This window comes from Mya arenaria, chromosome 10 (assembly GCF_026914265.1).
Source record: "Mya arenaria isolate MELC-2E11 chromosome 10, ASM2691426v1".
NCBI classification, from domain to species: domain Eukaryota; kingdom Metazoa; phylum Mollusca; class Bivalvia; order Myida; family Myidae; genus Mya; species Mya arenaria.
In genome coordinates this window covers 2,307,954-2,380,042 of record NC_069131.1, presented here as the reverse complement: position 1 = coordinate 2,380,042, position 72,089 = coordinate 2,307,954, and the positions used below count along the sequence as shown (strand labels likewise).

General features: G+C 34.9%; 3 protein-coding genes across 3 annotated transcripts in view; 1 reads left to right on the top strand and 2 right to left on the bottom strand.

Moving 5' to 3' along the window:
- Positions 1 to 1,947, bottom strand: part of LOC128204160 (perlucin-like) — a 3,635-nt gene extending 1,688 nt beyond the window's left edge. The window contains exon 1 of the mRNA XM_052905533.1: positions 1,564 to 1,947. Within this exon, the coding sequence (XP_052761493.1) occupies positions 1,564 to 1,872 (309 nt within the window). The 5' untranslated portion in view covers positions 1,873 to 1,947. The remainder of the gene's footprint in view (positions 1 to 1,563) is intronic.
- A 29,773-nt stretch (positions 1,948 to 31,720) lies between these two features.
- On the top strand, positions 31,721 to 54,654 carry LOC128205233 (uncharacterized). The gene is made up of 13 exons (XM_052906739.1): positions 31,721 to 31,761; positions 33,437 to 33,556; positions 42,864 to 43,421; positions 44,412 to 44,570; positions 44,698 to 44,914; positions 45,413 to 45,478; positions 46,234 to 46,377; positions 47,866 to 47,931; positions 48,295 to 48,396; positions 50,723 to 50,782; positions 50,949 to 51,005; positions 51,307 to 52,362; positions 53,440 to 54,654. Exons 3-13 carry the CDS (start codon positions 42,876 to 42,878, stop codon positions 54,039 to 54,041), a joined length of 3,075 nt encoding a protein of 1,024 aa, XP_052762699.1. The 5' UTR covers positions 31,721 to 31,761; positions 33,437 to 33,556; positions 42,864 to 42,875; the 3' UTR covers positions 54,042 to 54,654.
- Positions 54,655 to 58,614: 3,960 nt separating this feature from the next.
- LOC128205234 (1-deoxyxylulose-5-phosphate synthase YajO-like) lies at positions 58,615 to 67,392 on the bottom strand. The gene is made up of 8 exons (XM_052906740.1): positions 67,020 to 67,392; positions 64,906 to 65,051; positions 64,469 to 64,628; positions 62,304 to 62,477; positions 61,033 to 61,130; positions 60,091 to 60,272; positions 59,761 to 59,900; positions 58,615 to 58,978 (listed from the first exon to the last, which is right to left on the bottom strand). Exons 1-8 carry the CDS (start codon positions 67,176 to 67,178, stop codon positions 58,877 to 58,879), a joined length of 1,161 nt encoding a protein of 386 aa, XP_052762700.1. The 5' UTR covers positions 67,179 to 67,392; the 3' UTR covers positions 58,615 to 58,876.
- Positions 67,393 to 72,089: the final 4,697 nt, after the last annotated feature.

Genomic DNA, 72,089 nt, shown 5'->3' with positions numbered 1-72,089 from the left:
ATCCACTTTCATGTCTCAATAAATAAATAAACATAAACATGAACACATAATTAAGCAATCGGAAACCTTGAAGGACGAAAAGTGAATCACTCCACAAGAAAACACATTTGCCCAAACTCTTGTTTAGGCAGGTCGACCACCAGCAATATTACCAATCTAGGAGGTTGGAACATTCTACAAATAATAAACGCGTTTTCAGCCCTTACTTTAGACCAGCAAGCACAGGCGTCTGATGTCATATCTGATCTGATGAGACCATCTTCAAGCACTGACGTCTGATATCAATATATTGAGCAACTGTGTTGGTAGATGTATCTCCAGTAATAAATCCAAGTGTCAATTACTGGGCCTCTTGCCAATACGACTACCATCGGACAAATAACAGGGCCAATATCAAATCACTTATTTATTAATAAGGAATGGGCGTTATTTCGGGATGACAACGTCATTGATGATTATACATTTCATTGTTGGTTATTTGGAAAATATGCAGTCGATAAACGGCCGTTCAAATATCGGAAAATTTGTTATAACCCTTTAAGGTTTGATTTCATGCAGATATTATTGCCGTGTTATGTTTTCATTAGTGAAATAAACTCTTAAGACACATGTAAGCTCATCTTTTCCGTTTGCATTTACTTAATTGTATGTTAGACCTTTCCGTCAGAGGATGGAATTCATAATTTCAAAGCATGAAATACTACTACTACTACTACTACTACTACTACTACTACTACTACTACTACTACTACTACTACTACTACTACTACTACTACTACTACTACTACTACTACTACCACTACCACTATTACTACTACTACTACTACTACTACTACTACTACTACTACTACTACTACTACTACTACTACTACTACTACTACTACTACTACTACTACTTCTACTACTACAACTACTACTACTACTACTACTACTACTACTACTACTACTACTACTACTACTACTACTACTACTACTACTACTACTACTACTACTACTACTACTTCTACTACTACTATTCTTACTACTACTTCTACTGCCACTACCACCGCTACCGCCACCGCCAACACCACCACTTCTACTACTACTACTACTACCACTACTACTACTACCACCACTTCTACTACTACTACCACCACCACCCGCAAAACCACCACCACCACCTTCTCCTACCTTCTCCAACCTACTAACACAACATAACAAGACATCATTCTCAAACATCAAACCAACGAAGGTGAAAGCATACGGTAATATAACTTTCTTTATAACTGTCTGTACAACCGCTGTTTAATAAATAAAGTGTAAACGATATGTAATATATGATAGTTTCAGAACATCCAGATTTGCACTCGAAAACGATCAAGCTACAGACTAATTGCTAGATTAACTATTTTATTCATTTGGCATGTAACGCTATAAAACGATGTGCATATATTGATGACTTACACTCTTTTTATTTTATTGTTCACCACTACCATACTCTTTACTTTACCAATGTTCATGAAGTGTTAACGTTTATGTTTCTATTGAAATGCATCGAAAGGAGGAATGGAAACATTACCATACCTTGCGCACGAAGACCTTCCATTGGTTGTCGGCCAGCCATTGCACTGCTCCCGTGCTGTTGCGTGACATCATTTCACAATCGCCTGTAGCCCCGTTGTATCGAGCCGCGTAACAGACTGTGCTTGACGTGTGCTGATAGCCAGCACACAGCGTCAGGCATCCGATGACCGATGATACAGTGGTTAACTTCAAAGAATTCCCCGCCGTTGCCGAACTGCCCTTGTAGCTCTTGTAGCCATTGGTGGAAATTGTTCCCATTGCATATGCAATGAGCGGTAGCAAGGAAAGGCAAATGATGGTAAGATTCATTTTGAATACAGATAAATGTCCGCGAAAATATAATAGACGCCTGAACAATTTCTGAACAATTTCCGAACAATTTTGTTGGACTGCGTTCTCTGAAATGAGAGCGATACCCGGCCTCGTCAATACACGGAATGTTGTAGCCTTGACGACCGCTTACGTAGACTGGTTTACAAATTTGTTTGTTAATGCATTCAAACTATTGGATATTCGTATGATTTGTAACATGAATCAATGAATAAAATATGAAGTACATTTGTTGTTAAATCCTTTGTTATTCAAATTGAAAATTGAAATTGAAACGCCTACTATCTGCTGTCTCTCACGTAACTCTAGTTTTACAAAACTGTTGTTACATATTTTATGTTCTGTCGTTTTTTATTCCTCATATCGAATTCAACATACATATGGTTCGTCCAATGCTTCCTCTGAGTTTTATTTAATATTAAGTTTACTTTTCACAACGTGTTTCACATATCCCTTTCTCTGAGCTGTCTTAAGGATTTATCTATTGAATACCATAATACCTTTATTGTCGTCTGCGAAGCCTCGCTATACAAATGATTTTTTGTCCGGCGTCGTTTTCCGCGTCATCGTCGTCATCACACATTCGTTTCCGATCAATTACTTTAAGTTAGTCTGTCAATTGGCCAGTAGATGACCCCTTTTATTTTTGAGTTCAATAGGTCAATAGTCGTGGTGAGATTCGATGTAATTGTAATTGGCCATCCTGACATGCGACATATCGATTCGCAGAATTTAAGTTTTTCTCAAGACGCAAAACAAATGTATGAGACACCGGAGGGTAGGTACATATTCCATGAATATAGACTATGATGTTGGGTGAATGAACAGAAAGTTAACTTACATTAGGAAATAGCTGTCCCCTTATCTCACCAATTAAAGACAATAGAATACACAAATTTCTAGATAACGTGAGCATCTGCAACATTCGGCACTGACTAAGATCGAAGTATGTGGCAAAAGGGAGTCCCCTGATGGTAACGACTGAGATCGAAGCACGTGGCAAAAGGGAGTCCCCTGATGGTAACGACTGAGATCGAAGCACGTGACAAAAGGGTGTCCCCTGATGGTAACGACTGAGATCGAAGCACGTGGCAAAAGGGAGTCCCCTGATGGTAACGACTGAGATCGAAGCACGTGACGAAAAAGGGTCCCCTGATGGTAACGACTGTGATCGAAGCACGTGGCAAAAGGGAGTCCCCTGATGGTAACGACTGAGATCGAAGCACGTGGCCAAAGGGAGTCCCCTGATGGTAACAACTGAGATCGAAGCACGTGGCAAAAGGGAGTCCCCTGATGGTAACGACTGAGATCGAAGCACGTGGCAAAAGGGAGTCTCCTAATGGTAAAGACTGAGATCGAAGCACGTGACAAAAGGGGGTCCCCTGATGGTAGCGACTGAGATCGAAGCACGTGGCAAAAGAGGGTCCCCTGATGGTAACAACTGAGATCGAAGCACGTAGATATTAACAACTGAGAAATCGGATTGACAAAAATTACACAACTTAAAACGGTTTTCTATCATGGCAATTTTACAATGAAGATTTGTTATTCGATAAACGATTTGGCGTACTCAATATGAATTATTAGACGCCAATAATATTACATCGTGGTTCACATCTTCTGATGAAGGGACTCTATTCGTATGTTTAGAATAGCGTGTCATTTACAAGTAAACGCATTCATATATAAATGACTAACTAGATTGGAACACAAAGTCGTTGATCTACCACTAATTCAATGATCGTAGTTTATATGTAGCAAAACAGCATGATAGCAAACCTAAATCGAAATTACATGACGTGATAGATATCAGCAGAGTTAAAACGAGTTTAACATAAAAAACAGTAATGTTGAGTGTTTGTAGACAAATTTCAGTGTCTCATTATTACTCGGAAAATGCTTCATTTGTATATGATTTGAACTATAAAACCAGTGTGAAACGAATCGAATGGTCATTAATGATACCAGTTTACGACAATTATTGTTGGTATTTAAAAAAAATATATTTCTGTAGAAAGAATACGGAACATTCCTTTTCAATCCAACCTGTTAGCTGGATTTAAAGAGGATTACCAAAAATGTGTTGGCAATTATTTTTCCTTTCCTTCTATTTAAACGAAATGGTGTAGTTTGTACTGAAACTGTTTAATTTTAAAAGCAATGTATGAAGACTTTTGCCGGGACCGGATTGTGCGTTTACACTTTAATTGAAGATACAGTAAAAATGTGCTACACCATGATGCATGTCTTTGGCGTGATCTTATTTGTAAGAGTTATTTAGGACTGGGTGATGAAAAAAGTATTTGACAATGCTAAATTATTGATTCAAGACAGCAGAACATAATGTCGGAATACGTAATCTGTTGCCAGACGAGTAAAGATACTTGCAAAATAATTATATTGAGATTTTTCAGTAAGAATGCAATCGGATTTCAGCAAAACTCTGCTTTCTATTCCTGCTTTGCAGATTCTGCCTAAGTCTGTATATTTACACCTGAACTTCCATTCCGTTCTGCAATAGCGAATATTTTCCGATGAACGCATCATCTTCGGATATGTTTGAATAGCAATTCATCGTATGACAATAAAAATGTAAATTGAAAATTGTTAATCTTGTTATTGTTTGTATTGTTTCAGCTGGCCCTAAAATTCTTGAATCAGCATGTGAGACAGTGTTAATTTATGAGATGTTAAATGTATTGTTGTCATTACTCTTTACTTTACGTTTAAAAGTGATTTGAAGTGAATGACCTTTGCCCGTGTTATTGTGACGTAAATTGACTCTTTCCGGTTACGGTCTGGTTGTTCTATGTACATAATGGGTGAGTAAGAATAACTGTCAGTTTTTCTTAATTAAAACGAAGTATTTTTTAACATTTCTTGAATGAAATAATAACTTATTTGTGTAAATATAAGTAACAATTTGCAGGAGTAATGTCATTGTCGGAGATATGAATGCAAATGGGCTGGTTAAGTACGCGTGGAGTGCGACTCCATTTTAACCAGCCAAACTGCTTTCATACCCCGATAATGACATCATTCCCGCAATGCATTACTTAGATAGCACCAAACATGTTGCAAAGAATGTATGTTTACTCTTAATTCTTACTTATCTAAATGTAAATGAAAAGTGGATTTTTATTTTTATTTTTTACCGGTCCCCGATCAATCGGACAATGACAATGAATGTATGTTGCGTATTACGTCACGGATTCACAATGGCAATACATGAAAAATGTGTATTATGTAACAGATGGACAAAACAATAAATGTATGTTGCGTATTACCTCACGGATTCACAATGACAATGAATAAAAGTTGCCTATTATGTAACAGATGGACAATAACAATAAATGTATGTTGCGTATTACCTCACAGATTCACAATGACAATGAATAAAAGTTGCATATTATGTAACAGATAGACAATAACAATGAATGTATGTTGCGTATTACCTCACAGATTCACAATGACAATGAATGAAAGTTGCGCATTATGTAACAGATAGACAATAACAATAAATGTATGTTGCGTATTACCTCACGGATTCACAATGACAATGAATGAAAGTTGTGCATTATGTAACGTATGGACAATAACAATAAATATATGTTGCATATTACCTCACGGATACACAATGACAATGAATGAAAGTTGCGCATTATGTAACGGATGGACAATAACAATAAATGTATGTTGCGTATTACCTCACGGATTCACAATGACAATGAATGAAAGTTGCGCATTATGTAACGGATGGACAATAACAATAAATGTATGTTGCGTATTACCTCACGGATTCACAATGACAATGAATGAAAGTTGCGCATTATGTAACGTATGGACAATAACAATATATGTATGTTGCGTATTACCTCACGGATTCACAATTACAATGAATGAAAGTTGCGCATTATGTAACGGATGGACAATAACAATAAATGTATGTTGCGTATTACCTCACGGATTCACAATGACAATGAATGAAAGTTGTGCATTATGTAACGTATGGACAATAACAATAAATATATGTTGCATATTACCTCACGGATACACAATGACAATGAATGAAAGTTGCGCATTATGTAACGGATGGACAATAACAATAAATGTATGTTGCGTATTACCTCACGGATTCACAATGACAATGAATGAAAGTTGCGCATTATGTAACGGATGGACAATAACAATAAATGTATGTTGCGTATTACCTCACGGATTCACAATGACAATGAATGAAAGTTGCGCATTATGTAACGTATGGACAATAACAATATATGTTTGTTGCGTATTACCTCACGGATTCACAATTACAATGAATGAAAGTTGCGCATTATGTAACGGATGGACAATAACAATAAATGTATGTTGCGTATTACCTCACGGATTCACAATGACAATGAATGAAAGTTGCGCATTATGTAACGGATGGACAATAACAATATATGTTTGTTGCGTATTACCTCACGGATACACAATGACAATGAATGAAAGTTGCATATTATGTAACAGATAGACAATAGCAATAAATATTTGTTGCGTATTACCTCACGGATTCACAATGACAATGAATGAAAGTTGCGCATAATGTAAGAGATTGACAATAACAATAAATTTCTGTTGCGTATTACGTCAATGATGGACAATGACATTGCATGAAAGTTGCGCATTGCTTCTAAAAAGGACAATGACAATGACTTTAAGTTGCATATAGCGTCAATGACAATGAATGTAAGTAACGTATTAGGTTGTAGATGCACACTGACAATGCATATAAGTTGTGTATTATGTCAAGGATGGACAATGACAATAAATGTAAGTTGGGTATTTCATCTTGGATGGACAATGACAATGAATGTAAGTTGCGTATTACGTCATGGATGGACAATGACAATGAATGTTTGTTGCGTATAACGTCAATGATGGGCAATGCAAATGCATGTATGTTGCGTATTATGTCAAGGATGGACAATGACAATGAATGTAACTGGCGTATTTTGTCAAGGATGGACAATGACAATGAATGTATGTTGCGTATTACGTCAAGGATGGACAAAGACAATGAATGTATGTTGCGTATTTCGTCACGGATGGACAATGACAATAAATGTAAGTAGCGGATTCCGTCACATATGGTCAATAATAATTAATTTATTTGCGTTCATGCCACCAACTTATGCATTATAGACATTTATTTATTTTATGCTTGCACGAGTGAGCACCAAAAAAGTATATTACTTTGGTGTTCACAAGGTGAGGGTTATTGCGATTTTACACGGAAACAAACGTTTTTCTGTTTCCTAAATGCCTCAAAATTATATCACAATTATTTGCAATTTTCTAGAGAAGCGCTACCAAAGCCATGCGAACGTTACATAATTTCCGAAATAACGATGTGAAATTGTGTCCCACTATGTGTTATATGGTAAAATGTGTTGATACTTAAATTGATATTTGATTTGAGTATTTGTGTGATTTTTGGGCCTTTAATACTTCTAAATCATCAGTAACTGTTTACGGATATCGATTATGCTGTAACAATTGCATTGAATCTGAAGAAACCAACAAGTATACTTTATCAGTCAGTACCGATCCTGGGTCCAAGGCGGTATTTCCTTAAGAGTTAAGGTCCTTGTCTCAAAGAAATAAGTCTAAAATAACTCTGCGTCACATGTTTCTCTGAAGAGTTGCATCTAATCGTAAGAAATTGCAGTGGAATGTCGCAAAGTATAGGCTGTCGCGCACATGATAGTCCTATTACATTTCACTTCATAATACTACAATACATTATCTAAATCTGTGTCAATGAGGGGTCTGGGAGTTCTCATCGTGACTGGCGTAGCTCTAGTTATCCACAACTCCGGCATGTTTATAGAAACCAACAAGTTCTGTGTCACCAACAGCGCCACCACTTTTATAAATATGTGCATTTATGTGCAAGAAGTGCTTATCAGTTTTGTTGTGTTCCGGCATAGGTTCTATACATAACGTTATGTTTACATGCGTGAGAATGTTCTTACGGGGTGTGTAAGCACAAAAATGTACTTGCTATGCAATCAGATCTCAAAATATGCACAAGACCGATTCGGGAGAAAAGCTCCTGGCACCACAGTTTGCACAATATTGAAACCAAATAGTAACCTGCCAACAGTAGAAGTTTTCTTACACGGTACCACATTCTCCGATTTTCGAAATATGTCCGTTAATTGAAATAATGAAATAAAATATAGATCATACTCACGTTTGTTCATGTAAACATAGGGCCCAGCTCCACCACGGAAGTTTCGACAGCTCTTTTTCTTTGCACCACCGTAAAGTGGTGGAGCTGGCGTTTAGAGGTCGTGACTACGTTGTTACATTATTTTAATACTACAAGTCACAAATTTAGGCTACTTATTTCCTCCATCCATCGCTGTTTGAATTTAAACTTGTGTAATAGATCGAGAAAATTTCATCCCAGACATTTTGTCTTCTGGTAATTATTTCTTGTACAACTGATTTAAGAGCAACATTTTCCAGCTGCTTGTGGGTATACTAAGAAACATTTATTATGCCGATTGTTCAATAGCAAATAGTTGCACCATTGCTTGTATGATAAGAAACTCCGATAATACTAACCATTGAAATTTGATTTTAAAACATCGTTATAGAACTGGGGTGGTTAATTTCAGTAACGATCAGGTATTTCAGAATGAAATTATATTTAGAGAATATGACGTAATGCTTATAAAGAACTTTGACAATGATTTCCTCAATTTAAGATTTTATATTTCCTTACACTTATAAGTTTTTTACGGGAACAAACAGATTCACGTCCGAACGTACTCTAGCGAAACTTAACCAATTGCAAAATTCACCAGAAGAGTGGACATTGGAATATCACCGTTTAAGGACAGATAATAAGCAATAATAAGGTTGAGTTAAATCTATCAAATCAGAAACACCAAACTCGTTTAAGCACTATCCGGTAGCCAGGAACCATGAACTTCAGTATTCATTTTATTGTTTGGAATAGAATATTGTAAACAAAATGAATAATGATTTCGAAACAATCGCATTAATTGCATGAGGTTGTCAGAGGTATTTAGTTTTAAATTATTGCATGTCAAAGCTAACGCAGCCAATTCATCAACATGTATTATTTGCATTTTGCCATGTAAATAATTCAAAGGTTTTCAATTGGAATGCAAAACCGGAGTTCTAAACAAAAACTCACTATGAATATTATACTGACGTTTGTTATAAATAAAATATAATGCAAAACTGCTAACCACAGGAGTTTAACTTTTGAAGCGGACTTAAGTCGAGCATCCATACTTCAGAATGATAACAGGTATTAGCCATGTAATACAACTCGGGAAACATCGGGTAACATCGACATATATCGCCACTCGCCGTAACAGATCGCGACGAACATCGGGCGTATTCGGCCTGTAGCGGATGTTGCTATTTTTAGAAACAGAAGGTATTTCCCGCCTATTCATAGGTCAATAATGGAATTTCTACATCGTAGGATTTGGAAACATTGTGATGTTTTTCTCATGAATATACGTTTAAAATAAATAAACACTAAAAGTACACGCTGACAGTTGATTACGATACATGGATTATAAGTGAAATATACGCTTAAGAGAAGATTTTCTCTCGGAAAAACGAACTGTCAACCATCGGCATGGAACTGGGATATTCGTATCAAAGGGCTCTGAATGTAAGTATCCTTGAGCAGTTTTGTACTTTGATGTGTTCAAAAACGTTTGTTTTTTAATTTATCTTTGGAATTCTTAAATCATTTTTATTAGCTTTATGTTTAGACAGCATGTTCATATTTTACATGTACTTATGTACATGTTACATATTTTTATATGTACTTATGTACATAACTTATGTTTAAGATATGATATGAGTATTAATCTGTAAATTGATTGTTTTATCTTAGAAAAATATTAGACTTAAAATTTTGTTTAAAAATTATGTGTTTTGGTACGTGACCTATTTCTAACATACCACTATACATGTACATACCCGTTATTTGTTTACAAAATGCATATTTTCAAAATTAACCTGTGAAAAAAAGTTGTATGTGGTTTGGGGCTTGAAGCCGCATCTGCTAGGACACTATTAACATTCATTGGCTTGGTGTAGGTCTCGTCAAAACCCCATACTGTTGTGAATCATTATCAACCATATGCACAACAACTACACATTTGTGCCTACCAACCCTTACTCTTGGCTAAAACAGATATTAGTGCAGAATGTATAATGCTTGTGCATTTGTATTTTACGTGGTAGTTTCTGCTGGTTGATAATCAGAAGTCTTATTTCTTCCAGGCAGGAAAATGACTGAATATTACATAGTCAACAACATTGGGTTATGAAGAATTCCAGCCTGCATTAAATACTATGTTGGATCCTTGAGAGCGGATTTGACAGCCATGTCCATCCACAAGGCAGTCGCATCTGATCGAGATGATGTGAGTATTTCATATAAAACATATTTGACTTGGTTTTTGTTTTTATAAACCTACTGTATTCAATAATCAAGTGGTGGTCAAGTGGTGGTGGTGGTGGTGGTGGTGGTGGTGGTGGTGGTGGTGGTGGTGATGATGATGATGATGATGATGATGATGATGAATTTTATTGATAAATGTAGTAAAATTTTCTTTATATATTATCTACATGTATGTATCAGCTTGTAGTTGTTGTTTTTTCAAAATAATGTCGAGAAATATTAAACTGTTTATATTTTATTTTGTATATGTATGGCAGTATAATTATCTATACTAATTAGTTAGAAAGGCTTTAAAGTACAACTTTTTTCCTTTACAGCACTAAACATTCTTGATGGGTAAAGTACCTGAAGGTGCGTGAAAACCAAATCAGCATTGACTCAGCATTGAGTAGTTATCATCTGTGCACACACTACAAGTACAAAGCATGGGAACAGACCAAACTTCAAATGTTGAAGAGTGAAGAATAATTGTGAAAAAAACAACTAATTTTTGGAATACCAATGACAAAATAAAACAGATATACATCAAATTACCCACAGAGATTGTTTACATGTTATAATATTAAAAAAAAACAATATTAGTTGAGAACTTTCACTCTATTATTTTTGGAGGGGCGAGCCCACTTAGTGTTCTTGTTTCTTCACATATTTTAGTTTAAAAGTACACTCATTTGTTTTAAACTCTGTATTCTGAGTTAGTATTATAAGTAAAATTCATTTATTTGAAAGAGTACATTTTATAAATAAGTCCAATTAAGCTTTATAAATTTTTACAAGTAAAAAAGGTTGATTTGTAAGCATTTTATTAGCTATAAAAATGTATGGTAACATGACATTATGTATATTTTCTTCAAAACTGGACGGTAAACTATCATAAATTGTCTTTTAAATTGTTCAATAGACATCATAGATAATATCTAAAATGATTTCAGCAGCTTGCCTTATAGTTAACTATTTTTTATGAATTTTATAAAACTGCTATATATTTTCAAACATCGAAAAACTGCTCTTTTCCGAAGAATCATAAGATCAATCAAAATGATTTTTTTCCATGTGTATCAATAATGTGTTCGTTTGAACTTTAGTTTTCTGTTAACTGAAGTTTATTTTACCAGAAACTGTTGTGTTTATTTCATAATCTCTGATAATGCGAAAACAATTCAAATATAGACAAAATATTTACTTGTCGCTCTTTGTAGCCCTTGGAGTTTGGGGGTGGGTGTAATGAAACATAAATAACTTTTTCAATTCACGGTAAAAAATCTTCAAAATTTGGATAAAAGTCCCATAGTGTACCGTGATTATAACTATGTTGTCGGTTAAAGCTTTTAAAAAAGTGTGTATTACGCGGCTAATACCTTCAGATGTCATTAGTCATTCGAAAATGTTGTTTTGACAGCCGACAATAGTAAGATTGTGGTAGTTTCGAATTGGACATTGGCACATTTCTGTCTAGAAGACACTGTAGGTAATTAAGGGATTATTTTATTGTCCTTCTCTCAAGCAAATACCATGTAATCCGTGATGTAAAGTAGGTCAACCAATGCTCATATGATACCCCAGGGCAGGTATTGTGCATTTGCTTAAGTATTTGCAATATTAAAGCGAATATTGGTGTTTTTCATTAATTTTGATATCAAGCTGTAGTTTTCTGGTGTTTGGTGTTTTGGTAATCATTTTAAGAAAAAGGTTCATATTTTGCTGCGGTTAAAGTTTTTTATCTCTTTTAAATGTAATAATCACAGTACGGATCATTAACATATCTACTTCTCATACATTTAACTTTCCCCGTTCAACTATTGTTCATCCGCACATTGCACCTTTGCAATGCAATTTTCACTCATGCCTATCACTCACTAGGACCCTTCCTATTCTCTCCTTTAAGGACCGAGTCAGATTTTATTCACAGAAAAAGATCATGTTTGAACAAAGTCCAACTCCGGCTCACTTGCTATTGAAACCAGGCATGGGTTGACCTGCTCGCATCCGCTCTTCAATATCAGATAAGCAATGTTCACGTCATTGGCGTACGTTAAGTTAAAACATTATTTGTTTCATGAAATAAATTGAAACCCATATCATACATGTATCATCGGCAGGATGGAAGAAAAAAATGAAAAATATTATTATCAACCCTCTCCTCACGTTATTGGCGTTGAATTTTTAGCGAGGACGTAAAGTTATTACTAAAGAGCTCCCTTCAGATGATTGCAAAACCGAACAGCTGTTAAACATTTATTAATTTTCTCTTTAAATGAATCGAGGCTGTACGCCAGATGGACATAACTCTTCAGCCGTGTTTAAAGTTACTAGCCATCCATACATTAAAAGGGATCTTTTCCGATTTAATTGTTTTCCGTGTCATATTTTCAATGATAAAAAGAAACGAAAAAAAACAACAACAAAAAACAGGACAATTGGTGACCTACTTAGAAAATCATTCAAAACGGCCGCAATTGTGGGATTAAGGCGCTAGGCCTTCTAATTTCAATTTTGCAAATTTTGGTGATACTATAACAATATGTATATGTATCTCTTAGGTTATAAGGCTCTAGACAAAATACAATGTTTATTTTTCCATCATGCAGTAATTTGCAATCATTCGTTGTGTTTATTTTCTTCATCATGCAGCAATCTGCAATAAGTCAATGGACGAAATATTATGTGTAAACAATTACTTTATTAACAGTAAATGCGTTGTTCAAAACTTATCAATCGATATAATGGAACACCACTATTTGTGCCGTTGTGAAAATGAATAAACTGTATATATGTCCTACATTGTTTAGTCGCTAATGGAAAACGTTTAATATTTTACAGCATAACCGATGCTTTTTTGCTATTCAATTCATTATTTCTCAATGCATTGATAGGTCTTGCAACAATCGATTAATATTGGTTTCTGTTCACAAAATACGCATTTAAAAAGGCCGGGGAAATTAAACATATTCAATGTTAAAGGACGGGAGTGACTTATAAGCGACAGATAAGCACAGAAATGGACTCTCTTTTTCTGAACTTTATCAATGCACTATCATAGGTGTTTGGACAATTTACAATATAATTTCCTAACGTTTGACATGAATGTTTACTTCAGAAATATTGACGGACACTCTACTGGCTGAGAGCTAAAGATTCACTCTTTCTACAAAATAATATATAAATAATATTTCTACCTTATGAGACGATAGTTTATCACCAATCATTTAATATTTGTGCGCTTTAAACTATTAGATACACGGTTACAATCTTGTTATCAGTAATTCATTGGTTCCGTAATTGCATTATTTAGTAAACAGTTAAAGGTTTATCACTCAAAATTTAAGTTTGTTATATATGTGATTGTATTGATTTTAAATACGAGTGTCAATAAAAGGAAATAAATTTAACGGTTTTCAATTAAATGTTTGCAAAAATATATACTTGGGGTTAGGTTGAGCACATGTCCGTTTATGGATAAAATAGGTTGATACCTATTATATGTAAATAGTTTGCTAGAATTATTAAGTTGATGTAAGACAATTGCTTAAGATAAACTTAACATAAATTATCGTAAATATTGGGCTAATGTCATAGCAACTTTATATAGATATGTATGATTATCTTATGTGTGGATAAATCCGATCTCTGTTCATTTGAAGAATTTCAATATTGTTTTTTAAAATTATGTGTTCGATGTATTTAAAAAGTCATAGTATGAAAACCTTAACAAAAGTAATTCCGTATGTTCGTATCAATTCTTTAAGGGACACTTTGAAATTGAATTCTGTCAAATGTTTTGAGACTTGAAAAGCAATTAAGAATGGCTTTGTCTAAGCTACGGTTGTCGTTACATAAATTCAATATTTAAACACGCCGATAGATCTGATCATCATGATCACTCTAGCGAGAACCATTGTATGAAGTGTTTCAGCAAATGGCGTCACGTCATGTGATTATCAGAAAACCATTGTATGAAGTGTTCCAGGGATGGCGTCACGTCATGTGATTATCAGAGAACCATGATATGAAACCTTTCAGGGTTTGTGTCGCTTCGTATGATTATCAGAGCACATTTGTATAACAAATATCGGGATTGAAGCCAATTCCAGAAAATGTTAAACAAAGATTAAACAGTGGCCTTGTTTGTAAAAGAGAACGTTTACACTTTGATATATCAATGAGGGCAGAAGATTAGATAAAAGTGGATATAATTGAATAGTTACATTTCTGTCTTTAAAAAATGTTGTAAAAACATTTTCGAATATAGATCATTTTGACAAGCACAAGCTACTTAAGTTAAAAAGTACTTGTTGCATCAATTTACTCCGACTTTCAAACAATATAAACTAAAGCTATAATCAGCCAATAACGTTTTCTAATTGTATTAGAACTTAATTTATAATACATTTCTTTGTAAATAATCCAAGCTCTCACAAGTTGGAATTACTCATAAATTGTAATTAAACCGAAATTGTTCAAAACCTGCCTCTTTTGTAAATCAATTTTGAGTAGCTGATTAACTCTCTCTCTCTCTCTCTCTCTCTCTCTCTCTCTCTCTTTCTCTCTCTCTCTCTCCTTGTTTGTACAGAAATATGTTATGTACAAACGTAAAAAGACTTTTTAATAACGTACCTATGACTCTCATAGGCATGTATGACTTGCTCTTGGACTCTTGTTTTGGCGGCACTGAAAATATAAACATTTCATAAAAAATAACATGTGCTACCTTACTTTAATATTGCAATATATAAAATGTCACTATCGAATTACAATGTTTTAAAACCATTTTATACACAATCACTTATTGAGCGGACTTTAAAGTATGATAACAATATTATTGCTCCTCAGTTAACAAATGAATTATTGACAGTAATTTATGAATATGATTCAAAACCCTTGAAAGTCAGGACGTTAAATCATATCGGCCAAGGAATTGTTAATAAGTATTTATTGACGCAGGAAATAAGAATCTATTGTTTTCGGTTTCCAAAGTAGATTATGATAGTCGTCATCATATATATTTCGACATTTAAAGCTTGTAAAGCAGATGGTAATATAGGAGATTGCTTCCTGTTTATTAGGATGTAAACAACAGCATTATCAATACAAAACATTGTACACCATATACAGAAAAAACAATATTGTCGAATATCATATGAATTAATGTTTTAATTATGATAAGGTTATTTCTCGTAACACCTGTCCGTGTTAGATATTGAAATATTGTGATTCAATTTAGTATAAACGGGAGTGGTTGCTTACAAGCGGTGTTTTTTGAGTTTGGTTGCCTATTTTCTTAAAATAAATTGTTTTTATGTAATTACGTTTACAGAATGTTATACGAGAGTGTGGTTATCTGCTGTTGTGGAAAGTTGTGGAAACCAGTGTACATAGAGGAAACCCATTACTACCGTTACTACCGTTTGTTGACAATCAACTCAGCCCGCACGCATTCAGGCCGGCACGCATTCAGGCCGGCACGCGAACCAGGGAGTAGCCAAGCAAGTCAGTATAAACAGTTTAACTTTATACATTAAAAACATCAAGGCAAGATTAGTGTACGAATGTATTCATGGAAAACCAAATGAAATAAACACAGAAAAAAGAAGATCTGATATTAAGTAAATCATTTTCTTTATTTTATTTTTCTATTCATTGACAATACTAATGTTTCTGAAATATTACAATAGTATTCAGGTCCATGCCTCGGTCTCTATTTCATCATTAAGAAGAGCTGACTTCAAAAACTTCATTATCCGACAAAAACACGCACAGCTTTATTTAGTACCGAACACAAGCGCCATTTAGTTCTGAATTGGCTTTATTAAGTGAGTTAGTTAGGATCTCACGCACTCGAAATGGCGAAATAAAAATAAAAGCATTCGCGCCTTATTTCGCAGTTAACACTTACAAAAATGTTATCTAAACGTTAAGTCGGCGCAGGGCTGCAACCAACTAAACAGCGTTTTTTTAAACTAAACATAAACCCTTATTTAAACATAGATAACGGATATGCACTCGATATCATAGAAAACGTTTTATGTTACTTACATGAACTGTTATAGAGCTTGCATGCATTACTTAGACAAAGGTACAAATGGCTAACAGGTCGTATTAAATGCTTCTTATTTTTACACACAGGGATACTGTTGAGCGTGTGTATGTTAATACATGAGTGACTAGCAAAGTAAGTGGATCATAGTTAATAATAGGCAAAATTTGAACCAAAATGGCATTGGTGACATATCTTTTCAGCCGTAACCCGACCTCAGTTTGCGTAAACTTGTCTTTTGTTACTACGCTTATGATATGTACTAGACTGTAATATAATATTGTCTGACTTATATTCTAGGGCATTCTGGCACATTATATCTATATAGTAAAATATTTCGATTATCATTGTCTTTATTCTGTTAAGTAGTCAAAGAATAACACAAGTTATGCACACATTGAAATATAATACCTGATGACGTCCCCTGCTACTTAAGATAACATATTACCCATCTTTAGTATAATTTATTTACCAAAATAAAAGTTTACCGTCCTTAATGAAGTTGCCTAACATAAACAGTTTCGCCTAACCTTTGGAGGAGGTCGAGTCTTGGAATTTGATTGCTGTTTATCTGGCAACCTTCTACTTCAATCACTCGCTCGCGAGGGAACTCCACAAATACCGGAAATGGGTATTCGCTTTATTTGGCCGACATCCTCTACTATTGCCCAATGTTGGAGTGGATTAAAAATGGCTTTAACTTTACACGGAAGGGTGTATATTATATAAACAGTTTGATCTCAAGTTGCTCTCTGGTCAACTCATTGCATAATGGTTCGTACACAATTCATCATACCTTTTACGTAAATGACGCATATTCCAATGTTTGTAAAGCCGAACGAAACGTCAAAATAATTGTATGTACAAGAAAAATGAATTTAAAGAGATGGTACGTTTGTTGTATTTGATGACGAGGCACATCTTCTCAGGGTTAACAGTGGGGTTGTATATGAGTTTGGTGTGGTTTAGGTACTCCTACCGCACTACTACTCGCTGTGCTTGGACACTACTTAGATACGGATTACCTGAAGAAGGAAGTGTTAAAGTTAAAGCTAAGGTTGTGTGTTGAAAAATTATTTATTATCATCCAAACAGAAGTTGTCTCGTTTTTGTCACGGTATTAACCTTATCTTCCTCACTATTATTATCCCCATCATCATCATCGCAGTGGTCATCATCATCATATGTATTCTTACTATCATCCACATCCACATCATCGTCATCATCAGCACCATCATCATCATCATCACCATCATCATCATCATCATCATCATCATCATCATCATCATCATCATCATCATCATCATCATCATCACTATCATCATCATCATCATCATCATCATCATCATCATCATCATCATCATCATCATTATTATCATCATCATCATCATCATCAGCATCATCATCATCAACACCATAACAAAAATTGTAGAGTTGAACTATTACACGAGGCCTAAAATATGAACTATTTGAATCATTAGAGCTTTTGTCTTTATGAGCCAAAAATAGAGTCTGAAAATCGAAATAAGCTGTTGTTAAGGCCATTTTTTGTGACAAACATATCGTCCCATTGGTGCAAGAAAGTACCAAACAACATTTTGACCGAAATTGACTTTGCACTTTTTTATTTAAAAATATCTTTTTTTCTACCTTGTCTACAAAAATCTTCCCTGAATATTGAATATTTACTGAGATATGTGTTCGTGCAGTTTAGTACCAATTGAAATTAGTGCTTTTGATTGGTAGAAAAAGGTATCATATGCCATCTGGTGTGTGCAAAAAGGTGCTTTAAGACACATGGTACCTTTCGGCATTGATATATTTTTACACATTAGATATATGTTTTTACGCAAAAAGGAGCATGAAATGATTTAAAAGCATTAGATAAATATTGTAAAAGGGAGCCATATGACCTGTGGTACCTTCTTGAATACACTGATCTAAACTAAATTAGTTTACAAAGTGTCTATAACTGACAAAGTGGCATATGGTTTGTTTTTGCATAAATGATTAAGATTAAATTGTTAACAATTTTTTCTTTTACAATTTAATAGATGTTGATATGGTACCTTTATGTATTGACAGCAAAACATAACTTTCTACTAATTATTACTGATAACTATCCTATCAAGTTTTTGTGGGATAGGAAACACCAGATGTTGTTAACTTCACATAAGAGCAGTGTAATTTGTTCATAAGGACAGAAGGTTAAGAAGTAGGATATGGATACCATAACAAATGTAAGTATTGTTTTCTGTTAACTACAACAAAAAATAGTAATAATGAGTATAATTTTATTTGAGGTGCGTTGAAAATAACTGAATATATTATTATAATGGTCTGGCCTTTACCCTGACCTTTATTTGGTTAAGGTCATATAATAGTTATAGCGAGTATAAGACCAAGCCGGTCGAGGTTCGTATTATGTCCTAGTGTGTACAAGTAACAAAAGCTGTTTTCCATAGTTTACTCTCTTCGTTTCTATACAGATGGATCATGAGTCAACATGAAGCATGAAGCACGAAGCAAACACTGAAATATAATATAAACAGTAATCAGTTAAATGCATCATCACATTTAGTTATTACAATAGGTTAAAGAAAAGGTTTATCTCATACAATAATCATGTGCTTAGTGGCCGTATTAACAAACGACTAATGAGATAAATAACATTTCTTACAAAGATAACACAGTAATGGCAACAACAATGAAACATGTATGACATAAACAACTACAGATACTCTAAAAGTGCGCCAAAAGCTTCAATCCTGGCAGATTGCTATTCTCACAACAACTTCTAATATCAGGGGGAAAAGATAGCAGTCAACACAAAATACGAGCACTGGAGCAGACAACAATTTTTACTAAATGCTGAAATATCCACAGGGCTACATAATTAGTCTGTAAAGTTGTCGAATTTCGTATCATCCGTTCTAATTTTGCATTGCGATATGTACTATGGAATGTGGATTTAGCGTAATGTACATCTAAATAATTTAGATTATGGTCAGATGAGGATATCTACTTTGCGAGACTAATAGCTTATTAAAGTTGTATTACACATAATTCAATATGTGGAGATACTATAGCATCAAACAGAACTATTCATGAACTATTCTGAAGATGATTTTCATAAACGGATATACAAAGGTGTGAAGGACTGTGGTAACCTGTCAAATTAAAATAAATAGATCCAAGTGAAGAAGGTTACAATGATATTGATCATTATGAAACTTACAAACCAAGCAAGGATCATTTTTACTGCACTGATTCAAAAGATCAAACTGTATTAGGAAATAATAAATGAAAAACATAGGTTTTAGCGAGGAAATTCATGGAAGAAAATTCCGAAACACATCAAGATCTAGCAAATGAAGACTCGAATAAAAGAGAAGCGGGAAAGAAGATATGTCCATCAAAAACTATTGAAGAGTATAACACTCTTACAAAATAAGAGACGCAAACAGACAATAAAAAATATCTATTAAAACCGCTTGAAAGGAACAAAGCGTATGAGTATAGAGTTACATACAGTGCAAACAATTGTACGACAGCCACACCTATCACGACTGGATAACTTTCTTGTCAGCAATGAACATAAGCAAGCTAGTCCATGGAGATAGGAACTGCTTTTTCAGAGCATCAAAAGAAAGATAAAATTAATTTTTAACTGATAATGTATCAGAAAACAGTAAAAACCGGTGTAATTATGTTGAAATCCAGTGAAGTGAACACTATGTTCAAACCAAACCACACGGTAAGTGTTTGGTACAGAGCAGTTCACCAGTGAAATAGTAAAATTAAGAACAATCTAACAATTTTTGTTTCTATAAGTCAAAACAGGCTTATAAATATATAAAATGTGTGAATTATATAAAAGGTAGCAAGCAGATGGTAATATTAATAAAAACTTGACCAAAGAATACGAAGTTCTTCAATCGAATAAAGTAAAAGCAATAGAAGAAAAGGAAAAGGTCAAAGAGAGTGCAAAGCTTTCAGTAGTGTTTACTTTGAAACGGTGGACTCACAGGCAGAGCTTAGGCCTTACAACTCTCTTTTCATTAGTCAGAGAGCTAAACAGCTGTAAAAAAACACTATGTAGTTACAATTTGACCATTTAATTGTTGCGAAATATTATATATAAAGTATTTTTCACCTTTGGAACAAGACGCAATGCAAAGGGGCTCCTCCGTGGTACATGTCTATGACTATGTAAGTTTGTTAAAAAGGTTTTGTGCAAGATATTGTGTACATATCTGACAAAACAGAAACCAGTATGTAACGTCATTCTTTCTGTTCACACTTTCAAGTACCAGAACACAAACCCCTTAGTCACAAGTTCCTTGGGTCAGGACAATCTCAAATGGAAGGTGATTCTGTTCACTCAACCATAGAAATAGCAAATAACGTCTGTGTGTGTTCATCGCAATGGATTGCACGACAGAAAAACCTGTATGTTGTGGTTCCAATCAAATACAACCATGTGGTAGACTACAAGAAAGTTGTGAAAAATACTGTCCAAACTTAAAAGTGTCAACCTGAGGTATGCACAGAAAGTGGCTTCGTGTTAAATTGAGTTAGGTATAAAAATCCTCACCCAAATGTGTATTTGTGAACTATTCATTTGGAATAGACTCATTTCTAGAGACAGCTATACTAGCCATAACATTGTAGACAGAAATGGCATTGAAGTGGTCTGAATCTGAAGCTGTTTAAGATATGCTATTTGACAGCAAACTATTATATAAGTTCAAAAGAAAAACGACATAGTTGGTCTTTGCACAAAGGAGATCGTTTCTTCACCTCTCACTTAATATCAGCATAACAAACATAGATGTTGTGCCATTCATCCAACCATGAAGATATTGATGTCGAATAAATGTGTGTATTTCAAAATGAAAAGATTCATTTCTCATACTAGAAAATGCTATTCGTTTGGAGTAGTACTATTTACGGCATACGCTTCATGTATAATTTATGTGCAGAAAATAGGGTACACTGTTCATATGTGTAATAATTATGATAAACGTTAATGCATTTACACTGAATTGGAATTAATAATTATGATACATAGCCTTGTTCTTTGTAAGATAGTTCAAAGTTTTGCACCATAAATGAATTATTATGACGTTTACTCTACTATAATACTATAAATATAACACTTATATTTGACATATTGTACTAAATGTTGCAATATTAAAGAGCAATGAACATTTCTTATGTTTTGTGTTTGACATTTATGCCTACACCATCAGGCAATAAGGTACCATATGCCATAAGGCACATTATTACATGCAGTTTTATCTTATTATTCCAATTGAGGTTTATGCAACATGGTACTAGTTTTCATATGGCTCCTTTAAACATTATTTGTTTTACCTAATCACCTAATGCAAGAAGGTACCATGATACAAAATAAACTAATTAACCGAAAGTATCCATATGCAATTCAAGGAACAATTTAAATAGACCATTTGAGATAAGTGATAAAAGATTCAAAGTCGCAAAATCGTTTTCTGGTATTTTAGGAACCGCCCCAACATGTAAACTCAGTTTACTCGAAAGTATGAAAATGTCTCTTGGTATCTTTTTGCACAAATGGGGCGTTATACAAATATGTTTATGTCAATTAACTAATACACATTCTTAATCAAATTAAAAAAATACATGTTGTAAAGTTATGAATGTGTTAGTATCAATAATGTGGCAATTTGAAGCGGAAATTTTTCAAAGCCTCTGTCATTAATAAGCAAACAGCAAATATGTAAATATGTTTTTATCGCAAATCAGCATTGTAATCCCAGATATGACATCATGGATCGCATAGTATCATCACCGTTATCCGGGGTAGATCAAAGTTTCTGTCATTTATATGCATGCATTACGTTTTTCGCTATACCGCATTTATATATATTTGTTGATTTTTTATCACATTTCACAATTGTAATCCGGGATAATACATCATTGAACGCTAAACATCGTTTCCTATCCGGGATAGTTCATAGCGTCTGTCATAAATATGATAACATCACGTTTCTTATGTACATCGACAAATAAGAAAAATAATCCTAAACTATTTTACAAAAAAAAACAACAATTCCAAATATATTACAAATATGCTGATTAGTTCGCCAAACAGTACGCTATTTAAATAACAATATAGTTAGGAAAAAATAGTATCATTAAGCGATTGGGTGAAACCATACTTGTATTTTAAGTAACAGTGACCTTGACCCCACCCACCTTAAAAGCAATTCTAGGTTAGCTCTTCACATCCGCTACATACACGCAAACGTTTATTACAGTCAATCAATTTTAGCTTCAGTTAATCTATGGAAACCAATGTTTGACCCCTGCCCGGCTGTGCATGCCCACCCGAGTCTACCCAATCCAGGTTTTCTTTGAAAAACAAACTGCATGGCAAAAAGCCACAACAATTTAATATTCAGGAATAATAAGATAAAACACACACCAAAAACTTCCTCTTTTTGGACGGATGAGAACAGTTCTTCCGGTGTCATATTGAGTTTCAAAATCTCTTCTATTTAAATATCTTCACTTATGAAGTCATGAACAAAAAGTGATAATTTGATACAATATATGCAGTGACAAATGAATACGTGTTATTTGTAATATGCTTGTTTGAACAGTGGATAAACGCACTCAACATTGACTTTCTGTGCATTTTAGGAACTAGATTCGTTACAAAATTTAAACGCCTTATTAAAACATTTGTCAAATTAAGGCATTCAAATGAAGAAAGCTCTGACATTGAACATCACTGCTTAAAATAACATTTTCATATCATGATGTAAAATTAAAAATGTATTAACAATGAGTCACACACACAAAGCATCAATAGACATAAGATGTCGCCACGTAGATTTCTTGAATAGATTTCAATGCCGTACCGTGGAAGGTCGCATGATCAAAATGGACTAGCACATTATTATAAAATAAAACCATGTAATATATGTAATATGTTTATTAAAAGAAAACCTGTATAATCAAACAATTGTATCAACTGAAGATAAAAACCCCACACCAATATTAACAAATGCATGTCTAATACCGTGATTACAAACCTTTTGACACACTTAATGGGTATTTAACAACTTTTCCCCAAACTGGTAGGCTACCGTGTTTTACAGCTTAGTTCATGTACTTAAGGACAAACTCCCAAAATTTGGTCAATTAGCCCCCACTCGCGTTTTAAATTGGCAAAAATATAGTTCCTTCTTACATTATTTTATTTGTGAACTCTGTGCTATACATTTGGTAGTTTATTGATTTTTGTTTTATCTAAATATATAGGCGCTCAACTACACTTTAAACGTTCACTATTAACTGTTCATATCATTATAGTAAGAACAATATGCAAATATTACAAAATGCACTGTTTTAGAATACACTCATCAGACAATATCTTGAGGAGTACAAATCCTTGGCTAACATTGAAGACTTGACGTCACGTGCCCAAAGTGGCGCCATAAAGTGAACTTTTCATGACTATATGGATATTTAAATTTTACACCAAAGTGCACAGTTCATAACTGAATAGCCAAAATATTATAGTGTTAGGACCCTTAATTGCCCTTATTCATTTATGCAACATACTATGGGCTTCCAGGGGAAGACGACTCGCGACTAAAGCTCCCCCCATCCCCCCATACAATTATACAAAAACATATCTTATTTGAGTACAGTCAACCATCTTTTATTATTTTAGCAACATATCTTGGGCTTCCAGGGAAGATGGCACACACCCCGAAATTTGTTTTTCATGTCAATGTTATGATAAATATTATAGTTAATTTATATTAATAATACACTAAAGTTCACATTAAACGACTAAGATTATTCAAATTTATTTCCTTTTATGGAACACGTCGCTAGCCCAAAGATGTGCCCTATCATTATTGTTTTCTGTTGATATTGATATGAAAATATTTAAGTGCATGGTTGTTTAATGTCATATTCTAAATATAAATTATGGCAAATATTGATCGACTTAAAAAGTTTGGTAAAAGTTTTGCGGCATCTTAGGGCTTTAACTGAGATCTCAAATACTGTTCATTTAATGCCTTCCATACTTTAAGCATTAGCCATTGCAAAAAAAGTTGTGTAACTCCATATTAACTCTACAACAGATAACGTCCGTTTATTAATTTTTGTACTTTTTATTGGTTTTGACGGGAACATTTAGTTTTTTTAACCAGGTTTTAACAAAGTAAAACCTGATTATTAAAATGAAGTGCGCTATTGTTCGGGCGGGCCGGCGGGAGACGCTTCAAACTCACCTATGCTTTCGAAGGTTTTCAGAAATATTAGATATAGTGACTAAACTTGATGACTAAGAAGAGTTAAAAGACACTTTTCATGGTATTTAATTTGAGGTCCCTAGGGTTAAGTTCAAGGCCGCCGTAACTACAAATGGAAAAACGGTGAGGACTGAATAACTTTTGTTAAAGTTGTCATTTGCGACTAAACTTGATATATACGAATAATTTATAGAGACCATTCATTGATTACATTTTGGCTCCTATGGTCAATTTTCACTATTACTTAAAAAACTGAATAACTTTTGTTAGATTTGACATATTGCAATCAGACTTGGTATGCATAAAGAGTTCATGTAGGACTTCCATTGGATTGCATTCCGATCAAGGCGAAGGTTACTGCTACTAAAAAAAGTAGAAAAGTAGAAAAAACACAGTTAACACTGAATTTCACAGCGATGGCTGAAGTTCTTCTGTCAATCACTGAAAATCTGTTTTGGTCGACCTTTTTATTTGACTGTTTTATTTCTTTTGACAGCCACATATTTCATCACTTTTCTATTGTATTTATATTTATGCATAAGCGGGTTATTTAGGATATTTCCTCCAGGAGATAGTTGTACCTGTTGCCCCTTTATGTACGATGAAATATTGGCGTTTGTCATTAAAATGTTTTGATTGATTGGCAACTTAGGTAAAAAGCAGTCGTAATTAAAATTTTGCATAATAAGCTGCATAGTTTAATAATATAACAGTAAGATGCTATGCAACCGTGTTGCCAACTTCACGCACATCGTGTCCTCAGCTGTCCGTTTGTTAAGCTCTAAATATTTTTTTCACTATTAGTGTCGCCGTTTTTGAAATGTTCGCCTTAATCCTGATTTTTCTTTTATGAAATTGAAATGTCTGAAGTAATGTACATAAACTGTTTATTGAGTCTGTTTTAAAAGTTAAATTTGTTCACGTTTTCGCGAATTTAGACAGTGCTTTATTGTGTATCTACTATTCTAGTGATCACATGTTAGTACAATATTATACATTATATACACATATCTTTAAAATGTTCTCGAACATTATTTTTCTAAAACAATGGGTCTGTTGTTATATAAAAAGTGTGGACATGTTATAAATGTTTAGTTGATAGGCGACAAACAACGTACTTTCAGTTCTTCCCTCAATATATAATGCATTATAGATAGATAAAGATATATTGACAGTGTGGATGTTAGAAAGAGAAAAACAGGTATAGTAAACAAGAGTTAGATTGCAACACATACCTTCATTTGTACGAAACATTAGGGGTTCGATACATCAGTATAATGTCCCTTCAACAATATTTTAATGTATACACCAAGTTGGCTACACATGTAAGCATACCACTTTTTAACATTGGGTATAACACCATAGTTGAACAGTTCTCATTTTGTATCACCGAAACACTTCATTATTACATGAATTACCGTGACATCAAAGAACACTTGCGCAGGATTATCGTACAGTCCATACTACGGATGGTTATCGCAATTACAAAAAATTGCACTATTCAATACTCCCTAATGGAAGGGTAAGTGTAATAGTATATCATTTATTGATTACTTTAGTGAAGTTTAAATGTTAAACGATAAAAAAATCATTATGTATAAAAAAATATTCAATTATGAAAATAATTTCATTATTAAGACAGAAAAAAAATGTTTTCTGTATTTATCTACGATTTCTCGGAAATACTCCCTAGATACGGGTAAATCGTGGTTGCCCAGAAATTAACATGCGGAACGCTCCGGTCATCCGATTACTTGACCACGGGACTAGCCCAGCACGTTAATTTCTCTCAAGCCTTTGAAGGAGCAACACGTGGAAAAAATACCGGAAAAGTTATTTTTATTTTAAAGTTAATTTTAAGTTAAGTTTGTGAAATGCCAGGACGGGGGAGAGGCGTAAAGAGGAGGAAAACAAGACAAGCGGAAACGGAACCCGAAGAAGAGATGAGCAGCCCGCTTGACGACGTGTCGAAAGGTAATAAAAGGTTCGTCAAAGATCAAATGTGTTAAACACAAATCAATCTTTAAACATAATGTGTGATGTGGTAGCGGGGAATTCTCCCGAACTTATAGCAGTGTCATCCACCGTCCCTCCCCTGCCTGCCCCAAAAACACATCTGCCTAGCGCGCCGGGAGGGGGAGGGGGCTAGTCCAATTAGGTTAGCCCCAAACGACGTAGCAGCCCACGTCCCCGACCCGAGTAGAAGTCAGATCAGGAGGGGAGAATTCGTAAATATAGCTTTGCTACTGAAAGGTTTGCTCGAACTTACCGATGTTTGTTCGGGAGCAACTTTACAGTCGACGGCGGAAGGCCAATTGCTCTCCAAGCCGAGAAAATGTAGGGACAAAATCGGTACGATCGAGAAATGGACCGACGCTTTTATAATATACATGTCCATCTACATTCAGGCCAATCCATCTAAAGCGTTCGAACTATTGCAATATATGTGGACGATTAGGGAATGCGCGGGACGCCGGGGGGGGGGCTGGCGTGGCGCAGCTACGACGCACAGTTTAGGCTACGACAGACGTTCGAACCCTCATCATGGCGATGTATGTTAATGCCGGCCGCGGTCACGCCTGCCCTCTGCCCAAGGGGAACCTTGCCAAGTAGAATGGCGCGATTATGCCATTTTTTCAATATGGGTTACTGCACGTGCCCGAGCTGAAGGTTTTGGTTTGGCACATTTGCTCTTCCTTCGGCCAATGTCACTCAGCGTCGGTATGCACATTATCTAACCGCGTACCACAGCGCGTCCAGTCATTTACCACGTCGCAACCGTTCAATGTCCCGCGTCAGCCCTTTCGCGGGCGCCAACCCACCTCATTCAACGACAACATTAGGGGAGAAACCCCATGTCATTTCTTACCCAAATATTTGGGACATCGTGCTTTCACCAATCGATTTGAGCGCACTACACATTTACTTATCTTGCTATGACGAACAGGAGGCAAATTTCATAGACAACGGGTTTAAACACGGGTTAAGTCTGCAATTTTAGGGCCCACGCCTGGGTAGGGAAGCCACTAATCTTTAATCGGCCAGAGAACAGCCAGAAATTGTTATCGATAATAAATGTTGGCCGGTATAGTAGCTTTTATTGTTCAAACCATTTTAAAATCTTGTAGTTTTACCCATAGGCTTTTAGGAGTTTTTTTTAGGAGTTTAGATTGATACACCACCTATCCTTCCCTGCCGGCTCCTCATCAAATGATTACATCGATCCGATAAACGCATCCGTACAATATACAAGTTTTGACGAGGCTGTCAAAATGATACAAATCTTGTAAGATTTTTAAAGTCGACAAAAAAGGAATTTAAATTGCTACTGATACGACCGAACGACTTTAAACTCCTCGGCTATAAATTCAATGATAGGTATTTCATTCACAAAACCCTTTCTTTTGGTGCTTCAATCAGCTGTGCGACTTTTGAACGTTTTTCAACTTCCCTGGAATTTCGCGTAAAAATCAAATCAGACTCAGGAATGCTAATACACTATCTAGATGTGTTTCCTAGGCTGGAACAAAGACACAACAGCGGCTTACGCCCTAAACCAGTTATTTGTAGAATAATTGTAGGAACTAAACGTCACCTTAACCCATGAAAAAACCGAGGGCCCTACTGAGGTCTTAGTTTTCCAAGGCCTCGAACTTGACACAAGGGAAATGGCAGAACGCGTACCTAAGGAAAAGATAGAAAAAAATAGTGGGGTATATCCAAAATATCATGGTTAAACAGTCATCTACTCTGAAAGAAATGCAATCACTGATCGGGTCCCTCAATTTTTGTTGGCGCGCGATACCGCCAGGGCGCCCCTTCTGCAGGAGACTGATTAACTAAACATTCGGTCTGACCAAGTCCTTTAATCACATCCGTTTAAAATGTCCGTTAAGCTAGACTTAAAAGTGTGCTCAATTTCTTTAAAAAATTCAACGGCGTTTCAGTATTCCATGACCAGTTCTGGTTAACAAACGACGACGCAGAGTTATATACGGATAGCGCCGGGGAAAACGGACTAGGATTTGGCATCTACTTCCGGGGGCACTGGATATGCGCCCGCTGGTCCAAATTATGGAAAAGGGAAGGCTTACTCAAAGATATCAACGTCCTATAGATTTTTCCTATTACGGTTGTTATTTGGGGGAAGGGGATCAGAAACAAAAAAGTAAGATTTAGTTCCGATAACATAAGTGTCGTCCGCATCCTAAACTAGTTTTCATCCAAGTCGGATAAAATGGATATTTTTCGGGTTATGACATTGAAATGCCTCCAGTTCAATATTCTTTTGAGGGCATCTCACGAACCCGGTTCAAAAAATTTAATATGCAATGCCCTTTCACTCTTCCAGATCGCGCGGTTGTGTCAGCAAGCACCGGAAGCAGACGCGGAACTCCAACCCATCCCGCCCCATCTTTGGGAAATCTTCAAAAAAGAGCTGACACACTTTTGCGATGTTCGTTAGCAGACAACACACTCAGGACATATACCACAGCGTTAAACGCGTTCCAAGCATTACTGACTAAATATAACTTGAGACAACACATGCCGATACCAGCACATTGTTTAGTAAGGTTCATAGCATATTGTTTCGAAAATAACTGCTCACCCAATACAATTAAAACTTACGTGGTGGGCTTAAATAACATACACAAAATTAACGGCTTTCAGGACATACAATTTATGTTTGTGTTTAATAATTTACTCGAAGGTTGTGTGAGATCTAAATGACATTCCCGGGATGCGAGGCGCCCCATCACAAAATCAATATTGACCGAAATCCTCGCAGCATTGCCTAATGTTTGCTATTACGAATTCAAAGCTAAGGTTTTTAAGGCAATATTATCATTATTATTATGGCCTTTTTCGGCCTCTTCCGCATCAGCGAACTGGTAGCGACCACACTTAGCGGTTCGTCGAATCAAATTAAGCGAAAAGACGTAGCCATCAAAACCAACGAGCAATTGATGGCGGTGACCTTACGAATACATAAAACCAGTCAACATGGTCCACCGATCACGTTGAAACTCCCCCGGAAAAAAACAAAACTCACCCATGCCCAGTATCAGCTATGCTAGAGTACCTGTCACTTAAGCCAGCGGAGACATCAGCCTTCAGTCACAGCAACGGTCTTCCGGTCACTAGACAACAGGTTTCCGCTGTCTTAAACAAATTTCTAACGAGAGCCGGTCACAGTACCCAAAGCTTTAAGTCTCATAGCTTCCTATCGGCCGTGCGCCTGACATAGCATACACGGCATACCAGAGACGGACATTATGAAACTCGGTCGTTGGTCGTCCCAAGCATATAAGAAATATATGCGCATGTAAGCTAGAAGGGGCGATATCTGGGCCTCACGCATTACATCCGTACAATAACATAACATTTATTAACGAATAGAGTATATAAAAAACCGCACTGACATACAAAAAAATACTACGGAATCCTACATTAAATAGTTAATTCCCGCTTAACATGGTATGTCTATTTCTGTAATATAGATATCTGGATTTTGGGCGACTCGCTACCCAAGCGCTCGGGACGGTTCGCACAGGAGAGGGGCTCGCCGAACCTGCGGTTGCCGCGGCCTATTGCCTGGTTGGGCGTCGGGGGCATCCGATGGGAAAGTTTCCGCAGGTCCGTAGAATCCATTGTCCTTTTCGTGCGAACAACCCAAAATAATAGTCTGCACCCGGGCGGCAACCACTTAACTGTGTTTCCACTAACGAAAATATTCAACTCAATTACTCGTGAAATACGCTATCTAAGATCCGCGTTTTCCAGCGCCGTTATAGGCTATTTATTTGCATTAGTTAGAAAATGCAATGCTGTTAATGTGTTAACGAGTCTATGTGTAAGTACGCTTGCATGCAGGTGGCGGTGCTTTGATTTACCGACCAGACATGTGTCAAGCTTGTTGTGGAATGTGTATAAATGTACGCTTGCATGCAGGTGCCAGTGCTCTGGTTCACTGGCCAGTCATGTGTCAAGCTGGTTTCCGTGTCAGTTCCCAGACCTGCAGGTGGCAAAAAATCGCGTGGTGTTTTCTGCACATTCAAAACATGTGTCAAGTCAGAGACGTCTGTTTGTTTTACTGTGGATGTAAGCACGGCGAAAAATTTTCACTTTCGATACACATAACTTGTTCAACTGGCGCCGGGATTTTACGTCACTATCCACAGGACCATTTACACCACTCTGATTATCTCTTTATTATATATAAGTATATTAACATGCTATGGACAATCGCATTGCTGTTGTTGTTTAGTTTTGTTACATTATAAACAATAAGTTGTTGTATGGCGTTTCTGATTTATTCAAATGCATTTAATAATAAATATCAATAAATACATAATGTAGTTTTCTAATACTTTAGATTTGATTTATTACAAAAACATATAGAATTAAATTAAGCTCACTGTTTCACTATTTGTGTTTTGGTTTATCGTTATTGTCTCATAATATGTCCATTAAAAAGACAATAAAAGTTCTTGACCCAACTTTTCAAAACCGTTTCAAATTAAGTAGCGTATTTCATTTTGCCAAATTTATTACATACTCTTGATTTACTAATCAAAAATTATTTAATCTAGATTATCACAGCAAAGAGTCCGAAATCTCAGAAATATATTTATATTACAAACATCTTACCAGAGCAAAAATATTGAGCTAAGCTTAATCCTGTAATAATGGTCTTAAGATATTTGGAGAAATTTGGTTCGGATCAAGACTCTTTGTGTTCTTTTTTGGATACTTTTAAAGGACATTTCTTATTTTGTATAATCCGGTTTCACCATGTACTGCAGGTTGATAAACAACGATGATTGAACGTTTTATTATCTAAGATATCCAGATTAGAGTGCATGCATATCCACAGTCAAGTGTCTTTATCGCGACATCCACCATCCTGTGTATGCAAATAACAGATTATGCAATTTCAGTTACCATCATGTTACGAGGGAGCCGAATACTAGTGTATTGTTTGGATTGACTGCTTCACATTGGTAAGATGGAAATCTTATATTCTTGTTTATTATAATCATATTTATAGTGTCAACAAATTCGCTATTATGCTGGAATTTGCAACCACAGAGCTGAGGTTGAGATTAAATGTAAACTTATATAAACCGTAGACATTCATGTTTATATAAGTATTCATAGTAATAAAAGCGTTCTTGAATAACTTGCTCACACAAAGTTTGATTTTTTATAAATCATCATCATCATGCGTTTTGTTATTTGGTATATTTACATTGCTGCTATGCATGCTAGTTAACAAACGTTGTATAAATAGATATTGATAACCGTAAACACTATTCCTTATGATTTAACTTTTATACCCGTACGATCAACTACATTTCATCAACTTTTCATTTAAATGTATAACCACTTGGGAGGACACACTCTACACAAGTAAACCTTTTTCGTTTACGGGGATTCCTCGTAATGTCTTTACTATGTTTTATCGGATTTTATTTTCAACAAATCATTGACATTCTTAATATCTCAGAGCATTATCGACTTACTAACATTTTGCAATAATTCGTTTTATATTTTCCATGCAAGTAATATAATTCTGATAATAATATCCCATCTCGGATAGGTCGGTAAAGGTGAGTAGACATCCTGTTGCATACGAAACCTAGAATGCATATGTAGGCTACGAGGATTATTAGTATATATACGACAGAACAAATTCTTTTTAAAGTTTACATCCCTCGTGGCATTTGATTATGTTGTGTAAAAAATATGGTACTTTATCGTGCTATATATTTATATACACGCAGAAAAGGCAAACCATTTCCATGAATTACTTGAGCGCTCAAGATATTATCAAAAGTCTGTATATATTTAACTTAACAGCAATCCATACTAAAATACCGGTTATAAGTGTCTATTAAAATGCAAATATGCAAACATTGATAGATGATCATACAGTATGAAGCGACGATGTCTTAGGTTTTATATCATGTTTGTGTGACAATGGTAATGGCATTACTAGTCCTTTTTGAAATATGGTTAACTATAATATTAAATATGTGGAATGTGCAATACATTTTGAGGAGGCTGATTCAATGAACTTAAAAAAATGTTAAGAAGGAAATTACAGGCTTATCAGCATTTTACTCATATTACATATTAGGCTTAAAGTAAAAGCCATGACGTACACGTGTCAGATACTTATGTAATGTTCAAATTGTTAAAATGGCAACAGTAAATAAAAATACAATATTAAATAGTATTGTAATATAAAACCTATGAATACTTATGTGAAAAATTACAGAAACAAGCTCAGTATCAAAACCTTTAAACATAAACCCGGTTTAATGGCACTGGGTAAACGCCAAGGACATAGAACACAAAAAACAACAACAAAAAACAACACCGAACTGGAATGAATACTGAACAAACTAACCCGACAAAATTACACGTGAACGCGCAACATATAAACAAAAGAAAAGACCATACGATGCAAATTCCGCCACATATTCACGTTACAATACGTCAAGCAATGGTTCCATGCGTGTCATATAAATTACGTGTATGCTTTTTTACAGGTAGAAGCCAACAAAAGCTGCCGAACAAATGAATGAAAACATTTTTAAGGCTTACATTTTTAAATAAAAAATATTAACTGATTTCTGAGTGTTGCTTCATGTTTTGCAAAATGTGTTTCAGATTTACGGGTTGTAGCACAGCTTACGATTGAATCAACCCTTTTACAGCTAAGAAACGGAATACACTTACACCTTATGCAAGCGCTACCGAGGACCTTGGACAGCAGTGACGTAAGGTAAGGTAAGGCTTACCTTTTTTATCTATATGGACCAGTGTTCCATTCTATACTGGTCGCTATTTGTGAACATATATTTGTTTTTGTCAGTGTTTGGGAAAAATGAATTTGAAACATAAATTGGAACCAAACAATGTAACATGTTCACGTTTAGATAAGCTGTCGTTTTCAGCATCGATGTCATCAGGTCAAATTCTAGTCACGAGTATCATGACGTCGAGCATGGTTACATCACATTAAAAATATGATTTAATTTCCAAACCGCTAGCCATAATGGTTATACACAAAGGCGCCATTTTGATTGAATATTTTGAAACCAATGCTCAACCGATCGAAATACAGTATAAATCTGTACGCATCGGTTACTTCACTTTACGACAAAAGATTTAAACTGCGTTTGAAAATTGAAATTTATTATATTTCAGCTTTCAAAAATATATTTATCATATAAATATGTTTGGCGATAAAAACGTATCGGTTCGGTCGCACAAAAAATAAAAATATATTGTTTGTTTACATTTTTAAAAGGGGCGGTAAATCCGCGGAAAGAGACATCCATTTGGTGTGGCCTAGCATCCATGTAAACTAAGTTTTTACAGCCTAGGTTGTTTTCATTGTATCATATCTATGTTTTATAAAAAAAAACATTTTATCACATGCTTACCTTTGTTTTCCGTGTAATATACCCATTACGAATATTTTTATCTTACACATGTGTAAGATAACCTATCAGACATTTCATTTAGTCAGACTAATCACACGCAACCTAGATATCCCTCCGCATTGTTTGTAAACAAAATGGTTCAAATGCCAACAAATACTTACCGTAATAATGAAGCTGTAAGACTTCCGGGAGAGAAATGGCTAACGAATCATAGTGCCAGAAAGCATCTTGTACAAAAACTTTCTGATAACAATGTTCCGCCAACCAGATAATGCAGATTACTAGTCACAGAAATATCCAGTCAGTCAACAAATACAGACACAATAGTGACAAACACCACAAAAACATTTCAAACATCTCCATTTTTGACCAACACAAGCAATATGCAATCAATGCCATTTGCTTGCCGATTTAATTAGCTGTCGGCTACCGAAAACACAAACACGAATTCCGCAGCACAGACATCTCATGACACATCCCATGGCGGCTAGAACATCATGTTCTCTAGAAACATTCCTGGTGGAAATTAACTTTTTCAACATCAACATCCATGCAGTACAGAGTAAGGCTTCGCCGTTATCATCTGCATGTTGTGAAACACCATGTACACCAAGAAAACGCTGCAAAATCATCGTAGAAAGCGACAGCGAATAACTTTTAAATCCGTGCACACAGTAAAACTTGACAGACCGATGTAGGTCACATAAACCGCGTAAATGCATGTACTCTGAATGTGACGTCACCAAATTGTGTACTTATTGGGTTTTTTTTGGTTAAAATCGTTCGTTATTCATGTTGTTGGATATTTTACTTCACATTTTTATATTTGTGACTTGTTAAGCGCTTTATCAGATTTTAAAACCTGATAACTGCTAGTTACTTTTGTCATTTTAATTTGGAACTATTTATATGGCGCATCGTTGACATTCTACTCTGAGTACTTTGGCTGTCAAACAATCGGTTCAGAAAGTGGAACTTAATTGGTAATAAAACACCGTTTTAAGCATGTGATAAAACAGATCTGACACTCATTGTCATTTTATTCAAGAATTTTATTAAACTCGTCCATGAAAGTTGTTAGTAAGCTCGCCAGAGGCTCGCTTACTAACAAATTTCATGAACTCGTTTAATAAAATCTTGTATTAAATGACAACTCGTGTCAGATCCTATATTTATTCTACATGCAAGGAAAAAATTATTGTTTCATACGAACCGAATATAGTATCATATTTCTTTCCCTTAGATATATTCACAATAAACACAGAGTTATTGACTAACTTGACAACATTTATTTCTCTTTTCATTTACTTCTACTGTGCACATAATCATTGGTGTTTTTCACACCATCAACCATTATTATTGCATTGCTACTAGTTTGTGTTTTGACTCACCATTATGTTCAGTCAAGTAAGCTCGAGACGTCCACCATCTTCTTCACGCGTACGATACTAGCAGAAGTGTCAGCTACATATCGCGCACGTACTATGTAACTACTTGACACGACCCCTATATAAGTCAGCAATTGCGGAATGCGACAGATGATTTTTCCCACTCTCCTTTTTATTCCACTTTTTCCCTCATAACCATGTCCTGTCGGCTATTTATTATAAGATCGAAACATGTAATCGTGTTGCACAGATGTTTTGATTACTCAATGCAGTGAAGATGATATTCCCTTCCGAGCTTTTTCGTATCATGTTTTCCTCTCTGCTAAGCATCCTAACTTTGTCATCTTTTTTGTGGACTGATTTTGTGCTTGGCCAATATTTCCCCCCGGTGTTAAATACGCCACACGAATGTGTAGATTTGCCAAGCGCCAGAAGAACTGTTGTTTAAATCTTGTCGGCAAATACAGCATGATTTCGTCCTATGATGTTTTCTCTCCAGTTCTGTAGAACTGTTTGAGTCCAACCTATGTCTGTCTTTCGACATAAGTACAACAGGAAATTCCAGAGATACCCAAATGACAGCATCAGGACACACGATGAAAGAGCAAAAACGATTCTTGAATGGTAACCGTGACATTTGATCATTGCTTCATCAACATATATGTATTAATGCTGTGTAAAATCATGCTGCTTTCCCATACAGCTTTCAAAGGAGGGGTCACTTTGGATCCAACCTTTAAAGCGACCTTCGGATATTTGTCCGGTTGGTTTATTTTATTGCAGTGATTTCCATGGCAACTGTACAGCTACACATGTAATTGGTAATGGATTTTCTGTTGAAATTTATGCAGTCACTATGGTTTCCATGATAACTTTATAGCGATCAGGTAATAGATGTCCGGTTGGATTTATAAGCACCTTATAACTAACATTTCAACAGTTAAATAGAGCGTAAATAGCGTTAAATGGCCTTCAAAGGCAACTTCATTCGCCTTTGAAATGAGTTGTGTTATGCTGGTAACGTATTACGTTAATACCAAAAATACCGCTGCGTGGTTTTGCATATTTTTAGATTCGAGAGCGCTACAACAGTGCACTTAAGCGGCTGATTATAGTTTAATTCAACCATGAAATGTCTACCTTATCGAAGTTAACACACAGGTCCGTAAAACAAATATTTATGTCAAAGAAATACCACTGTGCAGTTTTGCTCATTTCTTAAATTTGACAGTGATACCATAGCGTACTCTTTATACAAGAGAAAAAATAAGCATGTAGTTACATTTAAGAAAGTATACTAAAGCCAGAGCCGAATAATGTTGAATGACGATGTTTAAGGAAATACTGTTGCTTAGTGTTGCATGGTTATTATATTGAAAAGAGATTAGGAAGTGTAGTAACTGTTTCTAAGACAAAGTACCATAGCGTAATAATGCTGGTTTTAAAATGCAAAATCCTTTCTTTTTCTTATGACAAACGCACCACAATTTCGTGGACAATGTGCATTTAGCGGCTGCAGAACTGGATGTACCTATTATTTCGGTACGTTACAGTCGTCTACAGTGTTCTTACAGCAAAACAGTAGCGGTAACCAGCACCCTTAAAAATTGGTCTGCATTAGGCGGTTACGGTAGCGCACCGATGTATGGTAGCGGTATGCTCCTTTATACGTAAAGCATATTGACTGTCGTCATGTTCATTTCATTATATTTTTAATTCTTTTTTCCTACAGATGTAACCGGATCGGTCGTCACGCAATTCTCTACTCCTTTAAGATAGTTCTCGTGCATTACTTCCGTTTGAAAACGCTCTAGAATAAATGCATTTGGATTGGTCTTACGATAAACACCATTAACTCAAAAACTTCTGTTGTTATTCGATGTTTCTGTTGCTGTTTACATTTTCGTAATGTAACTTATCATAGCAGGTGATGTACATCCAAATCTCGCTTCATATTCTCCAGATTTAAGCACTGTCCTATGATATTCTCGTTTTTTTCAGAAACCTGGTTCTGTGATTCCACAGACAATTAAGATATCCTTATTCACAATTTTAACCCTTCCCCTTTCGAATAGCCCGTCTAAGTAGACAAGTAGGCGGTGTTGGTGTTTCTCAATTTCAGTGTTCTTGTAGGTCTGATCTCAAAATCATAGGCCTTGAAGCTCTCTGGCTTTACCTCACCGTACAACACCGACAACTCCTCATCGGGGGCTTCTACAGACCCTCGAACTCTAATAACGACTACTGGTCACTTTAAGATGAGTGAAAATAACGATTTCACACGCAGTTCTAATAATATATTTACACTCGGAGATTTTAATGTCAATACGTTTTCATCTTATAACGCACATAAACTTATTACAGAACTACCTACTTCTCTGAAATTTCATTGCTTCTGAATGCTCATTTTATTATTATCTTTTAGCAAGGATGCATTCTATGTTAGTGATTGTCATCAAGTTTTGTTATACAACCCACTAATCTCACTATTGAAATGCATTTATGTTATTATTAAACAGTCTTTATGTTACCTTTTTTTGTGTGACCGTCGGGTTCTGCTATTTGATTTGCTGTTGCCCTGTTTTCTTAAAATGGTTTCTGATGGTTTTGGCAAATGGATTGTGGCTTCTGGAGTTAAGAAGATGTCATCAACAACAGCTTTATTATAATTTGCTCTATATAATGAATTAATTAATTAAATTGAAAAACCTTGTTCTGAAAAAACTGTTTTTCCATCTTTACCTACGGCAAAGTCAGGGCGGTTGTACCGACACCTCCGACTTCTAGGAATTGGACTTTGGCTCCTGTATGATGCACCATATGGATTATAAATAACAACTTCTCATTATTAAGCAGATATTTTATGTAGTCCAAATATTTGTACGTTGACGAATTTGTTTGACGATTTTTGATATGGCAAATCCTTCACGTACAAATTGTTTTGTACCAAAAGTAGGTAGTTATTCCGGTCTGGATTCCGGGTTTAAGCATATTGCGTCTATAAACTATCATAAAAACAAGAAATGTTACCAGATAATGTTATTTTATATTAGTTCCGTACACAAAAACATAAATATCCAACGAGTAATTATGAGTTTGATGGGTTTTTCTTCATTTCATTCTGTCAAAACATAACGATATATACATGCAAGGCTGCAGTTCAAAGTTTTACATCGATCGGAACACTTCGGCCATGGCGGAGTTGTTACGATTGTATTTCCGAGGTCTATGTCGAAGCTTGCCGGAGATGGCCGAGTTATTACGATTGGGTCGAGTTGTTCCGCTTAGCATAATAGTTGTCTGTGTCAGTCAAGTTTCGTTTTATTGGAAATATAAATCAAGTGTTTTATGCCTTTAATGCTTGTTTTGTGCAAAATAGCTTTGCACTTATATGGTAAAATATGAATATAAATCTTTGTTATCCATTTCAAACATAAAATACTTAACTAAATGCAGTTTCAGTATTTTTCAACCCACCCCCGGATTTTGCACAAACCCGTTAAGACATTAGGGATTGGAAGAATCCCGTATATCACGTCTATCATTTTAGACTAATATTTTATATTACTGTATCTTGACATACCAACTACCTTTTGAGTGTTTCCACCTCAGCCCTAAGATCTGCCAACTCTTTTTTGGTGTCAGGGTGGTATGTTCTTGGTCGACACTCTCGTGCGCATAAATATCTGAATCATAATCTTAATCATCATAGTATTAATCATCGGAATCATTGTCTTATTTTGGTAGTATATTATTTCCTTATTTTCCTTTTTTCGTTCATCTGTTGCAGTCCAATAACACCGTAGTCAACCTGTCGTAGGACTGAGAAGATGTACAACTCATCATAGCATCCATTTATGCCCCGTATAATATTTCCTTTAAAGGATATGTGAAGATGACTTAAAATAACAAAGAATAATATGATCTCACTGTAACCTCTTGTGAATGCAACAAATACTGAGATACAAGAGAGCGGCTCCTTGAATAGCTCCCCCAAACTGAATGTGTGTTCCATACTCCTGTAATTTTAATCGAACAATGTTTAATATTAAAGTTATGATTATCGATATGTCCATGAAATTATGGGGGCAGTGTGATTATAGATTTAGTAAAAAATGAAAACACTGAGATTATCTTTTCACTGCAAGTTAAATTGGTCCGGCTTTGAAGAGATTTTTATATCCTCTGTATGAAGATGAAGCGTTAATATTTTTTTAAAACTAGCTATATTGGTATTAAATAGTTTTAATTCAGTTCATACATTGTGATTCATCGCCTGTTCACATTGCAGTCGCCATTTCGTCAGTTTGGTAGAGAGCATCTCTGTATCCCATGCTTAGCCCACGTAAAGATGATTATCTGAAAATTGAAATGTGGTCACTCTACTATCACTTATGAATTTTCATAAATAGCTCTTGAATATAAAATGTAAACATGACAGACACCATGGTCATTCACTTTCTCCAAGTTTTTTTTCCCCTGAACGTTTAGATGTTGTGACACTTTTACTTAGATGTGCCAAATATATGATTCTGACAACTAGCAACCTTCATTTGATGAGAGTTAAATTGTAGTCATGCTTCGTGATAAATTTTTGGTGCCAAATCATGTTTCTTATCTTTAACAAACATGAATATATATAATTCAAACCCCAGATGTCTCTTATTATGTATTAATTAACTGTAAACACAAAATGATACTTTCAATACCCTGCCTAAACCTTCAACCAAATCAGTGTCAGTCAGTTCCCTCAATTAGGTTTGAACATTTCTATATAGTTTCTAAATACAACTTGTGCTTTTTTACCCTGACACGATGGCTTAATGTAAATGGACACTTGTAATTCGGTCGTTTAATGGGAGATTAAGCATCTGAAAATGTGATATTTCTATACATATGGTAAAGTTGAAAATAATCTCTCTCTCTCTCTCTCTCTCTCTCTCTCTCCCTCTCCCCCCTCTCCCTCACTCTCTCTTTCTTACGAAAAGCATACTCCTCCTTTTCAGTGTACTATCAATTGAAAAATCCGATCGCGATGTTACGATCGCAACCTGACAAAAGCCTCTGTCGTGACAAAAAGTAGTATCCCCACAGCACGCAGAATCATGGTTCTACGTTTTCGCTACAACAATGCTGCAGTACGGCATTCAAAAACGTAAACTTATGTTCCTGAAAACACTTTGTACTATGCCCACCTCATCGCTAACTCGTCAGATATTCAACAGTAGACTGAACCTATACGTAACAAAGGGATTTAAACATCAGACAGGCTGCATTCCGGATATAATTTCACTTTTCTAAAATACGAACTGATTGGTTCTTTAAATGTATATTTTAAAACATCCATATTCCAAGGTAAAAGTAAATGCAAACTTATAGTCAATCGAACATTATCATCATTGTAATACAAAACACAAAATACAGTGGCGAGGAAGAACAAACTCTGACGAGGATTTTCGAAGATTGCAAAGCGTCCATGAGTCCATTTCCCTTTCCATCCTCGAATGCACAATCACGTACGGAAATCATTCACGCCAAAACTGCAACCAAGGCTTTAGTATACACACAAGTTCAACACAAACAGACGTGTAAACTCTGCAAAACTGTACTTGCTGATATTATAATGCATACTATTATTATCTGTTCAAAAACTGGCAGCCTAAGAAAAACGACTCTTCACGAAATTTAAACATTATGCGGCCAGAACATAAATACGTTGCTCTTAAACTCGGATAAGATTATCTAATGCGCTCACTCTTCCACCTGAAATCCATCACTGCATTCAGTCTTCCGGAGGAAACTTTCAAGATATTTCTTTTGTTTAAAACCAATGCTATTATGTAAATATAATGAACTATTGTTTGCATATTGTCTCATTAGTACCCGAACATACACATCTCGAACCTGCCACTAAATGCTTATTTTTCGTGTTCGATAAGCTCTTTTCGTTAATACAGAGTGCTTGCCTGTAAATATTGTAAGCAGACATTTGAAGGATATAATCAATAATTTGTAATAATCATACACCTATCTTTTGAACCTGTATTATTTATATTATCAAATACATCGTATGTCATGTCACTTATGATATACGTTTAATCACTGAGAAGTGGAATAAAAGAAAAAAAAACATATATAAGAGTTTAGTTTAGATGCGACTAAAATAGTCCTTATAACACCTAAATTATTTCAGATAGACCAGAATAGATTCATTCCGGAGTTTTCATAAACCTTGCCTATACCAACTATAGTTATTTCTCACTACCAGCCTTCATTTGTATGGTACATTATGAGTTATATGATCCAATGCATTGTCGGGATGTTTTATTAATGTTTAAATTCCTTCAACAATACTAGGGGAGGATAATTATACAGTCCGTTCACTGTAGTACTCTTAAGTTATTCATATTCAGTCCCTTAGGCCGAGGTTACTAGTTTTGTTTCAGTATAATGTCTTTACTTTTCTCATATTAAAGAGGTTTAAGACTAAACAGGTAATTCAAAAGATATTGATAAACTACTTGCTGTCAAATCAAGTATAAACATGTTTTATCTAAACGAAATAAAGGACTTAAATCCGTTATGATTATATAAAGAACAGAACACATCATTCTATATAGATGCTTATAACCGACTGAAGGCCATTGTTCACGATAATAACGATAATCATTTTTGTTTTGTTTTGTTTCGTAAGATATTTTTTACCATTTACAGTAAAATTCGATACTTTAACATATTTTCAATCGATAGAGTTCGTGCATATGAGTTATGCGGTCGAGGTTTTTTACATGTTTAGTTTTTTTACTATGTTATAATGGAAAAATGTTGGAGTATCATTTTCTTCTTGCAATATAACAATCCCGACTAGTTATCTTCTGCTGATAAAGAAAATCTTTCGAAACGAAACAAATTTATTTCAGTAATCTAACCAGACGTCAAAAGTATAGTTCAAAACGGTTTATTTTTGATAAGTTTAAGCTTTACTATAAAAATAATTCTCTAGTTTGGTTTGGGTTAATTACTCAATATCGTACCCATCATTTTATGGATCTTATATATATGTTTAAACAAATAGATGGCACTTGATTTATGATAAATTCAATTTCTCGATTATAAGGATCTTATTCATCGTTTATTTCAAGACTGAACAGTTCCTATTTCATCGGATTTATCCACACGCAAAAGGACATCGACAGCGACAGTTTATATCATAGCTAATGTCATGAAGCGTTTTTTTACAATTATACTATTGAATTACAGTGCCGTATAACGATGGCGTCCTATAAAGCAATTTTAGAGGAGAAAGACAGTGAGAACTGGTTTAAATCCGTCCTCGCCCTTCGGATTACCGGGTACGGGCTACGGGATCTTGCTGAGGATGGCAGTGCCAGAACACAACGAAAAATATTCTCATGTACGCAGACAAATTTTCCGACATTTTGTGGCTTGTGCAGAACATCAAACATTTTGCCTTGTCCTACCAGGGGACTATGTTCACATGCATGGAAGAATTGCACATTTCACGATGCTCCACATAAAATGTATAAACCATGCCCAAATCGTATATGTGAGTACCTCAGATACCAGATATATAGCTTGCATCGGTTCGAAATGCCTTCCTGGCGAAACACCCGAGCTGAAATGTGGAATAATAACCACTTCGAGGTTGCGAAGTGTTTCATGGGAGAAGGCTACCATGACGCAGCATCGTTTGATGATGTAGATTTGAATGGCGTGCTTGATCTTATGATGAACTGCAAAGAGTATGAAAGCTATTTCTCCTTTCTCTTGACCCATCCAAAGAACATACTGACAGAGGTAATAATCTTTAAGCATTGTTTGTTTCTTTTATATTTTCATTATCCTTTTGTGTTTTAACTAAACATGTTTTCCGATCTTCAATGCTGCCCCTCTATTGTATGCATCCTGACACACTTGAATTATTACGTAAACCTCGTTTCCGGCAAATGCACTTGTCCTTAGGTCGAATGTTTTTATCTTGACCGGAAACGCATGCTATACATGCATATGAATAATCCACAACAGCATAACATTGTCCTCACCGAATAAATGCTTTTCAGGCAATGGTATTGCAAACTCCGTGTATTAACCATATCTTTTTTCTCTAAGTGTTGTTCTCAATCGATGTGTCTTTACTTCATGACCGCTTTGAAATCATACTTATGGTTATCCCCTTTTAGTTTAGTTTGTCAACCTTGCTCATTTTATTTATTTTCAAATCATAATGCTTTTTCAAACTTATAGCTTTTTAGTCACATGGAGTTTAAAATAAATCATGTTTCCTATTTCACTTTTATAATTAATTGCTGTATTTATTTTATTCTTCATTGTCCTTTAATGATGCTGGATATGTTGGGGCTTAAATATTTCTTTTGCACGAATATTTGAATGTTGGGAAAAGAGTTCGTGTAAGGGTTTAAACCCCAGAAAGTTCTTCATTCTTTTCCACTGACCGTATCCATGCGTTTATCCTGACATTTAGCAATGACACTATTTATAAAGATTTTGAATGTGTGTTGTCTTGTAAATTTGTCTCATGTGTGACTCATTGAACATCTTCAAATAGCAGGCTACTATGCATGTCCTTGTAGTTTCAATTGTAGTATTAATTTCACTAACGCTATGGTTTAGTATCTTTTTAATTGGACAGAATATCACATCTATTCATAAAAAAGAAGCCGCGTACACAGAGTGTGTACGTTGAAACGATCTCTTCTTTATTTCAGTTTTATTTCATTAAAACAAACATGCCTATGGCACAATATTACATAATTATCCTCATTTCAGATTAGGGATATTTCGCGGTTTGTACGTCATTCGCCAGAATTAAGAATGAGTGATGAACTCTTTGAGATGTGTATAGTGAAGTGTACAGCTTTATTAAAAGACTCAACGTGGTTGTCCAGTAATCCAAGAGCCAAGGCAGCCGTGGCAAAACTGAACCAAGTAGGATTTAAAGAGTGGCTTTTGTGCTTTAATATACATGTTTTTATTGAAATGCCTCATAGTTTTATCATATATTTCACAAATAAATATTTGTCATAAATACTACTAGCTTGTCGATTATGTTTAGCTTATGACTGACGACATGCCAGAGCTAGAACAGGAAGAAAGCAAATTTGCATTGGCACAAGCAGCTAAGATAGTAACAGAGGTTCAAGATCTGATCGACATGACATTAGGGGGAGAGACTGCACGGCCAGTGTTTTCTTATGAATTGGAGGGGACAGAGGGTACATTGAAATACATACAGACAAGCCTTAAACGTATACAAAATGTGATGAAAAAAGGTAACCTTTGTTTTAGACTAATTTATGTCGTGCATTTTCATCTTTAAATGACCGGGTTTGTTCAAAGTTTTTCGCTAATCGCGCTCAAGTAACATTAATATTAAAAATGTTAAATCGTTTTTGAAATGATAAATTGAACTGTTTAATTGAAGTTATATGGAAGTGTTGTATTGAATACATGTTTTTTTAAGTGTTATGTTGAATTGTTAAATTAAAGTTATATTGAAGTGGTTTATTGAAGTGTAACGATGAAAACAACTGTTTTAACTTTGATAACTTTTAATTTTTGTCTACTTCCCCTTGATCCTTGTTCGGTTATCTCCCTCTCATTATTGAGCCTTTAACTTAAGTAGCGTATAGCAATTTCATTTATCACACAGAACATCATTTTTATAAAACAATTGTTTGCAAGTGTCATTTTATGTGTAGTCATTTGCGCTAGAAATTAGATAATCAAATGCCATTTCCGTCTCCACTCTCTATCAGTAACTTTCATAGGCTCATCAGAGAGTACAGACGATGATATCCGAAGTAGGGAACCAACCACAGATTCAGGATATGGAAGTATGTTTAGCTATTATATGCTATGTGTTAAAATATAATATTTTGAAAATGCTTCGGATCGTTTTGATTGTCTAAACATTTGATTGGGTAATGCAACTTGTTTCAAACGTAAATGATGAGTGGTCAAAAGGTGTTCTCGTACAACTGGGAAATGGTTAAAATTTGAACAATTTAAATACATCTTAAAATTGTATTGATCGAATTGCACATTAGAGTTTGTTTCCATCGAAGCATTGTGCTTGCGACATGGCTGGCTACGTGATATTTCACTTTATTAAACAAACGTGTAAAGAATAAGGTAATTTAACAATCAAAGAAAACTTCGTTACAGTTCTCCAATCTTATTTTTAGTTGCTATGTTTAAGAAGCATCTTTCGTTTAGGGTCTTTATTTAGTGATTTCTTGAATCATGACGAGAACTATCGCAATAAACTTTCTTTTAATTTTCAGCATTATTTATGATTGAGCAATTAAAATACGCCATGTGAATTTTTATATACAAGCTAAGTGTATTTAATTAAAGTGTTGTAGCATAAGCGTATTTTAATTCGGGTATTAGCTTAGTATATGTCTGTATAATCATTAGAATTGTTTACAAAATACAGTTTTACGTATCATCTTGTCATATTTCTTTTAATGAATAATCTTTGTTCGGCTGTTCTGTTCTGTCAACTAAGAATGAAGTAATGCTTTTTTCGACGCGTACGTTTAGTTGAAGAATGATTTATGCATATAACATATTTTCTTTTCTACAGCTTGCTCAATGAAGTCAAGTGTTTATGCGAAGTCAGCAGACGACGTGTTGTCGTGTGTTTCAGACGTCAATTTTACTGAAAAGGAAATGGAATGTTTCCAGATGAAAATAAAACAATGGCAAACAGAGGACTTAATTTTTAAAGGTAAACTACTTGCAGACCCAAGGATAAGGACATTGTTGTTTCATGTAATCAATCCACCACCAGAATGGGTATATAGTTTGCCTAAAATATAATTAATCATAATAGATAGAGCAACAATATTTGATAACCATATAATCTTGTTGGACTCGATTGTCCAATTAGTGTGACCTAGAGCTTTGAGGTGAAAATCTGAATGGATCCAACATTTAACAATACTTTCTAACTAAAAAAACCTTGAGACTCATGCCGCAAGGTACCGACACTTACTACATTTTAATGTCGCTGACATGCATATTCATGGGGTTACTTCACGAATATGCATATGAGTCTCAAGATTTTTTTAGTTAGAAAGTATTGGTGAATGTTGGACTCACCTATCAGCTTGGCGTGTTTTGAAAATATATTTATAGGTGCACTGTATCGATCAGGTATACATTCGTTCAATTTGTATTGCCGTACCTTTCAAATCTGCAAATACATTTGTACGCCAATATTACTTATATGATGTTATCTACAGAAGCAAACACAGCGGCTAGACCTGGTAACGGACACTCTGTTAAGGGTCTTACAGACAAAAACGAGCGACACACTATCGCAATACAACAAAACACACTGCATATACGAAATGACAAAATGAAATAGTATGCTATTTGATATGATTATTGGACTAAATAACAATGTTATCAAATGAAAATATTCTTGGTGAATAAAGATGTGGAAACCATGACAGAATTCAGAGGTAGGAACATGTCCGTAGGATTTGAAATTAAAAAACAAATATTGCAAATGATAAAAATAAATGGCAATAAAACAAAATAAAACTTATTTCTGTAAAAGACGAAAAACAGATTTCTGCCAATCAAATGTAATCAATGAATCATTGAACGGAATGTACGAACAAATGGTGTTTGTGGCATTCAATACCAAAACAAATGAAAAGTTTATCGGCAAATCGACAAATACTTAATACCTTTGGCCATTTATAAAAGCAAACATTCAGTACGTGATATTGAGGGAATGAACCATTTTAATGGCACACTAGAGTTATATTGCAGACGACAAACTGAATATTTAGTTTGAATATAGAGTTATTGTGTTGACGACAAACATGTATTTGTTTGAAGCTAAAATAATCAGTAATTAACGATTTTCAGTTGAATATTGATCAAATGTAGTAAAAATGGCCAAATATCGAAATCAGTTATATGGAAGTGTTGTATTGAATACATGTTTTTTAAGTGTTATGTTTAATTGTTAAATTGAAGTTATATTGAAGTGGTTTATTGAAGTGTAACGATGAAAACAACTGTTTGATCTTTGTTAATCTTTAATTTGTGCCCGTGACTACAGAACATCATTTTTATAAAACAATCGTTTTGTAAAACATGAACAGAATTGCAAGTGTCATTTTCTGTGTAGTCGTTTGCGCTAGAAATTAGATAATCAAATGCCATTTCCGTCTCCACTCTCTATCAGTAACTTTCATAGGCTCATCAGAGAGTACAGGCGATGATATCCGAAGTAGGGAACCAACCACAGATTCAGGATATGGAAGTATGTTTAGCTATTATATGCTATGTGTTAAAATATAATATTTTTGAAAATGCTTCATTCCAAATAGCAATTGTTATCAAATGAAAATATTCTGTATTTGTATAGAAGAGTAGATATTGAGGGAATGAACCATTTCAATGACACACTAGAATATACACTGAGTTATATTGCAGACGACGAACTGAATATTTAGTTTGAATATAGAGTTATTGTGTTGACGGCAAACATATATTTGTTTGAAGATAAAACAATCAGTAATGAACGATTTTCAGTTGAATATTGATCAAATGTAGTAAAAATGGCCAAATATTGAAATCATTTCAACACTTATATACGTTCCTTGTTTTTCAATAAATCAATGAGGAGATTGGTACGAACAATTGACGTCTGTGGAATTCATTAAAGATGATACATCTCTGGCAGAATCTATGAGACCCGATTTGTCGGAACCATGCGTAAACACTGGTAAGTAGGATAGTAAGTGTGTTCCTAATATGGGAGATTCATTTACTCAATAGCAGAAATGCATAAGATAACATAAAATGATGATGCAAATTTTATGCTTAAGTTTTCTAATGCAATGGAAACGATAGGAGCAAACCCGGCAGCCCGAAATTACAACGCTAACTCTTTTAAATGGCTAAAACCTAAACCCAACTGCTATAACCTATAACACTCACTCTGTTTAGAGGATCAACCCTAACTGAGCCGCTATAACTTATAACACTCACTCTGTTTAGAAGTCCAACCCTAACTGAGCCGCTAGAACTTATAACACTCACTCTGTTAAGAAGTTCAACCCTAACTAAGCCTCTATACCTTATAACACTCACTATGTTTAGAGGTTCAACCCTAACTGAGCCGCTAGAACTTATAACACTCACTCTGGTAAGAAGTTCAACCCTAACTAAGCTTCTATACCTTATAACACTCACTCTGTTTAGAAGTTCAATCCTAACTGAGCCGCTAGAACTTATAACACTCACTCTGTTAAGAAGTTCAACCCTAACTTAGCCTCTATACCTTATAACACTCACTCTGTTTAGAAGTTCAACCCTAAATGAGCCGCTAGAATTTATAACACTCACTCTGTTAAGAAGTTCAACCCTAACTAAGCCTTTATACCTTATAACACTCACTCTGTTTAAAGGTTCAACCCTAAATGAGCCGCTAGAACTTATAACACTCACTCTGTTAAGAAGTTCAACCCTAACTTAGCATCTATACCTTATAACATTTACTCTGTTTAGAGGTTCAGCCCTAACTGAGCCGCTAGAACTTATAACACTCACTCTGTTAAGAAGTTCAACCATAACTAAGCATCTATACCTTATAACATTTACTCTGTTTAGAGGTTCAGCCCTAACTGAGCCGCTAGAACTTATAACACTCACTCTGTTAAGAAGTTCAACCCTAACTTAGCATCTATACCTTATAACATTTACTCTGTTTAGAGGTTCAGCCCTAACTGAGCCGCTAGAACTTATAACACTCACTCTGTTAAGAAGTTCAACCCTAACTAAGCATCTATACCTTATAACATTTACTCTGTTAAGAGGTTCAACCTAACTAAGCCGATAGCACTTATAACACTCACTCTGTTAAGAGGTTCAACCCTATCCCAGCCGCTAGAACTTATAGGACTCACTCTGTTAAGGGGCTTAATCCTATCCCAGCCGCTAGAACTTATAACACTCACTCTGTTAAGTGGCTCAATCCTATCCCAGCCGCTAGAACTTATAACACTCACTCTGTTAAGTGGCTCAATCCTATCCCAGCCGCTAGTTCTTATAACACTCACTCTGTTAAGTGGCTCAATCCTATCCCAGCCGCTAGAACTTATAACACTCACTCTGTTAAGAGGCTCAACCCTATCCCAGCCGCTAGAACTTATAACACTCACTCTATTAAGTGGCTCAACCTTAACAAAGCCGCTAGATATTAAAACGTTTACTCTGTTTGGAGACTCGACCCTCACCAAACCTCTTGAACTTATAACGTTCACTCTAATAAGAGGTTCAAGCCTTACCCAATCGCTAGAACTTATAACGCATGTTATGTTAAGAGGCTGAACCCTATCTTAACCGCTAATACTAATAACGCTTAATAGGTTAAGAGACTCAACCCTTACCAAGCCGCTAAGATTTATAACGCCCATTATGTTTAAAAGCTCAATCCTAACCCAGCCGCTTGAACTTATACCACTCAATCTTTTCAGAGGCTCAGCCCTTACCAAGCCACTAGAACTTATAACACATACTCTGTTAAAAGATTCAACCCTCACCCAGCAGCTAGAACTTATAAAACTCACCCTGTTAAAAGGCTCAACCCAAACCCAGCCGCTAGACCTTTAAACGCTCACTCTGTTCCGAGACCCAACCCCAACGAAGCCGCTAGCACGGGTAGCACTCACTTTCCAAAAGCCTCAACCCTAACTCAGCCGCTAATACCTTAAAACACTAACTTTTATAGGGGGCTAAACTCTTACCCCGCCACTAGAATTTATATTATTCACTCTAATAAGAGATATTCAAGCCGGTAAAACTCATAATACTTACTCCTTTAAGAGGCTCAACAATAATATAGCCGCTAAATGTTATAACAATCACTCTGTTAAGAGGCTCAACCATAGCCCAGCCGCTAGAACTAATCACAATTCCTCTTTTAAGAGGCTCAACTTAACCCAGCCGCTAGAACTTATAACATTTACTCTGTTAATACCCTATGTAAAACTGAAACAATTAAAAAACTTTTACAATTCTTATACAATGAGTTCTTCTGGTTTTAATAGCAATTGGACCAATACCGGTTTTAATGAAGAAAGACATTGGAACCATGACAGAATACAGAGGTAGGAATATTGTATGCCGCTTTAAAATCGTAAATCATTGCAACGTATATCATAAACAGGGCAATTAAGCAAAATCTCAAAGAAATATGTTCGTGTAACCATTCAAAGATGTACTAATGGATTATATTATACAATGTACGAGTGATGTCTGTTGCATTCATTACAGATGGTCCATTTCTGACAGACTCCATGAAAACTGATATGGTTGAAACCAACGGTTACGGTGAGAATGGTTACAGAAAGTATTTATTTAAGGGGGATAACTTTGTTGAATGTAATTGTGTAATACATTTTGAAAAAGTGCAATTCGAGTTTAAGTTTTTTTCTATATCCAGAGTCTACCTGATGATAACATGAAAATACTTACTTTCGAATGGCCCTGAAACATTTGAAAGGATTTGAATTCCTCTTTAGCATAAAACGTTAGACATTTGATTACGGCTTATAATATATTTGAAAAAACAACACCTTTTGACAAGTTGATATATCATTAACTAACATTCAGTTTTTACTGTTTCATCTAGACCAATTGGAAGACCAAAACGAAACCGACGAACCTTCAGCAGCCATCAGCGAAACACTGTTTACTCAAACACAGTTGAACGAATTGTGCAGTCGGGATGGGAGGAAATCGAAAACTGTATCTCGTAAATGCGATTTGATTGTTAATCACTTGAAAGAAACATTTGATAACATTTTGTGTTCGAACAATGAGATACTTCACATATATCCAGCATTCAAAGTCGGAAAAGAAAACGAAATTATATTTGTTGTGACATTAAGTAAAACGACCGATGTATCCCTTCTATGCAATGCGGTTGCATATACTTTAGAAATACGAGTTCTCCACAAGTTTAGCAATGAATTGAAGACATTAATGGATGCGGTACATGCAGAAGGTCATGGCATTTTAGACGAATGCCAAAGGCCCATAGCAGTTACCATTGGAAAATGGGCTAAACCCTTGCTAGAGGCACATAAGTATTTGAGTGTTATCACAGCTTCTCCACTGAAGTCTAAGAGAAATAAAAACAGAGAGATTCTTCAATCGTTTGTGCGAGAACCTGAATGCTGCATCGTCTTCTGTGTTCATGCCAAGGACTTTATATATATAAAGGAGGACCCACTTCCGGCAAAATTGAATGGAATTAGTACAGACGTGATGGAAGGTGCTTTTGTTACCTTTGGACGTTTGTCGCATGAGTCACATGACAAATTACCAATGGGATGTGAAATAGGAAGAGGAGAAAGCAGAGATATTGGAACTCTTGGTGGCTTTATAGATCACCCGGAATATGGACTGTGTGGAATAACTAGCGGACACATGTGTCTGGATCATGCAGAGTACGAAGCTTGTGTAAAAAACAATGGACGGCTTATGTTAGAACAATGGCCTGAAGGCAGTCGTGGGAGAGAGATGTTTCAACCTGCGAAACTTCAAAAAGGCGATGAGGTTGGTCATCTTGTGGAAGTTCTTTATCAAGTGGGCAGTCATTTGGAATCAGGTTTCGATGTTGCATTGTTCCAGATAGAGAAGAAATATCCAGCAGACGGAATTTTTCCAGCTGAGAAAATAAACGGTAAGTTCACATGCCCAATTAGATGGTTTAATTTGCGTTCTTCTGAAACTGTCCGGACCCTTTTAAGGGCCCTGCAGAAAATACGTGGTCCGTTGATAAATATCCTATGAGTCCGTCCGTTCTACATATGTTTTGTTTTATGTTCTTAATGTATTTTGAACCATCGCTAACATCAAATTCGAACATAAAACATTTTTACCATAGTAACACTACTGTTTATTTGAGAAGTAAAACAACTCTAATGTCAATATAACCAGATGCATAAAATTTTAATTTTAAATGAGTTTACATTTTATCAGAATTTGAAAAGTTATTGATGGAAATTGGGCAAAAAACATTAATTGATGTAAATTCGACTTTGTACAATTTAACACCATACATCTGTGACCCTTGACAGGCAAAAGGCATGACTGATGTTTTATTGGATTGTTGTCGATAATAATGTTTTGTTTCTTTTTTTATGTGTCTGTTCCTATCTGAAGAACTATAACTTTATTATATGTAGGTCAGAAGGTTAACATTATTTTAAGTCCAATCCCTATCGATATTGTTTGATTTGTTTAAAAAGCTGTATTAGCCTTCCGTCTTTTTTGACAATAACGAAGTTGTAAACAATGCCAAAACTAACTCTGCCACATGGCTTAGCACGTGCATAATTATTAAAAAATAATATTTATAAAAATAATAAAATCAAGGTAATGTTTTCGATTTTAACATATTTTATGGTATGGCCACTGCATAGTCACTCACTTGGCTTTTAATATACATTCCAATTGCTCCATCTTTCAAATGTGTTATCTTTCGGGGTCCGTATCACATCCTGTAATTTTTTTTATATTCATGGTTTATTTGCACCTTTTTATTGTACGACATGAACAATTGTCACCGCACCCCACTCTCTTGTGTCGTTGTATGTATTCTTATTCGTTTAATAATGTAAGCTTTACAACACATATGTAAATTATCGCATATTCGAATAGTGCAAAACTTCAATAATTGATTCAGCAGATATTGTTCTACTGATAAGAATACTGGGAAAAAGATAAAAAGATTTAATTTTACTCATTTTTATTTCAGATCTTCTCCATGATGTTGCATACACGTTTAAGAGCGGAAATGTGTGTGGTGTGAGCCGTGCAGCCGACAAGTCTTTGTGGAAATTTGGGCGAACATCTGGTTCAACAAAGGGAAAAACGCACCTTAAAACTCCAATGACCGCTGTAAAAGAAGTTCCTCTGTCATGGAGAACACCCGATCAATTCCAAATTATGTTACTTAACCAATTTGCTGTGTCTCCAATAGGCACTGATCCAGACAAGAAATTTGCTAACTACGGTGACTCAGGAGCTCTCGTGTTTATTGACGAAGAAAAAGACGATTTAACGTGTGTTGGAATGGTGGCAGGAGGGGAAATTACTAGTTCGATTGCTATTATTTCTCCGATTTGTCCGATTCTTAAACATTGCAACGTCACAAAGTTTCATTCGTTCTACAAGACTCCCAGACAAAATAATGAAGCTATAGAGAGACTAGAAACCATGTATGCACAGCTAGACAATCGTATGGCGAGCATTGACGAGCATATTGGGCAAAATGGTGCTGCTATAGAAAGACTAGAAACAATGTATTCACAGCTAGATCAGCGAATGGCAAGCATTAACGACAATATCGGGAAGTAAGTAACATTGATGCAGCAACAAACCAACAGTGCTTCAAACACGTAAATTCATGAAAAATATCTGCCGAAGATTTGGACACAATCAGTAAGGAGTAAAGGGAATGTATGACAGAACCAAACTTTATATACACTAACCATTATAATATTTAATATGGATGTATCCAACGAGATTATCGTTAACTCAGTAGTAAGAAATATTAATTGCATATATACATCTGGAGGTTAACATATAGTAGCTTACTTGTTAGTAATAGGTTTCTCTGACATTACTTATTATTATATGAATTGTTTGGTAATTTAGACGTTTTTGTCACAAGTTGATGTTTTTCATTATAAAGCTCTTTCTTATCGTATCTTTTTCGGTAATTAAAACAATCCTCAGTCAAAACATTCTTGATTTGGACGGTTTTACATACCAGATGTATGAATCATAAAAAAATGTTTTATGTGTTGTGTTACTGTCAACTACTCCATTCAGTATACCGATTCTGATTTCAAATGATTCTTTTAACAATGTAAAATAAGGTATGACTAAAATCATGATCATGAAAATTCTAGTATGGATTAACCCTCTATTTATACCAATAATTTTTCTGTCAGGAATTAAACAAAAATCTATTTCAATGACAAATTACTTTTTATCCAATATAATGTCAAACTTTTATTTTGTTATGTAAGAAATCAAATCCGTATATGTTTGCACTAAGCGTGATATAAAGGATTTGATATTACCTTATGTTTTCATGTATGTATTGGAATGAATGAATGAATAAAGGAAACTTGACGTTTCTGGGGTCCTATCACTTGTCCTATCACTTGCATGCTTCATATACATTCGAACCCCCGTTGTCTCTAACTCACAACGACCGGCAAAATATACATCGACCCCCGGGAAATTCGAGCCAAACAGGAATGCTGACCTCTAGTAGAAAAAAATCGGTCCTTTTACGTTCAGTTCAAGCCAAAGAATAAATCGAGCCAACCGAGTTCGAGTCAACGGAGTTCGACTGTTTACACACTTCTCTATTAAAAATCAATAAGTAAATCCTGCAGACAAGTGTCTCGCCATTCTCTATGACTTGATGTTATATGGACTAGTCCTCGAATCGATGCAGTCTTGTTTATGCTCCATGAAATATTGTTTTATGGCTAAGATATTAGAACATTTATTCTGAAATTAAGTATACTGACTAGAATCATAATAATATGATGAGTGAAAATGTTTGGCGTACGCGTTGGGAAAGTTATTTTCTAAAATAATATTTGAAAAAATCAGGAAATATTTCGTAGTTTCTCCTATTCAAATCAATAATTGTCATGGGGCAGTAGTCACTACATGTGAACTCCAATTAGATGCAATCAATGTTTGGAGAGTCATCGATAGCTAGCCACCAACTTTATACCAGGATTACTTAGCATTACTATCACCTTGACACTTGACATTTATCAGTGATGGCAAATTAATAATGGGATCGTGAAACTAGAATAGTTAGCCCTCGGATGTTAGGACAACAGTCAAGTGTAATAAACTGGCACTCCCTCTTAAACTTCACAAATTATTATGATATTGGAGTTGATGACTTTGTTAAATATTTTAAAAACATGTCTTACACTCTGCCCTCTAGTACCTTCAATACAGACGACTTGGAAATGACACGGCAGACGAGGTTGATATCTAGGAACTTGATTGCCCGTTTACCTCAGAGTCTGAAGAAATATGCAGAACCACTTTAAGCCTGAAACAACATAAAATTTCGACATTTCTAACAAAGTTGCCAATATTTAATTAACTAGAGAGATTTTATTGATTCTGATCTTATCCGGATTTTCAAGTTTATATATGATACTTACATTTACCAGGATATATGTAAAGGAGCTATCGTTGCAATACAAAGTGACCGTTAAAATCCCGCGAAATATAGAGGCCCTACACTAGATAATGTTAACGCTTGCTGTGCGTATATGTTAAACATCTTGTTATGGATGTCTGGTGACGTAAACTTCACCCGTGACTTGTTGTTCGGATGGTCTTTGAGGATGTCGTCGATTGCCGCAGGGTGCTCTGTAATGTGTCGCATCCCGTTCACACGTTAGACTTTGATAACTAACTACAAAAATAAACTTATAAGTTAGACGTTAAACTTATTTAATTTGAGTATAGTTCTAGGCTTAAAGACAGTTTTGTGCTGTGGGTGAAGCCGGAGTACCCAATAGTCTGGCATGCTGATCACAATATTTGTTTGAACCCCCCCCCCACACACACACACACGAGAACAAGCTCAGTGGCCTAAGGCTTAAACATAAACCCTATTTAATGGCACAGGGCAAACACCAAAGACATGGAATACAAAAAAAGAAAAATCACACCAGACTAAGGTTTATCACATTCTAAATTTAAATATGAATGTTGTGCCATGCCTTTTATGTATATTGTATATACCTCATTTGCCATACATCATGGTATGAGAGAATAAACGTTGTTTGACTTGACTAGTTAGAATTGTTGCGATATTCAAAGTATAAAATGTATTTAGTAAAATCACATGTAGTTCAGAAATTTCACTTGTAACGTGATGGTAATTAATGTTAAGCGACAGAAGTACACAGTTATTCTAAACATCGACAACCATTTGTTTACAACTGGTTAATTATATAGTTCAAAGTTAGCCGAATGTTTTAATTGGTTCACATTTATCCAGTAATTATATTATTATTTGGATGTGCAAACGAACCATTATATATAAATATCAAACTATACAAGTTTTATACATATGGCTGAGGATATATTGTTATTTTTTGTTTGTTAAATTCTTACAGTATATGTTTGGACGTCACATGTACATTCTTTGTCAAATGTTGTAGTATACTTATGTATGTGGCTAATAAAATACCATATTCCAATGAGGATACTTTTCTAATAAACATAACATGGAACTGTAACGTTCTTTAATGATCAGTTCTGCTGTTCTATTTCTAAGCTGAACCTTTTTATACGCCTGTTGTGACAGGTCGTTCATTGATCTATTTATCAAAGAACTCAATCAAAGATTACAACAAACTCTGCGTACTGCATCATTTAAGACCCAATTTGCCAGCTTCATCATGGCAAACTGGTTTTGTATTAACAAGTAAAATAAACCAACTACGTAAATGTCTGTCTTGTTTTTTTGTCTATGAAAATGAAGTTTCGAAACGTTTCTTTTTTTTTTGCATCACAAAATTTGTTAAGTCAACCGAATCGCATAAATGCTTAGTTGTTTTATTGGTGACTTTATTTATATGCTTTCCTGTGATTTATTAAGGATAGCCAGTAAAATGAAAATCACATTTCCAACAGTGAAATAACAGTTTGAAATAATGTTTTCACTGTTCTGAACTTTTTGTCATCTTTTAATTTTAAATCAAACATAAGAACGTACAGAGCTCGAACAGACTTGCAGAAGACGTAGTGTTCGCATACAATTTGGCGCGCTTTACTGAAAGGAATATTTTTCTGTCACTTTATACCCGTCTTTTGGCTGTATACCGACTGAAATCACCCTTCATTCTTGTAAAATAAACAGAGGTGGGCTGAATAAAGTAAAAAAAAAAATTTGTCATTGCAAAATAAGACTAGAAGTCTCATTTGCTACTTTAAAATTGGTTGGATCCAGGATTCGACGTTAGAGAGGGCGTAACTTAGGAGCGTAATCTTTTGACTTGCGCCTCTCCCTCAGAAGTGTTGGTTTAAAGTGTTGGCAAGGGGGATTTGGGAACATACCCAAGAAAATTTTAACAATTTCTAGTCCGTAATGGTGCATTTTGGGCGTATTTAATTACGTTTATCTCCTATAACGAAATAAAAAGTAATATTTGACCATTTTAGGGCAAATTGAGGTGAAACAAGAAATATTAATATACTATTGGCCATTGTTAAGTAAGTCGAATACAGGAGAATCGAATAAGTATCGAATACGATATATTTAGCTTTGTGGTTGTTTCAAAGTTGAAGATATTTACTGTTTTCGAACATTTTTCAAGAAAAGTAAGACAAATTATATTTTAAGCTAAGCTTAACGAGATGAATTTAATTCAATTTTGGACTTGTTCTGGCTGACCGAAAATCATAGGTCAAGGTCATTCGACAAAGTTCAGTCAAAACGTCTCATTGTGCAACGAGTATGGTTTCCGAAAAAGTGTGCAAGTTTTTAGATATGTTTCATTTTTGACAATTATTGCATTGTATTGCTCTTCTACTCCCTGGGTAATCAACGGCTTAATATCCATTACCGGTCAAAAATTAAACCAGGAACAATCTCAGCTGTGGTCAAATATTAAAACATTTTCAAGCACAAGTAAACCGCTGTTTTAACCCGGTCGAGTGTCTTCTTCAAATATATTTCTTGTTAGCTTGCATCGACTGCTGCTGGTACCTGTCGTACAAGACACGTTTAACAACACCTCTACAACACCTCTAAGGAGGAATTATTTAAATGTTTATTTTGTTTAAACAATATTTATTGTATATGAGTACAATAAGCAAATACATAAATTACATTTTAATATAATAATTAAGGAGTGAAGAGGTATCTTAGCTTAGAGCTAATATTCATACCTCTCTCCTTAAATGTTTTTGGCTAAAATATTTACATTGTATGATACATTGCATTATAATTATGGGTTTCAATGGGCTAGTCTTTTCATAGTTTGTTATGCTGTCGTACTTGTTCTACAGTCTCTTAATACTGGCGTGCTTGTGGTCGATAGTAGTTTTATGCTGGCGTGCATGTATTCGATAGTTTGTACATGCAGGCCTGCTTGTGTTCGATAGTGTCTTCATGCTGAAGTGCCTGTGTTCTACAGTTTCTTCATGCTGGCGTGCTTGTTTTCTCGCCCTGCGCCTAACGCGTTAATGAACGACGGAGTCTTTGGTGGACACGCATCGCTCATCTCCTTCATCTGTTAAAAAACAACAAATATTTACACCTCAACTTCCATTCCTTAAATGAACTGCTTTTCGGCAATTGTGTTTATCAATCGATGAACGCAATATCTTCGGATATATTCGGATCGCATTTCATCACATAACAATATGCATGGAAACTACTGATCTTGTTATTGTTTGTATTGTATCAGTTCCCGTAAAATACAAATCAACATTTTAGAAAGTGTTAATTTATTATATGTTAAATGTATTATTGCCATAAGTGTTTCAATTCGGACTCCACGCACTTTAACCAGCCCAAACGCGTTCATACCCCGATAATGACATCAACCCCGCAATTCATTCCTTAAATAAATTATTGAATTGTTCCTGTATTTTTCTTTGTATTACGAAAGCATGATAAGTCAATAAGTATATAATTATTCCACCCTGACTCGAATAGCAGGTAATATCAGCCAACTTAATATTTACCCTTGGATAAAAAGATGAACGTTTGAATAGAGGGGATTGCATTTTTTATTTCATTTATTATTGTTTTCTTCAACATACGTCTTTTCTCTTATAAATTTATCCAGAGAAGTCCTCATTTTATTGGTATTCATAGAGAAGTGACGTAACTTCGAAATTCGAACTTATTGATAATAATAAATTTTTAAGTGGTTGTTTATCCCTCAGACTGTCATGCACTTCATATGATCTTAATTCTCAATTATTAAACTATAAGATATTCAAAGGAGAGCTCTTACGATTATTCGTCTGCAATTTCCTAAAATTGCGGAATTATAATCATTATTACCTCCTCCGGGGAAAGTTCCCAGCCGCCGGAAGCACCCATGTTATCTTCAAGTTGTTTAACGGAAGTGCAGCCAATGATAACGGCGGACACCACATCCCTTTGAGTCAACCAGCGGAGAGCCACCTGGGCCACAGAGCGACCTGCATGTTGACCAACCAGTTAAAGAATTGTATATACGAGAGTATGTATTAAGATGGTTAAGTACGTTAACGCCCATGTAACAATATGCGAATATATCTTTCCTGCTCTTGATCGTTTCAAGTTGAAAGCCCATATTTGTTTTTAATGCAAACAATTATTATCGTTATTTATCAGAGCATAAGCTCCTACCTTTTGCCTTCGCAATCCTCTCCATGATAGCGATAAGTTTCCAGTAGTCTTCACGTTCCTTTACCTGGTCCCAAGGGCTCCATTGTATCTGTCCTTGCGTGGCGTTTTTTGACATATAGCCGGCCCGGCTTGACTTTGAGTCGGGCGTCTCTCCACGTTTGAATTTTCCCGTTAACATACCACTGTAAAGAAATATACATATTTCTGTTATAATTAACAGAATAAACAAAACTCCGTCGGGAATGACAAATACTTGTCTTTTTTAATAGTCAGCCAGTTATGCCGTATTTTGAATGTCCATAAATGTAACAGTATTCAGAAACTCCAACTTTATATACTATAAGATGCGACTAGAAGAATACACAATGGCACAGCAAGATGGATACAATACATGGAGCTCCATGGCACAAGGTATGTTTTAATGACAAAGCACAAAACCGATAACAAACAAGAATTTATTGGCATTCACTATACGCGTACAGCACGCCACAATTGCTGTACGCGTACAACACCGACATGATATAAACAGAACAATTGGGACATCATTCAGTTTTTCTAGACACGGAATCAGGATCTTACACCAAGATTGAAAAGTCCAATAATAGAGTTGTATCATACAAGTGAGGTGTGTCTTGTGTTATATAATGTCGCTCGAACCTCTCGTTGTGTGAATGGTAGGCATTAGCGTCATGGCTCTAAACAGGGAGTTCAATTTGAATGTTTTAATACTGAGTTTTGTTTCTGTAGTTTCCACTGTAGTTACAGTTTTAACAGGTCAATTTCGTCATCAGTATAACCTGAATAAAATATACGTGTACAATTATGGTTTCTTTTATAATTACATGATTAACACATTAATAAATTCATATTCGTTTAGTCTTTGTCGACTATTATGAAGCATTAATAAAACAATTCTTGAAAAGAAGTAGTTCCTTAGCTCACCTCTTCAGTGGGCTCCAGGGCAGCACGCCGACCCCCTCGTTGCGGCAAACCTCGTACGCGTCCCACTCTGAGTCCCGGCACAACAAGCTGTACTCTTGCTGTAAAATGGACACTCACGTTTGCACATTGCATGTTTTTTTTATTATTGTTAAAAATAATTCTACATAAAAAGACAACAGAAATTAAGCATTAATATATAGGGATTTCACAGAACTAATTAGATAAATAAATTTGCTTCTTGACTGACCCTTTATGCACAGACAGAAACGTAATATTTGTACAGAAATAGATCTACATGTATTAACAATTAAACAGGCTATTGGGAATTACAGCCATCACAAACTTTTGTCATTACTTAGTCCTCACAATGCCTTGAATTAGCCACATAATTTTAAAATAAAGCACTGACTCTCGTGATTGCAAAAGAACCTCTTAAGTTAGTAACATGTTCTATGTATATATAGAGAGAGCGAGGATATTTCTCGTTCTTACACAGAAATCAACCAATGTTCTGTTTCATTTATGCACATTTTGCAGCTTTACTGATTTTAATAACACCCTTTTTGCATACACATGTTTTACCTGGAGACGCCCCGTTCGCCGATATAACACTTTTATAAACATTAAACTTTGATTAATGCATTTATGTTCCAAATTAAAACAGTAAATATCAAATAAAACAAAACAGGCACCAAAAGTACGATGGTAACAATTAACTATATGTAAACTATTTCAAAGGTTTTAATTGTAAAAAAAAGTATAATTGGATGAACATTATTCCGTGTTTGTGTCTGAATCTGACGAGACGTTTTCCAGCCTTGCAGTGAAGACCATTGCGGTGAAGACCATGCTTCGTTGTTGACATTTGACGTGTTTAAGATTCTTTAAGTGTGGATGTTGTAGTCTATTAATGAGTTAATGGTTGTGTTAATATTCCAAGTTGATTGCTTTACAAAATCAGACGGTTTGAAAAATGATAAATGGATGATACATTATTGGATGTATGTTCGAGCATTTGTTTTCGTTTGTAAAGAGTTTGTACGAAAGCAAATGTTCAGCTTCAAGAAGACGTTTGAAAACTAGAATTACCATTGGTAAAAAAACGCACACTCATACAAATTATGAATCACTCCTTATATGTTAAACAGACAAAGTCCTTCACATATTAAGTCTGCTTATACGTTTCAATATGTCACACACAATGTTTCTTAAAATAGGTAAGTAAAGGCCATATAAACCTAATATGCACCACATCCTTGTTAAACACTAACCTGCAGAGTGACACAAGGTCTCAAGTTCAAGTGCTTAGCCGTGTCTACGATCTTCTGAAGTTGCCAGCCACACACATTGCTGAAACCATAGTAACGGATCTTCCCCGCGCGCACCAGGTCCTCAAACGTTGTCAAGGTTTCCTCCAGAGGGGTTCCACTGTCCCACCCATGTCCCTGTATACAGAGGTGTCATATTAAATTGGCATAGGGCTACAGAAGAATGCAATCTTATTACAAATGGGTGAATATAGTACATTGACTGGTTACATTGTGGTGTAAAACAAACAAGTCTGTGTCATGTATAAAAAGTACCAATTGATCACATTAAGAGGCCAACGGCGTTCCGCAGTGCAAACGTGGAATTAATGTCCTCAAACAATCTTGCTCCGGCTTCAAACGTTCTTTTTCAGCTGATGTCTGTATGAAGTTGTTCATGCATGACCATATCAGTATTTTTAATAAATTGACTTTAATCAGTATTGTTAATGGGTTGGTGCTAGATCCGATAAGGTACATTATTTTTTTTAATTTTGTATTAACTGATTAAAGTTTGGATACGTGGGAGGTTTTTGCGCATATAAACTCTTCTTAACTACTTTTAAAGTCTTCTTTCAGTGAACTTGTGTAAGGTTTGTTTGTTGGGTTTGTTCATTTGGGTTCTTCCGGTAAGGATCCATACAGGGTTTATATGTGATTAAAATTTACTTTTCATCCCCTTTAGTTTTCTTGTATTATTGAAAAATCAAAGTATAAAATTGTTTGAATCTTTAATCTAATCGTTTAGATTTGATTCCGGATAGGTTATTAAAGAGCTGGATATGTTTTGTGTCAACATAAGATGACTAGCCAATCAGCATGCACTGTGGCTTTGAAGCGATAGCAAAAAAAAACAAAAAAAAAATTGGTATTTTATGTAAACATTAACTCCATTGAATTCACTATTTTACATTTCTTATAAATATCTTTCCTCTTTGAATGTATACCATGAAGAAATTGATTTAGTAGCCTAAAAAATAACATTTGATATAAGCAGAGAAGATATTTCCTGTTAAAGCGGATGAACATTTTGTTTGCGTATGTTTGATCATTCACAATTATTACATCTGAGTCATGTGATGTGTTGTATTGTATTATTTGTAATTATCATAGTATAGTAAATCAGTCAGGTACCCTTCCTTGTGGATTAACGAATCATTAAGCCTCTTTTCTTAAATAGAGCAACTTATAGTACTCTACCTTGTGGATTAACTTATCGTTTTGCCATTTTTCTAGACTAAAACAATTGCTCAAGTCAAATGTTTAAGAATGCGGACATTGGTAAACTATTCTGTTGAAAATCATCGCCCAGTGTTAAAAGCATGACTGGTCCAATGTTTTCACTATTGACAATGTCAACCAGACATGGGAAGATCTTAAAATTATGTTTACACATGTCTTAGACACAATTGTTCTTCTAAAAGACGTTCATATCTAACAGAAGTCTGAACCATGGGTTCTTTGAGAATTGATTTCTCGTATTAAAGAAAGAGATACGTATGCACCCGTCAATAGTAGCCATGCACCCCAGGACCGGGGAATAGCGAGGACTTTGACTATTGGTCCAGCCAATCCCAGGTAAAATCCCCGACCTGCAGGGACAAACTGCTGGTAAAATCCCCGCCAAATATCCCCGCATCCCGGGGACTTACACTTGACTGGTGCATTACTTATACAAATGCAGAAACAATACAATACATTTTTTATAAACTATTTTGTTGTCTTAGGAATAAGGAAAAATTTGCAGTGAAAAATACCAAAGCTGATTATTAAGTATTACAGGTAAGGCAATGTAGTACTCAATGCTGTTTTAGAAATAGAATGATATATTTGTAACTTGAATATGATGATGATTGTTTTATTTTGAGATTTTAATTTTAATTTGTGATGTGGTAATGCTAACTTATTGTGCTTAATGTGCATACCTGTGATAATTTGGTGATGTATATGCGCAATACATTTAGCTAACTTTGACAATCTAATTATGTATCTGGTAGAGATACTATCAGTTAGGCAGAAACCATAGTAAGTTGTCTTATGCATACAGTAATTCTTAATTGCGAAAAAATAATCCGGTCGCATGTTGGTGAAATGACCAATAGAACATGACGTGTAATATACTGCTATACCTGGTAAAGATCGACATAGTCCGTCTGGAGCCTGGCCAGACTGTCCTCCAGACTCTGTACGATGTGTCGTCTGCTCAGGCCCTGTCCGTTCTGCAGTTTGTTCATATACATAGGCCATCTACACTTGGTCGCTAGGACAACGTCTTCACGGTTCTGTTTCCTGGAAATTATTATCGGATGTAACAAGTGTTTTATAGTATCATATATGATAATGAACATAAGTGATGATGTTTCCATCAATTGATTGTTTAATGGGGAAGGTAGATCTTCACTGACCTACTAGCAGCTGCACCTTGTGGAAACATTAATGATAACAGTTAAACTGTTAGCATTATTAGGTGTGTAGTAATACTAGCAGAGCTGTAGTTTTTGTACAAAATACGTTTCATGAAAACATCATTCATATCACATAAAGATATCAATAGAATATTGCTCACTTTTTCATCCAGCTGCCAATAAAGGACTCTGATTGGCCATTGGCGTAGATATTGGCGGTGTCGATAAAGTTTCCTCCCAGTTCAAAGTACCTGTCCATAACCTTGTGTGATGTCCCCTCATCAAGCTGTTTGGGGTTAGTGTAGAACTGGAATATGGCAGGAAACGTTGATACGGCTAACTGATTACATTCCATTGTTAGTATGTCAATTTTACACTCGTAGGGTAACGCAACAGTTTGTGCCGTTTAAAGCTTGCATTCTGTTTGCATTTCATTGACATAAGTGTTTGGTTAAAGACACAAAACAAGTATGTTTATTTACTAAACTTGCAATACTAAATATTTTTCATAGCATACCTTTTTGCATACATATTCGATTTTAATCATATACAATTATTTATTTTTTAAATATCACTGTACCACTGAACTTTTGCATACAGTTATCAAGATAAAAAACATAGGTTTTAATCAGTGTTTTCTCTCATGATTACGCTTGTGGAATGTAATATTCAAGAAGTATTTCAAACAGAAAAAATATTTGATGGATGGAATATTTCCAAGTCTTTCCAAGTCTTTTCCGTTTCCTTGAATTTTTATAAACATACGGCAGCCTGTATCTATTTAAGAACTATGTTTCTTTTAACGGTTCGCCTAGACGGATTGGAAGAAGATCAACGTTACTCATTAGGTCCTGTGCAGTGTTAATATAATTCGTTTGTTACTTTGTGAAATACTTACTTTTTATAAACAAGTTTGGTTATGAATTTCAAGTATTTAATTCAAAAGTAATATTGACGTAGAATATAGTCTTTCTATTGTACAACCATGACTGAAATTAATACACACTTACTATATATATTTCATATGAACTGTATTTTATAAAATGAAACACTCTTTTTAACAAGTAATCTCAGTATCTGCTATATACACAAATAGTAATGCAATTAAAGAACTAGGTGAACTCACAAATCCGCTGGTTAAGGTCACTTGATAAAATCAGTGTAAATAGCGTGAGCGGGCAGATCAGTAACCCTACTCCTCTTTTATAAAACAGGTGGAACGGAATGTGCACTATCACAAAATTAAACCTCTGGGTCTAGCTTCAATAAAATACCTCAGTAGTAAACATGACACTTCCCAATAGTGATCAGGTACACCCGTACCGTACAAAAATACGAGCAGAATGTATGCGATAAATGGCCTTTCGATATTTTTTATTGAAACGCCAAAAACAGGGCTATACGTGGAAATGTACGATAGTAAGCCCTACGATCATATGACAACTATTCAAGGGGTTTTTAATTATCTGCACCACAAAGATTATAAAATACTTTTAACTACACAATTAAAGACATGCAATTGTTTTTGTTTAACTTTACTTAGAATCATAAATATTTACAAAAGCCATTCAAATATGATATGCGTAATAATCACTTAAACACTTTAAAAGTAAACTAGTAAATACATGTACAGTAATCACGATGTATTTTACAAATGAGATAGTTATATGCAATGGTGCATATGTATGAAATACATGCTTTCGACTCTGAATTTCGAACACAAATATGCAAACAAAATACCGGTATCTACTTATTATTGCTTATTATATAGGAATTATTTATCTTCACGATGACATGAAGTGTTTACTTCCTTTCAGTAAGTGTGCAAATAATGTTTTCACAATGCTCGCAAAAACAAGCAGAGATATGACTTCCACATCTCTTTTCTGTTGTTCTGATTGCGTTACCAGTGAACGTCTTCACATATTTCACTTTCAATTACTCTTATTGTGTTTAAATACTGTGCCCGTGAGCAAATTTCTTTAGTATCATTTGACAAGGAACATTTTATTAATAAATCAAACTCAGCTTGACACTTTGTATCAATATTAACGTTGATTTGATGATATTTGTCGCTAATACGTGTATGGTTACATGACAATATGTATGTTTTATGCAAAACTTGACAGTCAATTATCGTTAATTGTTCTAAATTAAACATAGAAAATGTTTAAAATGATTTCAATAAGATAAATTTATCAAAACAATGTACACGGATCTGATTGGACATTCGGTAGTTTTAAAAGGCTTGTCAAAAACAAATAGAACAACTTACGGCAGGAAATAAACCATCCGTACATGAACCGAATGTCATGGTCCCAAGGCCGAGGTTGGACACCTTAACACCTGTATTTCCCAGGAAATTGTATTCTACTTCCGCCGGCGCAGCCATTGCTGTAGATTGCCTAAGGTCCTTACAATATTTCTTGTACATACGATAAAACACCTTCAAATTACGAAGTACTTTTTCAATATTAACAAGTTCGGGTTTAAATTGGTATTTTATACTCTGAGTTTAAACTAGGACCGCGCTATCTCGTCTATATATAATCCCTGTGTTCTAGTTAGCTATCCTGTTAGATATAATCCCTGTACTCTGGCTAGGTATCCTAGGATAGTTTAATGACCGATTTATTGTCAACTTTAAAGTTGCGTGGTTTATTATAGTGTCGTCGATGTATCGTAAATATACAGTTTACCGGATTAGTATGCACAACATTATATATTGCATGTATAACAATTTAAAAACGTAAACGCTTTTATTCAAAGCGACAGCAAATACAATAGAAAATCATTTGCTTTATGCAAGAATTTTAAAAAGGCGCAAACATATTTTAATTTCCATTTGACCGACCGACCTTATTTTTTTACATTGTTTTACGTTTAAATCGATAAATAGATCTTTGTATTAGTTATTTCCTAATCAAAAGAATGTATGTGAGTGAACATATCACAATTTGACCATTTTTATATTCAAACCTTTCAATAGTAATATACCCTGATGTAGTCCGGTTGGTAGTGGGGGTATATCCTTGGACATAATCTAGAACGCTGGGATATTTAGATGTCCTTGATTATGTTATGCGTTTTACACCATTAAAGAATGTTTATTGACAAAGCATTATACAAATATAACTCCGTTTACTCTCTCATTTACGTTGACCGTAATGGGATTGACCTCAATTTCGGAAAGGTAAATGTATTTATGGCTGACTAACTGCTGTTTGGTTTGATCTTTTGCTGATGATAGAACGATTAAAGATGAAAGGTTTATATACTTATGAACTAGATTTACCCGACAATTGGAGATTGAGTACATATAAATTAGTTAACCCGACAATTGGAGGTTGAGTACATATAAATTAGTTAACCCGACAATTGGAGGTTGAGTATATATAACTAGTTAGACCGACAATTGGAGGTCGAGTACATATAAATTAGTTAAACCGACAATTGGAGGTCGAGTACATATAAATTAGTTAAACCGACAATTGGAGGTTGAGTACATATAATTTAGTTAAACCGACAATTGGAGGTTGAGTACATATAAATTAGTTAGACCGACAATTGGAGGTTGAGTACATATAAATTAGTTAACCCGACAATTGGAGGTTGAATATATATAAACTAGTTAGACCGACAATTGGGGGTCGAGTACATATAAATTAGTTAAACCGACAATTGTAGGTCGAGTACATATAAATTAGTTAAACCGACAATTGGAGGTCGAGTACATATAATTTAGTTAACCCGACAATTGGAGGTTGAGTACATATAAATTAGTTAGACCGACAATTGGAGGTTGAGTACATATAAATTAGTTAAACCGATAATTGGAGGTTGAGTACATATAAATTAGTTAGACCGACAATTGGAGGTTGAGTACATATAAATTAGTTAGACCGACAATTGGAGGTTGAGTACATATAAATTATAATAATAATAATAATAATAATATCTTTATTTTAAGAAGGTGACATATTAAGATCATGTACAAAACTACAGAATCTTATTTTCGATATGGCCCTCAGAAACAGAATGAAAATATGGCAAATAATCATAAGACAAACATGAAGACGATGCTAACAACGATGACGATGATGATGATGATGATTATAAGTATGCTGTTGATGCTGACGATAATGATGCATATGATGACATGATGATGATGTTGAATCAATATTAGACAGATACTCTCAGTTAAATATAATTATGAATAAAACATCACAATTTGTATAATCACAAGTTTCCTATGAGGTACTGTTTGACCTTTATTTTATACGTATTAAAGTTTTTTGATTCTCGTATTTCCAAAGGTATATTATTCCAAACAATTCTGCTGTAATATGTAAACGATGCTTTCATATAATTAGTACGAGGTCTAGTTTGTAAAACAATATCTTTGTGTGCCATTGATCTTAGCATATATACATTATTGTCTGAAACTGTTACTAATTCTGACATATATGATGGAGCCATGCTATTCAACGTCTTGTAAACTAATACTGCTGCGTGGTATTTACATCTATCCGAGAAGTTTAGCCATTTTAGTTCTTTAAATAGATTTGTTGATGAATCTCGTTTAGATTTACCAAGTATGATTTTTGCAATTCGTTTTTGTAAGTTATTTATTTTATTCACATATGAATTGGTTCCCTTGCCCCAGACCAAGCAGCCGTAATCAAAATTTGGCAGAATATATGCATTGTAAAACATTCGTTTTGTATCAGGTGTGAGGAAATATATTATATTTTTTAGAAGTGCAATTTTCTTATTCAGATTTTTACAAACATAATCGATTTGCACATGCCAGTTTAGTGTATTATCTATATACAACCCTAATAACTTTTGCACAACAACATTAACTATTTGAACATCATTAATACAAAGTTCAAGATTCCCAGTGTTTTTTAATTTATTTGCAGACCCTATTAACATGCATTTAGTCTTGGAAGGATGCAATGACATATTATTTAGTTGACACCACTTATTAACATAATTTAAATGATGTTGTAATTTATTTTGAATATCCGTCAACTGATATCCAGATTCATAAAGTGTTGAGTCATCTGCATATAGATCTATATTAAATGTTGGATGCACAACTGCAATATCATTTATGTATAAAATAAAAAGCAAGGGTCCCAGTATGGAACCCTGGGGTACCCCAGATGTAACAGTGAGTTTTTGCGATTTAATTTTGCCAATCTTTACAATTTGGTTTCTATTTTCAAGATATGATTTAAACAAATTCAATGCTATTTCAGAAAAGTGATACAGTTTCAATTTATAAAGAAGAATTTCATGATCAACTAAATCGAAAGCTTTTCTCAAATCCAAAAATATCGCACCAACTAGTTTACCACTGTCAACATCTTTAAGCCAAGTATCTATAAGTCTTATTAGAGCAGTGTTACATGAATGGTGTTTTCTAAATCCAGATTGTGTTTTGTGTATGACATCGGTTTTCTCAAAGTACAACTGTACCTGTGTCGCTATATGCCTTTCAAAGATTTTTGATATAGTTGGGAGTATTGAAATGGGGCGGTAATTATTGGGGTCCTCTTTGTTGCCCGACTTGAAAATTGGTATTACTCGTGCTTCTTTCAGTTTATCAGGGAAAACTCCATGCGCTATACTACTGTTGATAATTGATGCTATACAAGGTGTAATAGTATCACCACATTGCTTCAAAATTTTGGGGCCTACTCCATCTATGCCTGTGGCCTTTCCAACATTTAATTTATCAATAATAGTATGGACTTCATAAGGGGTAATATGTTTAATCTCAAACCTATTTGTACCTAGTTTTGTATCTAGAATATGTTTTAACTTTCTAAAATTTGTATTCAAAAACTTTGTTTTATTTATAATGTTTGAAATGCTTACAAAATGACTGTTTAATTCGTTTACAATATTTGACGGATCTTCAACCGGAAATTCATTAAATGCCATTTTATGAGGTAATGCTGTCACAGTTGATTGATTCAAATGTGAAATATCTTTTAGATTTTTCCATAAATATGTCGGATTTTTATTGTCTTTTATTGCATTGTTGAAAAAATTCTTTTTACTTTTCTTTATCATAGAAGTTACTTTATTTCTAAGTATTTTATACTGGTCTATGTTGCCAGTTTTTCGGCATTTATCCCTGTGATTTATTATAGATATAATTTCCTCAGTAAACCAATCAGGCTGATTCTCGCGTTTCACACGTTTATCTTTGACTGGGGCATGTTTAGATAAAATGCCATTTAGAATTTCATAAAATCTTTTCAGTGCATCATTGGAATTTGACAATGAGTCTATTTCATCCAGTCCTGAAAACATCAATTCTGCCTGAAAAGCTTCTTTTTCAAATTTCTTAAAAGATCTATATTGTATAACTGTATGGCTATTAGGGGCCAATTTTGGTAATTTGTATGTAATAGAATGTGTGAAACAAACGGGAAAGTGGTCACTTAGTGATAAGTGAGACACACACCATTCAGTTACATGATTACTCATATTCGTATATAAATGATCTATTATAGTAGAGTTATTTTTTGAAATTCTTGTTGGTGATTTGATTAATTGTTCCAAGCCATACTTCGTGGTAAGATCTGCCCATTTAGTGTTGTTATATTTGCCACTTTCCGGCGAATAATTGATATTAAAATCTCCAATTAAATGAAACCCAATATTAGAACTATCAGCTATTTCTAACTGCTTATCATATAAGTCAATCCATTTGTGTTGGGAGTTCGGAGGTCGATAAATGAAATTGATTAAGAACGATTTGCAATATAGACCATTAATTTCAAGCCAAATCGATTCAATGTCATTTACCTCGAGATCTAGACGTCTACGGTACTGTATATTATTGTTCACGTAAACAAGAATACCCCCTCCCTTTTTATGTTCTCGGTCTTTCCTTTCAAACGTGTAATTCTTAACTTGCAGCATATTGTCATTGATATCTGCGTGTAAAAAAGTTTCACATAAACCTAATATATTTGGCGAATACGATTGACAAAGGTGGTATTTAATTTCCTCAAGTTTCGGAAGCAAATGACATACGTTTAAGTGTGCACAACGAACACCCTTCTTATCAAACATGAACACAGTGTCACCTTGAGAAGAGGCTGCTGGAGTATATGTGTTTCCATTTGTTTCCATATTTGTATTAATACACTGCGAATTATGACTACCGCCCAACACACTCGTGCAATTTAGTTGACAGCATTTTTGGCTTATTATGGTGCTTACGTTGTTATCGGTATCGGTAATAATTTTATCAGATTTAATATCGGTTCCTAGCGAGTTGACGTGACCGTATAACGCAACATTATTTTCGATACAATTT

What these genes read in the sequence shown, in the direction of transcription:
- LOC128205233 (XM_052906739.1), top strand. Translation starts at nt 42,876, where the DNA reads ATGGCGTCCTATAAAGCAATTTTAGAGGAGAAAGACAGTGAGAACTGG. An exon ending in ACAAAATGTGATGAAAAAAG is followed by an intron (nt 44,915 to 45,412) that starts GTAACCTTTGTT and finishes TAACTTTCATAG; the next exon opens with GCTCATCAGAGAGTACAGAC. An exon ending in GGAACCATGCGTAAACACTG is followed by an intron (nt 48,397 to 50,722) that starts GTAAGTAGGATA and finishes TGGTTTTAATAG; the next exon opens with CAATTGGACCAATACCGGTT.
- LOC128205234 (XM_052906740.1), bottom strand. Translation starts at nt 67,178, where the DNA reads ATGTACAAGAAATATTGTAAGGACCTTAGGCAATCTACAGCAATGGCT. An exon ending in CGGATGGTTTATTTCCTGCC is followed by an intron (nt 65,052 to 67,019) that starts GTAAGTTGTTCT and finishes GCCATATTCCAG; the next exon opens with TTCTACACTAACCCCAAACA. An exon ending in ACTATGTCGATCTTTACCAG is followed by an intron (nt 62,478 to 64,468) that starts GTATAGCAGTAT and finishes CTCTGTATACAG; the next exon opens with GGACATGGGTGGGACAGTGG.